Source organism: Hyalella azteca, unplaced genomic scaffold (genome assembly GCF_000764305.2).
Source record: "Hyalella azteca isolate HAZT.00-mixed unplaced genomic scaffold, Hazt_2.0.2 contig2100, whole genome shotgun sequence".
Classification (NCBI taxonomy): domain Eukaryota; kingdom Metazoa; phylum Arthropoda; class Malacostraca; order Amphipoda; family Hyalellidae; genus Hyalella; species Hyalella azteca.
In genome coordinates, this window is record NW_025932387.1 from 234,970 (window position 1) to 307,058 (window position 72,089).

A 72,089-nucleotide genomic window follows, 5' to 3' on the forward strand; every position below is an offset into this window, starting at 1 on the left:
GCCTTAGTATTTGGCCTTTGATGGCCATTGACAAAATTTTTCTACGTCAAATCGTTTTTGAGTTTTGGGGGTTTTTGTTAAAAAAATGAAAAGTGGTCAAAGTTACCCCGCCGGTCAAAGTAACCCCATTTTACGGTATTGAATAATTTTACTTACATAAAAGTTGCACACTGGTGTTGGCTTAAAAATGGATTGACAGAATTTGCATATCTCATTCCAAGAAAAAATAGTGGTGGCCATTTCTGCAAAATGGGGTAATAAGGGACACCCCCCCGGGCGGGCCCGGGATAATAAGGGACACCCCTAAAATTGCATTTACAGTAGAACCTTGGTTAGCAAAGCTTCAGTTGATGAAAAAATCAATTAATAACAAAGAGCTTTGATTAAATTTACCTCACTCAGTGAAAAAAATTTCACTTAACAAAAAATTACTGCATCAGTCATTACAAAATTGTGCATAGAATGTCGTTGATAGAATTGGGAACTGAGCAACAAAGAATGAAAAGTAATTAACCTAAACTATGATTGTGTTTCTACAAAAAATGTGATGGTTGTCACTAAAATATTCCTTTCTGTTTCAGGTATATTTTTTTTACAATCTTTTTTGTTATAGTGAAATCACTTGACTCGATTAAAATGGTGTGAAATTAGCTACAAGCCGTCCTGTAAGCTTACAGATACAGAAGAAAGGCTACATGGCTGCTGAAATGAAGCTTGCACTGGACAAGGTCGTTGTCAATGCTCAATGGCATGTCCATGGATACAGTAATATCACAATAATAATATGGTAATGCATGGATAAAGTAATATTATATCAATAAATAAAAAGCAAGTAAAAATCACAGAAAATGTCATTTATTCTACATTTAGGTACATCATCTACAAAGGAAGAGGAGGACTTCAGAGTACTGTTAGTAATAGATGAGTACACTCTGCATGCTTCAAATGTCTTGAAATTTAGTTTTATTTCAAGTGTCCCTTATTACCCCATTTCCAGATTAATTCCAGAGCCTATTATATTGCGTCTAGCACCTTACAAATAGCATATGGATCTTTTTTGGAGATGCCATACGAAAGCCCTCGCAAAGACCTTTAAAATGATCCCAAACTCATTTATGAAATGTTTCATGGTAGGAAGTTAACAAAAAAGGCTCAAAGCCATCCCTTATTATCCCATTTGATGGTAGTAAATGTGTGATTTTTTAACTTACTTTATGCTAAATAGATACTAGTAAAAATGTTGAACTTTAGGCCACTATTTTTAGTTTTGCAATACTTTGATTAGTTTTGCAATACTTGATTAGTTTTGCTGCTACAACATTTCTACAAAATGTGTAACGACTGTCCTGATTTACCCTGTCCATCCCTTATTACCGCATTTGTTGGTAGGTATTACCAAAAAAATACTCAAAATCGTCATTTATTACCCCATTTGACAGTTAGTTCTTTGGCAATATTTTTTGCAGCAAACACACTTTATATATAAAACTGATTAAAAGAATTTAGATTAAACTAGTGGTATAGATGCTGCATGTTCTAGTTTGAAAATCTAAATGACTTTTACTTCTAATACCTATTTAATTCTTAGCTGATTTTTTCAGTTCTGCTGCATTATAGGTACAGATTCCCAGAGACAAAATGTTGGACGAAGTTGCCGTACCCTCAGCAGTCTCAGCTGAGTCAATCAAAATCATGGGTGAAAGCATTGGCATCTCTCCTCTTGGTGATGACGTAGCTAGGGAGCTTGCTGAAGATATCACCTACAGACTGAAGAATATAGTACAGGTTTGTCTTGGTCTAAGTTAACTGCAGCTTATTCTGCTCAATTCTCTTGATATGATACTATTTTTAAATTAATATGGTCATATATATTGACAAATAAGAATGACAGGGCTTCAAAAACTTTCCTTGCTCAAAAATGAAAAAAGTTGTTCTGACTTGTCAGTGAGCATCTGAAGCCCAGATATTGTGAAAGTCTCTAATTATGAATGATAATTTCTGATTATGAATTTTTAATCCTGTTGCTTTTTTTCAGGATGGCAAAAAGTTCACACATCATGGAAAAAGAAAAAGATTTACCTGTGAAGACTTTGATTGGGCATTGAAATCAAAGAATATTGAGGTGAGGTTTTTCATGTTTTGAAAAATACATGCAAATACCGTATCTTTTTTTGTTTAAAGGACTTTTCTTGCTTCTTAATCATTTATTTTTTGTTCAAAATTTTTTAATTCACAAGATAGGTAACCATGTATTGTCTGTGTAAATGTAGTTCTTCTCCACACTCTTAGATTGTTCAAAAATGTTAACATATTTATAAAATAATGTTCCAAATTTAAATTTATTTGAAGACAACAGCTTTATTAGCTTCAAACATTATAATCAGTTAAGGGGAGCTTTCGCCCTCAATTTTATCTTGGTAATTTACAGAGGGATCAATTTCAAATTTGGTACACATGTGTAAAAACTAAAAAACTCAGGTTTTATTTGTGTCAATTTTTTGAAAAAATTGAAAGAAAACATGAAATTCTTAGAAAATGGCCAAAAAGAGGTACTTTAGAAAACCTATCTCCTCCTAGGATCTTCAAGCTAAAACATCAAAACACATATCATTCGATGCGTATATCTACAATCTGGTCATGGGTTTTTTTTGAATTTCTCATTTTTGTGGGTGTGGGAGCATTTTGTCCAAAATTTTTCTAAATTTTTGATTTCACCTCCACTTTCCCCCCTTTTTGCAAAATAAAATCTGAACTATAACAAACTTGGAAAAAAGCCCATGACCAGGTTGTAGATCTTTTCTTTGCAAATCGAACGGTATATGTCTCATTGATGTAGCTTCAAAACTCTAGGAGGAGATAGGTTTGCAGTGAAAATAAGTGTGAATGTTCACTAGGACTCAACAAAGTCACGGGAGCATGCGAATAGGCACTAAATGTAGCAAGGATACGAAACTAAACGTTACTGGAGCTCGATTCCGCTCAAGGATGGTGGGAGCGACTGCATGCACACCTCCCCGTACCTATGCTGTCTGCTGGGTAACTGAGGTGCACTTTGTGTACACGCTCTATTTCAAGTGTTTGGTAGCTAATTACTTCCATGGGGAATAGGTAAAGAACCCCCCACCCTACCTCCCTTTTAGGATCTGTAGTGAACGTATAAATCAACGTACAGAGATGGTTTTGGTACCATTGAATGCGTCAGAAAAGCAGCTTTAAGATGGGTATAGTAACTGGAGAATGTCATAATTTGCCGCTTTACGTCAGACGATTTACTTTATAGTGAATGGCCGTGTAATTACTCCCTTGACTTTACTGAAGGGAGCCGGACACCCGCCCCCCTTTTGGGATCTGTAGTGAATGCATAAATCAACGCACCGAGATGGTTTTGGTACCATTGGATAGCTCAGAATGTCAGCTGCAAGATAAGTATTAAAACCGAAAAAGTGAAAATTTTCAATTATAGGGCGAACATCATCCTTAAGAACATCATCACTATCATCCATGAACATCAACAGTCTCACTTGCTAATGACATCTATAGGTATCAGTCATAAACAACTACAGATTCAAACCACATTGGAATCAACTATGTGCATTGTGCCCCCATTCATCCCAATAATCAATGACAGGAACAATCAAGAATAACATCAAGCATGAACAACAACTACAAGTAACTGCATAAACACTAAATATCCATGATACCAATCTCTTTACCTATGCTGTGCAGCCCATATATGGCGTGGTGAGCAGCGAGTTCATACCGTGGCGCCTGACCTCGGGCGGCGGTCGAGACCTGCACTTCCTAGAGGACCGCGAGCTCGAAGTGAGCGACATCGTGACGCAGCAACTGCCCAAACTGCCTCCTGCTGCAGCTGTTAAATGTCAGACTTGATGATATTCTAACATTGATTAAATGTTCAATTTGAATAAGGTGGTTCACAAGCTTATGGCTAATTGAAAGAGAAATTACGAAGTCAGATTGGTTTCCCCAGTAGTGTGTTCATTTGGATACATGGGATTTCCACTGAGAGATTTTTCAACAATCTGTTCATCAAACATCATCTGCAATTTATGTATACCGGTACATGTTTTGTGGAGATTTGAATTATCATGGTAACATTCTACTTCTGTTCCAGGTCATTGGCTGGCCATTGAGGGCGTACAGCCTGCCATCCCTGAGAACCCTGCTCCCATGAGCAAGAACCTGCAGAAGCAGGAGGCTGTGGATCCAGCCTCTAAGCTGGCTGCTGCTCAGGCTGACACTCGCAACACCAGGAATATCCATGGGTTCGTTCAGACATTTTTGCTAAGTTGAATCAATTAATTTTCATTAAGAGCTATTAAAATTGTTTCTGAAGCTGGAAACTGTGTGCCCAAGTTCTATAAGGTCTGTAGATGGGCAAATGGCCTGTAGGGAAAGGCACAAGATAGTATCTTGTACTTTGGAAATGCTGAAATTAAAAACGAGTGTTTGTTTACTTTTATTCGTTGTCAAAAAATGAAAAAAATTGCATGGTTTTAGTAGGGTGAAGCTTTTTATTCAAAATTAAACTTCCATATTTCATCACAATTAGCAGGGTATTTTTAAGTCCTATTTCTACAGATAACGCCGATTTAATTGTGGATCTAAACTTCAAATAACCTTCAGCTGTGTGTTAACGTAAGAGACAAGTAAAACTTTGTCTGTTCATTAATCATTTCCGGCGATCGTGCTATTTTTCAACACTATATAAACCATTTAGATGGATCTTTAATATTTTTCGCCGTATGGCTCATGTAATGACATTCGAGTTCTGTTGTGCAGTCGCGGGCTGAAGAGCGTGGAGACTGTGCGTGTGAAGCAGCTGGCCACGCATGAGCTGTCAGCCGAGCAGCAACTCTACTACAAGGAGATCACCGAGGCTTGCGTGGGGTCTGATGAGCCCAAGAGAGGCGTGAGTCTCAACACCTAATTTAGGTTTCACATTGTTAAATAATTGTTGTCCATGCGGGATTTATATTCTTGGAACTCATAGGTATTCCAGTAAGGCAACTAGGAATCCGTATACGTTGACCGGCATATTTCCGACCCTATAGATTATGGGATCTAAAGGTTTGAAAATAAATTTATGGCGAATTTAAATAGACATGATATCCTATTTTATTTAAATTCATGTTTGTTGCAAATTTAGACTGTAACTTGACACTCATTTCTTTACCAGGAAGCACTACACTCACTGGCGTTCGACCCTGGACTGCATCAGATGGTGGCTCGCTTGTGCACCTTCATTGCTGAAGGTGTGCGTGTGAATGTGGTGCAGCGTAACTTGGCCCTCCTTATATACCTAATGCGCATGACCAAAGCTCTCCTCGACAACAACACCCTCTACCTCGAAAAATATGTGAGTAGTCATGGCAACTGTCGGAAAATTTCAACAGAATTTTATAGTTCTGAACAATCCTGTGAGTTATTCCTTCAAGTATCTCTAAATGTGCAGTTTCAGTGCTGACGAGTGTTGATGTTTGTCTGTGGTTACAAGAGCGGACTTTTTGCAGCTACACGAACTGACCCCTTCAGTGCTGACGTGCATTGTGAGCCGCCAGTTGTGCCTGAAGCCAGACATGGACAACCACTGGGCGCTTCGAGACTTCGCTGCTCGTCTTATGTCCCAGATTTGCCGACACTACAACACCACCACCAACGGCCTCCAGACGCGCATCTCGCGTGTCTTCTGCAAGTGTCTTAACGTCGATAAAACGCCCCTTGCTACGGTTTATGGGGCTGTTGCTGGTGAGCTGCGTGGTGCTCAACTATGTGCGATCATGATAGTGTAGATAATGGATTACTTTGTTGGCCGCCAAGGGGGGCTGTTACTGGCGATCTTAACATGGAGTGACCGAAAGAATCTTATTTTGTTAGCGTTTTAATTTTTCAAACTTGATTTGCGTGATGTTGATGTTTGATTGGACTGTTGTTTTGTTGCTTGTATTGAATTTTTCGGGGAAATTTTCTTAGGTTAACACGTGGTTAGAATCCAATGCTTGTCTCTCGCTGTTCATTAATGGAAGTGATAAAAAACCTATTGCTTGCAATTTATTCTAAAATGCGTTCCTGACGTGCAGGGCTGTGTGAACTAGGGCCAGAGGTGATCAAAGCGTTGGTGGTGCCTAAGTTGCGGGTGCTGAGCAACAAAATCGAGCAGTGCATCGAGAGTCCCAGCGCCTATGAGAAGAACGCTGCTGTCCATATCAAGGGCATGCTTGTGGTAAATTATCTTCTGTTCTTGGTATACCGGTATAGTCTGAGAGACATATGGTTTTGATGTAGGTAATTTTTCCAAATTTTTAGTCTTGAACCGTTACTTATCGTCATTTAAGGAGTGATGGATCGACACAACATTAGGAATATTATTCTTGAAGTTTTATTGCGTTTGAGTAGGAAACAATATCGTTGCAGAAATGTTAAATCCTTTCTAATGTTTTGATTTTAACCCTCGTCGTTTAGGTACCTACGTATCTTTTCACCTTTGAAGTCCGACGAGTGTTGAAAGTGATATTTGTTGATTTTCTGTATGAACCCTTGATTAATAACTTCCCTTCACCGCAAATCCTTCCTTAGCAGCACGTAATTTTAGTACTTTCTAAGTCAACCCTATTTCATATTGGCGCTGATCTTCAACGATCGATTTGTTCTTGAGCAAGATAAGTTTGTGTTGCTTCATTTACTCAGATGATAGTTCAAGGGAACTTTTTCACTGCCATACAGGTTGAATTAACAATGTTATTTCTCTCGTATGTCTGAAAATACGTTTATGTGTGTAATACTGATCGGTAATTTCAATAATTGTTTTAAAAATGTTATCAGAAATCGGTGCCGCCGGTGCTGAAGATGAACCGTAACCCTCCTGACCTGCTCACTGATTACAAGAACGACTTCGGCTTCCTCGGTCCACTGCTGCAGGCCAGCGTCATCAAAGTATGCCTCTCAAGGGAGCCCTTTATGACCTGAGATTTTAAATATCACTTGAAGATTTATTGATGACAGTGCATTGTTTGCTGCCTTGCATTAGCCTAATCCAAGGTATCTTTATTGATACAAACAAGAGTTATTGATGAATATACTTGAATTTAACACATTTCATTTCGGAAACTGACTTCTTTGCATGCTGTTGATCATGTGGCAAAATTTACTGAACGTTTGGTTGTGAATTAGTGTATTGTGTATATTGAAATCAATATGATATTGCAAAGCCTTTCATGCACAGTCTTACTGAAATTTTGTGTCTAAAACATCTGTAAATACTTTCTAAATGGTCAACTCTCTTGTCTTCATAAGCTAAATCGTTGTGCTCGTGGACTCGCGATCAATTTTTGGATCCAATTCTTGAATCTGTTCACATGCATAGTGGCTGTGAAGCTCGAGAATTAATGTCACGCATTCCCACTCTTAATCAATTTCTATTCGGAATCGATCATAGTTGAAACAATAGTGTGTATAATTATTACTATTTCTGCTATCTAACTCAGAATTATCAATATCTCTTACCAATTGGAGATTGGAGATTCATATCATATAAGTTATTTCTCAGATATGAAATATAATTCCGATTATAATAATGATAATTTATCGCGTTTTCAGTTGCGGCAAACGCCCGGTGTGGGGGGCGTGGTGGTGTCTGCCCCCGCTCTCGCCCCCACCCTTCGTCCCCTGTCCACCCCCACCCCCACCAGGATACTGCATCAGAGTAAGGCGTATGAATGATTATTGTGTTATGTCACCGAGATTATAAGAGCAAAGAAAACGCCATTTAAATGCACCGCATCTTCATTGAAAACTTTTTGAGAATAAATTCTGTAATCTGTTCGAAAATTTAGTGAAGCACAATTAGCAAAGGAAATCTAAATTTATATACACCAAGTGATTTTAACCTAATTAACAAGAAATCTAAACCATAACATAACAACCTTAAGATTAGAGATGCTAAGAACTGTAAGCGTTACTCAGACAAAGCTTTCATGTTGAAATATGCAGTACTTCAAAGTATTTAAATGTGAAGCACAAGAAGTGGAAGCGAGTGTCTTGAAATGCTGGATGCTGGTTGTGATATATTCTGCTGGAAATGCTGATCATGATAGAATATAGATGAAGCTAGATCCTGTGTATTGTAATAGTGCACGTGAGGACGTATCCCAATTTATTTTCTCAAAGAATGGATGTTCGTATTCAATCTATAGGAATAATTCCTCTCCACCAAGTGTCTTCCATGTTGCACAATATTTCCATAGAAATAATTGTGGCGATGCCTTATTAATAATGCTTTTAGTTCACATAGAGATCGATGATTATATTTTCTAATACATGTTTTAATAGAAACACATTAAATGAGGGAATAAAAGTAAGAATGAATATAGTTTGAAACTGCATGAAATACCTACAAAAATTAGCATTAATTAAGGGTGTTTTGTGCAGGCGTGGGAGGCGTGGGTGGCAGAGCGCTTGTGGTGGGCAGCGGGGGGCAGGTGACCACTACGGGGGGTGTGGGGGTGGCGCCCTCGCCTGGCCAGAAGCTCATCATCATGACGTCCAGGACGCCTGGCGTCCAGGTGGGTTAGAGGACGGCGCGTGACGTCCAGGACGCCTGGCGTCCAGGTCAGTTGGAGGGCGGCGCGTGACGTCCAGGACGCTTGGCGTCCAGGTGAGTTGGAGGGCGGCGCGTGACGTCCAGGACGCCTGGCGTCCAGGTGAGTTGGACGGCGGCGCGTGACGTCTGCCAATTGGTAGTGTCGTGGCCGCTGGCACCATGGTTGCACCATGGTTCTCATGTTAACCCACGAGAAGCTCGTTTTCGCGGATGTAGTTTGTTGTTCATGTGACGTCACTGATCTCAAGGACGTCACTTAGCGCAGTGACGTCACGGGGGCATTAACCAATCACCGAAATGCGATCAAACCAGTCACCAATTTGTCATAAGAATGACGGGATTGTTTACGTTTCTCGATCTGAGTGACGTAATAAGAAAGCTGAACCGAAAGATAAATATCCTCGTGAATCTACCTTATATAGTTCAACCATGGACACTGGCACTGTCATCATCGATTTTTTGCAATATTAATTTGCCATATAAGTCTAGTAGCTCCAGTTACCGCCCCCAGTTCGCGGCACATAGTAACCGTGCGCAGTTCTTTTTGCTTATCAGTTGCGCAAGGCGATTGTGTTATGGAAACCAACAGTGCCCAGCGTTGCGTGGAAGGACATGATGTCTTCCACTAATCACGTAGCCTCCAACAACTCTGCCCTATTGCTTTATCGGCTGCCAGTCACAAAAGCCAAAACCTAGTCACAAAACACAAAAACTAGTCACAAAAGCTAAAACCTACGTAGTCATAAAAGCCAAAACATGTGTTTGAATTAGGTTAACCCGCCTCCAGCAAAGATGCCGGGAATAGTGTTGCCCGGCATCGCCCGCCAGCACATAAATTGTACAATCCAACCAAACTGAGTGCGTAGAAGCGTTTCAGCATTTATTTTCCACTCCAACAAGCCACCTGGATTCACACTTTGCATTGAATCAGCCCGCTATTGAATGGCCTTTCGTCGGACGATGGATTTTTGAACCTAACTTTACCATCTGAAACCTAAAATCGGATGCTGTGAGCTGAACGTTACGTAATATATTTGATCGGTGGTCTGTATTTGCAAGGCAGGTTTCATGCAACGCCCACGGAGAGCTAAGCTGATTGGTCGCATTACGTCGTGGGCTTGCGACAGTTCGAGCGCTGTCAAGGCAATGAAGTTATGCTTCGATGAAACGTTTACTTTTTGATAGTTACTGCACTCTAGGCTATTCGCTCCTGTGCTTGGAGGTGTTTGTATGTAAAACTCATAATATTCAAAACTAAATGATGTTGTGGGCTGATTACTGATGATAGGCTCTATCCGCGGCTGATAGGGGGATTTACTAGGCGTTTCATTCAAGGCTGATTGTTGCTCAAAACTGGTGGGGCACGTCTGCGCTACCGCAGATACCAGTGAATTGTCTAAAAAACGGAATTTGCATGCATTTTTCATTAAAGCTTCTATTAGTTCCATTTTGACATACTTCATCATAGCTTGTCTAATTTTTCTTGATTCATTACGCTTTAATTTGATGCTTCCTCCCTACAGCAAGGGCTGGATTCCCCTCAACTGGTGAGCGCTCAGCTGCCCTTGGGTGAAGGCAGCGGCGCGACGATCTTAAGTCCGACTTCGACCGCGGCGGGCGCCGCACTGCCGCCCGGTGCCAAATATGTCCTCGTGAAGACCGAACCCACGGACGACGAGTACGGCATGTGAGGACGCGCCCGTGCTGCCTCAGCGGCGGCACCAGCAGTGACAGCAGCAATAACAACAACAACAACAGCTGTAATTACTCGGTCTAAGAGGCGGCGTAAGTAGAAGAACAACAGCAGCTGTAATTACTCGGTCTAAGAGGCGGCGTAAGTAGAAGAAGAACAACAGCTGTAATTACTCGGTCTAAGAGGCGGCGTAAATAGAAGAAGAACAACAGCTGCTGTAATTACTCGGTCTAAGAGGCGGCGTAAGTAGAAGAACAACAGCTGTAATTACTCGCTCTAAGAGGCGGCGTAAGTAGGAGAACAACAACAGCCGTAATTACTCGCTCTAAGAGGCGGCGTAAGTAGGAGAACAACAACAGCTGTAATTACTCGCTCTAACAGGCGGCGTAAGTAGGATATGGAACTGAGCATAAGAAACTACAGCTTTGCTCATACGGTTTAGAAACGTGTTATTGGTGAGGAAGTGGAACAGCGAAAACTGCTTATTCAAGCCTGTTCACTCTGAACTGCATGCATGGAACTAAAGGTCTCTATAGCAACTGACTGACAATAAACGTATTTAACCCTCGATGAAGACGTTTAGGAATAAAAATTAAAACTAACGGATCGAAGTAAGTAATTAGAGGTGTCAGTAAAGAAAACCTTATTTTTTTTTGTTGGTTCGATGAGGTCTGCTAAGATTGTCAATAAAAGATTGTTAATAGAAGGCTATAAGATAGTTAATGAATAGTATGCTCTGATCTTTAATCGAACTTGCATAAGAGAAAGGCATCTGCCGAATTAACCCAATGTTCTAATGCATAGAGGAGAATAAATATTCACGACTGAACGCATGTGAATCGTATGTTTCCGAATTCCATTATCATCCGTTGGTTGTTTATACCGTAAAATTAATGAATTATGCGACTAGATAAGAAATTATTCCAGATCGAGGAGAATGGATACCCCAAGTTTACATTTTGTACGTAATTTCTACAGTGGAATAGCGATCTAGTTTGTATCCTCATTGATCTTAGAGTACCTAGTTCCAGGTAATTCAGTAAATTAGCTCTGCTCTCTTAGATATCATCTGTTTTAAATATTAGCGGGTAAATAAATGGCTTCTAATATCTATACCATTCGGGAAAACGTGTAGTGCTTTAAGTTTGGTACTGACAGACTTACGTGCGCTGTTGGCTGGAGATGTATTACTTTGATTTTGGGACCAGCGATAATGAGTCTGCTGTTGTTTATTGTTTACTGCTGTTGCTCCTGGTGTTGCTGTCACCTAGTGCTAACTTTATTTTATATTGATTTACTCTTAAGTTTCATATTTATTATTAACTTTATACAAATGTAATAGATCTCGCTTATATGTTTTAGCTTGCAGGCTAAATGGCCTACGATCGGGCGATTAACACCACACTTAACATGGATCACTCTAGAAATTTCGATTTAAATAACACTTTTGTCGTTACCTTCTGTCAGTTGTCGTTAACTGTGGTTGCTGGGGCCGTGCTATCAAAATGTTTTTCAAGTACACGTAACGTTTTAAATGCACGTAGCTGTCAATTCATCGTTTGTGATTGGCTGACATAGTTACGAACTCTTGATTCTTTTTTATAGTAGGTACCACCCAAGGATTATACATACGAATTAGAATTAACTGCGTTGAAGTTGTTAGTTGACAAAGAGTCAACTAGACTAGCACTTAACAGTCTCGAACAAGTGAGACTCTTTACAGTATTTAAAGTCTCACTTGTTGAGACTCAACAGTCTCAACAAGGGGGCAGATCCAGTTACCGTCAACTGTATGAACGACTAACGTCCAAGGATGAAAAAAGGGCAGCAATTGTTCTTCATCTGTTGATCATTATATTCGATTGGGCGCTGTATATAATGTCAATACTAAATAGGCTCAGCTAGACTTATTTATTCTCATCTGTACATTTTGTATTATTAGCGAATGTTTGGGTCATCCCAAAATTAAGTGCTTGTCTTCAAATTAGAATTATTTCACATTAAATTTCGAGGATGCTGACTCAAATACACGTGGAACTAATTGTGTTTTTCTTCTTTACCTTGTTTTTGAGTGCGAGTTACTTAACACTTACTTAATTTCATCGTTCACGAAAACTAGCTTCGAAACCTAATCCGGCTTGGGCCAATGCGCATTGCTGATGAACAGGTTAGACTAGTGGGCGGCTTGTTAAGTGATGTCATACAGAGAGAGCGCTAGTCAAGATACTTTCGACACTCCAGTTGAAAATTGGAACCTGATAGGAGATTTTGACAGTTTATTCACGGCTAATGAAAGGCTAATAGATATAATAATTAATCTTAAATTTGCATCGCTAGTCGGAGAAATGCGTGAAGCGAAATACCGCAATCAAAACATACGAATCTCAACTCAACAACTCAACGTCTGATTGCCTAAAGACAGCTGAGGAATATAACTTTTTTTATTCATTAAAGTATTTTATTAGTCGGAAATGCTACAGATATAGGTGCATATAAAAAAGACATTAAAAATGGAAAGTTGCTTAACTCGTGACTATATATCAAAACCGTTATGGATCTGATCCTTTGATAATGATTTGGATTTAAGTTACCCCAAATGGTGGCTACATTTATCAAGCTGTCGACCTATCTGGGGTTTGTTACTCTTCGTGCATGATATGAAGGTAGCTGAGAAATTTCGATTTATCAAACAACTCCTCAATTTTTCAAAGCGAAAAAATATGTAAACAAAATTCGAAATACGTAAATATTCACTACTTGCTGAGCGCGCCAAGGAGCTTCTATAATAATTAAGTAATTTAAATTAACGCAGTTTCTTTTAAACTTCCAATATACATTAGCGCACATGATCAGCGGTAGGAAACGATTTGAACGAAGCTTTCTGCGTACAGGAAAATTGGTCTCTAAATTCTGAAGTCTTTGACGTGGCGGCACAGAGTTTCCAGTCGGCAGCAGCTCGGCCTGTCGACCGTATGGTTGTGGCTAAGATGTAACCCTGGGAATAATATATATTTCAAAGTGTCGCCCGTCTCGAACATGATAAAAAGTAACACTTCAATATAAATGGAAAGATCAATTGATGTGTTTCTGTAGAAACATTAATCTACCGATCTTTCGTTTCTGCACAAATAACATTAAAAAATATTATAATTGAGGATAAAAATGCCAGTAAAGCTCGTTACACCGTAAGTACAATAGCATGATACAAAGCTACATTTTCGTTTCGTACTTTTCTGAACGACTTTATATGTACCAGAACTCTCGATCTTTCCCAATAGTGCGAATCTTTCAAAACACATTTAATTATTGCATGAAAATCGTTTTTTTCAGATTCATTCTATATATGTACATGGAATAGATAGATATTTGTTATGCAACTTTCAAGTTTGATATAATAAAAAAAATCATCCTTAATGCAAAAGCATCAATTACGACTAAACAGTGATTAATGTAAAAATACCTGATTAAATATCCGGTATTAATATAACTCGAAGCATTTTTAAATTTCCAGTCACATCACATCATTGACTTGAATTATGTTGTGGGTGTTTCATTGCTTTACGAAGGTGTTTTGTTGATATCTTCGGCGTTTTGACTGATGTGGTGGTGCACTACATCTATGTATTCAAGTAGCGTAAATCATATTCGTATCGCAGGCGCATTGTCCACTTTTTAGGAGTATTCTACTTCCGCGATCAGCTGGTGGTTGCCGGCAGTCTTCACTAACGACAAAATGTCATGCCATTCTCTACAGCTCCGAAATGCCCATCGTCAGAAGCGACTAACGCATGAAACATAAACGGCTGTATTTCCTATTACTCATAGAGCGATCGTATTTTGTCGTGATTATCAGCACAGGTGTTTGTGTTAAATGTGTTTATATTAATTATTAATTAGCTATTATTAAATGTGTTTGCGTTAAATGTGCATATGCATGCAAGCAATTGAGTATATACATGTTGTATGACAGTAGAAGCAAAAACCGGGCAATCATACATCTGAGAGTATAAAATTTCCAAAGTATAACTGAATTTACAAAGATACTTAAGATCACACGTCTCCTCCCTATATTCAAGACTGGATTTCATCAGCTTCGTTCATAGCGTGCTTACCATGCGTTATTTCTACATGAATCTGATTATTGCTCTAGGATACGAGAATCCTACATAATTGGTTAAATGAATGCATAGCTTTGAATGGTACAAGCGCGAGGTGAACGAAGTACCGAAATTCAACTGAACTCAATAATGAACTATTCACAAAATCTTTGTGAATTACAAACTAAAATAATTATAGTTCTGAGAGTTTCATTTTAATTCGATTGGTCAAACATGGAGTAATATGCTAATATTATCATTACTGTAATTAGGAGCCGGGCGGGCTTGATCATCTCGACAGCAGCTGTGGTGTCGTTGATGCAATTGGCTTTCATTTCACCCCCACCTTCATCTTCATCTTCACTGGATGTCGGCCGTCAAAGTGAGAAATCCCAGCTATTAATTACCTTGCAATCTGTTTCCTAATATTTATCAGCAAAATAGCTACTAACATTTTCATTTAAGTAAATAAACAAAGTAAAAGAATGTTGCCGATTTTCCATTTCCAGCCTACTTGGAGAAGGCCTTGCGCGGCCCCATAGCTCAAGACGACCCTCTGCTGCTGGAGTGGATCCTGGACAAAACCGCGCCCCCCTCGCGGGAACCATACAACCTTAATTATTTCTTCAGCGGACTGTCGGATGAATTCAACTCTTCCAACCCGTACAGTCCATCACAGGAGTTCATCTTGGAACATATTGAGAACTTCTTCGGGGCTCAGGTGGGGAAATTATTTATGTTTTCGGCATGTAATTTATCCAAAAACTGCCGTGTAGACCGGTTTTGGTAGTAAATGTAAAATGACTCATTCGTGGATTCGTGGACATAATCAACTTTACTACACCGTCACTTTACTGTAATGGAACGAAGAGCTTTACTAGCGACGTGTGCGAGGTCAATATTTATTCGTTCCTTTTTTTTTTTGTTCCTCATTCTGGTGAACAATCTTCTTGCTTTATCTACGCCAATATGCAAATGGCTGCACTTCGGGAATATTTCTCGGAATCGATCTGAAAAATTCGCATTTAGCTTTTGCAGTAATTATAATAATATATGCCGGAATGAGTAGCAGAATTTCCTCATCTCGATCGCAATATTGAACAAAGAATAACAATATTGCAAAGTGTTAGCTGTGCTTAATTCAATCTGAGTTCTTGAAATCTTTCAAACATTGCACGACATCTTGTGCCATTTCGCTCGTACCGGGCGCTGTTCGAGCAAAAGTAACTCGTGACATTTACTTTCTATTTTACTTTCTATTCTAATGCTGTTAGAAATGAGTCTCATGTCAAATTGACATGGGATTTTGATTACAGGACTCTGGATAACTGAACTCTGTATAACAGGGCTCGTGATAACGGGACTCGTAATATCGGGACTCGAAATAACGAGGCTCGTGATAACGGGACTCGTGATAACGGGACTCGAAATAACAGGGCTCGTGATAACGGGACTCGTGATATCGGGACTCGGAATAGCCGGAATGAGGATTCTGAGGACTCTGGATAGCTGGACTCTAGATGACAGAATTCTCAACTATCACGGAAAATAATCACCTATCACTAGCAACGCCAGGTTTTACCTGCTATTGCTGCATTTGCGATAATTTCATGCGTAGTTTAGATCAATTGCTCAATTGGAGGCCATGTAACTCCCGTAAACGATATAAGTGATATCGCTGAACGCTCATAGACGCTTATTTAATTAAACGCGTCTGCAGTGTCAGTGACGTGAGAGCTTCGCCAGAATTTTTTCGACGAACAGGTATTAGCGAGGCTTGCTCATATTTCAATTGTGATATGATCTTCATTATTAACGATACAATGCTACCAAATGCTGTACGGTTGCAGAAACTTTCTACGCTTGCTGTAAGTGCTATGCAATCGCAGAAACATCCCGCTATTGCTGTAAAATATTTTACGGTCGCAGAAATTTCCTGCGTGATCGTTGCACCTGTACGTTGATCGTCCATGTTAAACATACATCATGTAGGGTTGTTATAGACGATGTTATATCTTTGCAGATTAACATGCCCTTCGTGTTCGTGGAGGCTGGGGCGTACGACGGAGAGTTCCTCTCTAACACCCTCATGCTGGAGAAGGAGCACGGCTGGCGAGGCCTCTTGATCGAACCTAACCGGAAAAGCTTCGAAAAATTGCTTGCTAAACACCGCAAGGCGTGGGCCATCAATGCTTGTCTCAGCACCAATCCATTCCCGTCGCAGGTGCCCAAGCCTCGCTCGGTCTCGACTGAAACGCTTAGCCCAACCGCCTGGGTCGCTATAGTTGACCTATGGTTGTGCTCCGGTCAATGAACCATGACCTCTATAAAAAAATATTGAAGATCATCGTGTTTGGTATATTTTTCTTGATGCACTATAAAAATGCTCCAAAATTTGATTTTCAATGAGTTCTGCAGATTTCACATTGAATGTCTGCTTAGAGGATTAGTTTATTCAAAAATATGAAACCACTTGTTTCAAAACATGTATTGTGGACCTTGTATTAATTGCACTTGTAACATTTTAGTGTTACGAACATGTTCATTTATAGGCGTTTTAAGATACAACATTTGGTCATCCAATATTTAATGCAATTACCGTTATTTCAGGAATCATTCACAACAGTGGAAGCGAGCGGAAAAATTGACTTCATTGCAAACGCGATTCCTGGGGCGAAGCCTGGGCCGAACGGCATGAACGACACCGGCAAGGCGTCTTCTCGCCTCTCCAGGTTCTATAACTATTCTGATGACGTGAGTGAGGGACTTGAATTATTTACTTGAGTAATCAAACATGCCCCCCCCAACTTGCCATGATGAACTCCGCGATGTCACATAAACAAGACATATTCACTTATTTGTCTTCACCAGCGGTGAAAGTGAAATTGAAGTACACTAATGCAAATTGAAAGTGTGATTACTGTGAAGTTAATTTAGTATCAAACCAAAAGCCTTTTCTTTTTAATTTCTGATGTTCAATTAAAAAGTGACGGATTGAATAACTGCTTATTCTGCTAACCCTAGCAAAATATTTTCCTATATGATTTCCATTAGTGAATTTTTAAACTCCAATTACGTCCAAATTTACAATACGTTGCCGTCTAACATCGAGCCCCAAACAGTGCTAACAGATAGCCCTAAGATTGTTACAATCATTTGATTAATTTGTGCAACCCGAAGCTTTAATTTCATCTGCCAAGCCTTCATTTGGGTTTAAGTCCATCATGTCCATGAAGCGTGCTCATAAAGGCTCATCTTGAGAATTGTGTTCAGACGTTGAGACCAGCAGGCCGGGAGACCGTGCAGTGTCTCCCTCTCTACTCCATCACCCGCGCCCTGAACATGAACCACATCAACTTGTTCTCCCTGGACGTCGAGGGCGCTGAGATGGACATACTCAAAACTATACCGTGGGGCGCTCTTACATTCACGGTGAGAAAGAGGATTTTGTTCTCGATATCGTATAAATATCGATTTGATAGGAGTGTTTTTAAGCCTAGAGTTTACGGGAGAGTGTTTTGCTCATCAGGCAACTGGTTCGGCGGACTTTAAAATAATCTAGATTTTAAAGAAGTCCGAAACTGTTGTTGGATAAAGTATTGTTCCTTGGGGCGCTATCACATTCACGGTGAGAAAGAGGCCTTTTCTTCGGTCTCCTATAAAACATCGGTTTGATATAAGTGTTTTTAAGACAAGAGTTTACGGTATCGTGTGTTGCTGATCAGGCAACTGGTTCGGCGGACTTTAAAATAATCTAGATTTTAAAGAAGTCCGAAACTGTTGTTGGATAAAGTATTGTTCCTTGGGGCGCTCTTACATTCACGGTGAGAAAGAGGATTTTCTACGATATCGTATTAGAGAATCAGTTCGATATACCTAAGTGTTTTTATGACATCTGTTTACGGTAAAGTGTGTTGCTGATCAGGAAACTGGTCCGTGGAATTTAAAATAATCTAAATTTAGAAGAAATCCCAAACCTCAAACTGTTGTTGGATCCAGTATGGTTCCTTTTATTGACAATCAAAGAAATCTTCACTTGAAAGTCATCGGACTACTAATGAAATCATTTATGCATGAAGCATTCCTTGTTTTTAATTGTTCAAAATTCCTAACAGCTTAATAATTTGTCGAATTTAAGAGATATTCTAATTTTTTCCATCAGATGTTGGTCATAGAACATATTCCAGGAGATACGTTACTGGTAGAGTTCATGGAATCCAAAGGCTATGCTCTCATAGCCCATCAATATCCAGACTATATCTTCGTCGTCAAGACTGCAGTCAAATTCCAACTTCCAATCTCACCAGGAAACAGACGCAAGAAATTCTGGAAGACATCAAAAAAGTTATTATGATCTGGAAAATAGCTTCGCCAATAAGAGTTACGTCATCGAAGTGAACTTCCATGGGAGAAGTTGTTAAGTAGTCGAGTGAATCGTCTAAGTTGTGTCAGGAATGAGATTTTTAATTTAATTCAATTTCTACAATTAAATTAAGTAGCCAAACAAAAAAAAAACATTTAAATAATTATTGAAAATTTAATCACCAAAATGATGAAAGATTCTCATGTCCTTATATAATGATCCAGCTTTTGATCGACATGGAGGGCTGTGAGGTGAACCTATAAATCAAAAATGACTTAGTCACAAATCATGACCGCTTCACTACTATATTCCTCCGCTATAATTAACTGCATCAATTTATGTCTATCTTATGAAAATTTAGTTAATATCTGACCAATGTTATAATTATACATTGAAAAATGTGTTGTTTTTAATTCATCGTGTAACATGCAAGATCATAATTTGAAATCGGTAAAACTAAAACTAATCACGCCCTCGGTATGCTTATTTGCTAGGCGTCGATAAAGCCATTGTTTAGATTGTTATTGGAATAGCTTAGTAGACACAACAGGTAAAGGGATCGCCGCTGCAATCGTTTCTGAGTTCCATGATAGCATTATGAATATAAACTGATCAAATATTATCTTTATTGGGACTTCGATATTGAGTTGAGTCCACTCAAACTCAGCGAGATGAGGGGACTCGCGTTTATAAAGCCTTATTGTGCATTATCTTCTGTTTGTTTAGTATAATCGTGCGAGAGTTCGTATTTTCAGAGCCGAGGAACATAATATGGGAGCAAACATGTGGATTATAGACTTGGACTCGATTGAGTGTTGTTTTTTAATAGCAGTTTCATTTGAGTTTAAGTGTCGAGCATAAATAGCACAACAAATCAAGATAACATTCATTGCTTTTTCTCGGCGTTAGAGGGGCTATTATTTAATTATGATGTAAATTATTCTGGATCTGCCATGGGGCGGGACCAGGGGAACATTTAATCTAAAATTATTGTAAAATTCCCAATCACCTTAATCACTATGAATAAAAAATCCTTAATATTAGTTGATTGGTCACTGATAGCTTCATTACTTTGCATATTAAAACATAGCTGCTGTTCGTCCGATGACTTTGTAATGTAATATATTGGACGTTCCAACACTCGGCTTGAATTTCTACGCGAGAAGCAAAAATTACACAGGGTAAATTTGATAATGTAACCCAGTTATTTTAGTTCATATAGTTTAAAAAAGTAATTCCACAAGTAACATTCTTTTTGTTGCAATTCACACTCTGTTATTACCAGGAAAATACCAAACGCGGCAACAGAGAATTTTTAGGACAGTGGTAGTTAATTCAATGCCAATTTTTGTACATCACTTGTATTCCGTCGTCAGTTGAATTGATCCATGCTTCAAATAAAAAACCGCCTGCATATCAATAATCAAAGTAAAGTATTAAACGGAGCACAGCATGTAAAACTAAAGCCAGACGTTGATGTAAACATTGAACGGGGTGATGCTATACAGGCTTTTGTCCTGTTCGTCTAATGTCATGGCTTGTATGTGGCCGAGAATAGTCTTTTATACATGAGATGGCTTTAAAAAGTTCGTGGACAAACAAAAGTTTGAAAAATCTATCAAAGTAATACGGTTTATTATCATACACATGCTTATCTAGGTCAATGCATTTCTGTGAACGCTGATATCAGCCCATAAGTACATCTGTGTATAAACGCTCAGATTTTCCTTTGACGATCCCCCTTCCTCCCCTGAACAGCCGCTGATTTGATTGAGTTTTGTCCTCGGCATTGTACTGGTAGGGCCATGTTTCATCCCGGTCACAATCCGCGTAAGAAAAAGTTTCGGTCGCTCATCCCACTTATGCAAAATTTCCTTATAAAGATATGCCCTTGATTCTTGCTGATCTGGGCGTAACAGCCTGTTAACCCATCGAGCAGAGGGCTTGCTCAGTGCCAAATGCCCACCAGAATTGAATGTATGGAACTCACGGAGATGTTGAGTGTCTCTGCTACTAATTCGTTAGTTATTCGCCTATATTTCTCAATGAGATCACGAGCAGCATCAATGCTTTCTCCATAAACTGATGTGAGTGGCCTGCCTCTGCAGGGGTCATTTTTGGTTTCATTTCTTTTGCTCCCGGAGCAACTAATCCATTTGCTGATTTTGCAGGTTGTTGATTTTTTCGTGGCACTGACCCCATAAACTTGTTCCAGAGATTCAATGATTTGCTGTTCTTCCACCCAAGCTTTACCATGAAATTGATGTTTAACCTGACCTCGACTTCGGCATCTGCGATGTTGCTTGAACGATTGCTGCTTTTAAAATAGCGCCTCTCTTCTGTGACATTAATTCAATTTTGACCATGAGAAAACTCGTTCTAAAGCATTGATAATTGTGTTCAGCTATGTCCATTTTCCACGGACTTTTAGAAGCCCCTCGTACGTACGGCATCTCGCAGCTCAATAAATAAGACATCTAAGAAGTATTGTTCACCATGCAGAATGAAATTCATTTAGTATTAGCTCGTTACATGAACTCTTTATGTTAGTTTTGATTAATAACAATGAATTGGTCAAGTCTATGTATTCTTCAAAGAAAGTGATTGAAATTAGCTGTTTATTCATCAGAGTCTTTTAGTTTTTGAAAGTTTCAATAAATGGAAAGGAGGTACATATTTGAGATTATTTTTACAAAGCTTCTTATGCACGTGGAGTTGACGATCGGGAAGATTGCTTAAAAATTGTTTATCGAAAATTAAATATTTCAAGGAAGGCACGGCTTTAGATTTTGTGCATAATGCCCAGAAATTCTGTTATTTATGTAATTATTATGCGATTTAAAATTATTAATTAATGGATCCTCAACTTTTTATGACTTAGATTTTTACTGAGACACTATTATGATTCATAATTTCATGTAGTTTTTCACCGTGAGTCATAATTAATAAATATAACTGCGTTCAATATAAAGATCCCAAATATAGGAACATAAATATAGAAGATTTGGCCAATTTTTATGATTACAACTTAATTAAATTCTGCTCAAAACATGAACAGATTCCATGATTTAATTGATCAACAATATAAAAATATCTTCACTGGAATCCCTTAGATTAGACTGGAAACTATTGAAATGTGTAATTTAAAATAAATTATTGTGTGTTTGTGCATTGAAGACGAAGAAAATATTTTTACGAGTTTTCGCCCTACAGTTTTTACAAAGTAAAAATAATAACTGGACGAATTGGTCATCGTGGGCATGCCGAGAACCGCTAAAGGGAGAGACAAGCCTCATTCAGTTTCAATAGAACGCCAGTGCACTAATTAAGCCATGAAGTCAAGCCTATAAAATTAACATTTTGCCAACCTGACCGCAAAATTGACTTCTGACAATCTTTGAAGAAGCTAGGGCTGAGTTTGGTCCAGTAAAACAGCGTAGGCCTATCACACTTACGTGTAGAAAATATGCCACTATTTGGCATCACACCTTGATTTTATGGGTATATATTTCTGACCGATATATCAATTATTCAAGGAATGTGCGGAATGTTAGAATATTTTAACCTGAAATGTTACCTTAAAATGAAATATTTTTGATATTTTGATGGCTAAGGCCCACCTATTTGGGCGAGTTTCGATAAAAATGCAAACCAGAAATTACAAAACAAAATTACGAAATCGTTTTGGATTTTCATTAGTGGTGATAAACTCAAATGGATGAAACGAAAAACTCGCTTATGTTTTGAATTTTTCACGGTTAAAATATGCGGGAAATATTCATAAAACACTCATAATATTTGGAACATGTGTGTTTTTTTGCTGATTTCAACCATTTCTGCAGATTTATTTTGCTCATCTCTGTAAGCTTAATCTGGAATAATGAAATTAACTTCCGCGTGTTTCTTAACGTCTTGCACGCACTTTATCGCTTATAGTTATTAAATATAAAACAAATAGGCACAAAAAATTATTCTTTTGAAGTAGCTTCTTGCTGATGAAAACTTGGTTGAGAAATCAAACAGTCGCCGGCATGGGGAGGAGGGATGCTTGCCATGGCTCCACGGAAAAATCCTACAAATTGTGTAGTTTCTTTCCGGTTCCTGGCAACTAAAGTAGGAGTAAAAAATTTGAATGAGACCTGAGAAATAAGCTCATTTTTTATAAATGTTCAGTACATTTTTTTGGTTACTTTATTGTTGCAGCTCGAAATTTCTTCAACAGAGACTAAAATGTCAATAAACTTGTAGCGACTTAAATATGAATTTTTTATAGTAGGCCTATTTGAATTTTAAATTTTATTATAAAAATTCCCCAGGATTAATTTAACGTAGAATCTCTAATGTTCACAGAATATTCGAATTAAAAGCTTATCATACATTATATAATGTATGATTACAATTATACATATATAATTTTAGTTTTATAAATATTGAATTCAAGTTGCAAATTTCGACCTCCCTTGAAATTAGACCACGTCGTCGTGTATACTCTAGTTTTACACGCACAGTTGTCAGCTCGCCGCAACGCACATCTGCTTCAGAAAAAAAGGCCCTCGCAGTTTAGTTTTTTGTCAGCATGCTTCCGTCGGACGATGATATCCGCGATAACATCATTTGGACGAGTCCCAGAGAATACCAACGGGCCATTTAGAGGGGTCGGGACGAGCAAACTTCAGCGTTTGCGGAAAATTCTTTGGCGGGCCGCGTCGGTGTTTTCCGCTCGACGATATTACGTAGCGCTTTGCGGTCCGCACTGCCGGATGTTCCGTGAAAATATCACCAGCGTCTTGCGGAGGATGTTTCCGGAGCGAGGGAGAGACAGACTAATGGCCGGGTAATGCGATCATGTTTTGTTATGACCCAACCATCTCTGAGGTATGTTTTTTAGCGTGTCTTTTATATGGCACTAGCATGCATTTTCGGTATTATTAATTTCTTAAATGTTGTATGTCTTCAGACTGCTTAGACGAAAATTCCCAAAGCAAATGATTGAGGTTGAAATTTTTACCATCAAGCTACCATGAACAAACATTTGTTATGTGAATGGCCGTCACGTGTGTCTGTATTGTTATCTTTTATCTGAAATTTGGGAAAATCGACATAAATTACACTGGTATATAGGTACTACTTTTACTAACTATTTTATGCACGAGAAACCCTCTATTCATGAAATTAAGTCTCAACTTTATGAAGATAATACTCAATTTACAAATATTAACAATTTGGACATATTTTGCTGTGCCAAATAAGTGCGCTCTATTAGCATTGCTTATTGTATGTTAAAGGCTCGTTTCAAAATCTATCAATTACTGATTCCTGGGAACTTAAAAGCCCAGCGTGTTCCTCAACAAAAGAAAAATTCCCATCAATTTAACGATAACCGCGCTAAATTTATGCACAAAAAGATACAAATTTAGCTATATGGGCTAAACTATAAACTCCCTTCTTGTTTTGTGAACTTATGACATCACATTTTATTAAAATGAATAATGTGTGTCAACTAAAACCGTTTCGCGATTCAAAATTTATGCACAAAAATTATAAATTAATTTAGAATGCCTTTAACCTGATAATGAAAGGACAATATGGCTTCGCGCTGAATTCTGACAGACCGCACGGATCGAAGAAAGACGCGCATCAAACGTTATCAAGAAAGGCTTGAAAATTAAAAAGAGAAACTGCAGTTTCTATATGTACGTGTTTCAAATTGAACCCCGTGATTAATAGCTGCCATCTGAATCCAATATGAGCCGAAACATGGAATAACTGTGCCAACACATGGCATCAGTGAACCGACACTAGACATCAATTAGCCCACACTTGCTCGGTATCACAGGGCAGCACAAGGACACCAACTTATTACACAGGGTATCAAACGACGAGATGAAGCATGAATGGTTTGTCATTTTGGATACCCAGAAGCCGAGTCTGAAAAAGTGAATTCGCTGATACAAAGGACATCAATGGACCGACAATAAGGAAATAAATTGGCCGGAAAAGGACATCAAGGGCTCGACACAAAGGACCCAAAGGGTCCCCATCAAGGACATCAACTGCACATCAGAACCTGGCACTGAGGCGCGGACCCTGGGCCAATAGACACTACATGAAAAGCCCCCGCGCAGATTGCTTCTAATGAAATGAATTGCAATATAATTGTCAGCCAGGCTCGGCCAGAGCGTTCGCAGGCCGATCTTCATTATTTTGCTGCTGGTTGTCGAGGGAAGTCCCGAGCTGTGGCGAGTTCATTACTAGACCTGACTTGGTATTAAGTGTACATGACATACATGGCATTACATCTCCACATGTTCTATTTGAATGTAACATACATGGTATTACATGTTCTATCTGAGTGTACATGACACAATTGATACTAGATCTTCACAGGTTCTGCATGTTAGTACATTGCACAAAATCGGTACTACATCTCCACATGTTCTGCATGTGCGTACATGACACAGTTGATACTTCAGCTACACATGTTATTCATGTAAGTACATGACAAAATTGGTATTGCATCTCCACATATTCAATATGTGATTACATCACACAATTGGTACTAAAATATTCCCATTTTTTACATGTGAGTACATAACACAATTAGTACTACATCCCAACAAGTTCTACATGCATGTGCGTATATGAAACAATTGGTACTTCAACTCTAAATTATCTAAATGTTATTACGTGCATCCAAAGTGTTTGAAGAACATTCGTTTTCTTCACGCATTTTGTGCGAAAGAGGATCTGTGGTCTGAAATGCATGCGTTAAAAAATAAACAAATAGACAAATACGAAACAATAATCCTCTTATTCGAAAATAATTGTAAATAATGGCTATGCCCTTTTGTAACATTTGTGAATCTGTAATCACCGAGTATCTATTATGTATTTATAAATAATAATAGTTAATGCAAAAGTAATTTGATTTATCTTTGGTAAATAGAAGTTTTGCAGCAGGTGTACGCAGGGGTCGAAGGAAGCGATGTTGTAGTACGATGTTTTCTTAACGATGTTACTTCAAATTAATCGCTTGAAAAGATTTTGTGATTCCCCAGGGAAACGAAAATAAAAGTTTATCTGCAGAACCTGCAGAGAAACTTCGTTTGATCGCAAGAGTTCATCCGATGAGGTCTTCAGATAAGCGACAAAAGATGTGTCACGATCAAGTTATCTTGATGAAATTAATAATTAATAAGCTGTGTTCGTGGTTTAAGTCTTTTTTTTTTTTTGTAAATAAACAACCGTGATAGTGGGTGAAAAAGCAATATTTGTTTATATGAAAATATCCGATCCGAATGATTAAAAATTGCCACGAATTCTCGATTGAGGTTGAAACGGGCAATTCTTTTACCTCATAACGAATATTTATCTTAGGAAAGAAGAAAACAACAAGCGTTAACAGTCTGATGAATATTGGACTTGGATCTTAATAAGATATCATGGATACTGATAATTAATATGTCTTTATTGTCCTTCCAAGAGCATCTCATTATTAGTTTGTTTTATAACCGACGTTATTGTTAAAACTATTTACTCGCAAGTGTTTTTGAACCGCGCGTTTGATGTCTGTATTTGTTTCGTTAATTAATCAGTTGGTGTCGAGGGTTGGTTAAGTTTTTGAGGAAATTCTTACGCTAACTTGATTGCTTTCCATTAAAAACCGCACGAACTTTTGAGAGAGACTCGATACGAAGAAATTTGCTTATAATCAGTCTTCTGTGACGTATAAATTACAGCGACATAAAAACAATGACACAAAATAAACAAGGAGTGATGTTTAATTAATCTATATCAATGTCCATTATTTCCACAAAGAGCAAATGCAAGTTGATTCTGCTGAGCTAACACCAACAATAAAGTCAATGTGAATTGTTTACTCAGTTCATGCAATTCATCATGATCGGCAAAATTGGTTTTACAAACATAGAAACTTTATCGTCTTAAATCATCATGTGATTATATTTCTGCCCCTGATTGGGAAAAAATCGAACACGTATTACACGAGCCTCATTAGATACGAAGCTGTGTGGGTGATACCGAGTTCGCCCTATCTCGACGAGCGTCTGATTAATGAGAACATGGCTCCGGTATCACCTTATCTCGACGAGCGTCTGATTAATGAGAACATGGCTCCGGTATCGTGTTTGATTCGTAAAAACGCAAGCCACCGTCGATATTGAAGGGCATCCATCATATGTATTCTTCATGATCAAGCGAAGTAAACAACAAATTTTATTGTTGTTGCGCGGGATTATAAATAAGCTGCACAAGTTATTAGCATATTTCTTCAATGATGGTCAGAGCAATTAATCTATGGATCGAGAAAAATTCCGAGATAGATAATACTCCTGGCTTTGCAACCAAGATTTTTTTCTAATTTCGCAAAAAAATTTTATGTGACTGGAGCTTTTTGGGAATCGCATCATTAATGGATTTCAAAATAATTTTATATTTATTCAATATATTTTGTAAAATTATCAAGTTTAAACTGATCTGGTTCAGGCACACATTCACACATTTAAGAGAAAACAATTAAATCGGAAACATGCACATTATTTGGAATTACCTGCGCGATATGGACTTAACAAGCGTCCTTTTGGCTGATGAATGAAAAGCTGTACAAATAAATCAGCTGCATATGACTTGATCCCTGAATATGATAGGGATTGAGGTGCACATTATATGAGGAGTGCCAAGTTCTGTTCAATACAATTGAAAGGGATATAAGCACATTATGTGTTGTGAGCCTTGTCCGTACTTCCAGCAGCTCAGCCCGAACAAAAGTAATCTTGTGACGAAAGATTTTGGAGATTCGATATTTCTGACACCTGAAAAGAGTAAAATCAAAGAACTCATGTGATAATAAATATAACATGTAATGTTTAATACACCCGATAAAACGATTGCAAAAATTCAATTTCTATGTTGGATGACCAGAAAAATTTTGAAGTTGATTGATGGCCAGTTCACTGTCATATTTCATTATATTTCGTATCATAAAATTTTTTTGAAAATTTCAGACGGTTTACCGGTCAAAATTCCACGTTATGTACAATGTCTGTACAATGTCCGGGGCCCTTGCTTTCATCTCCGAATTGCCGATTGTTCTTTGTCAGGAAGCGATCCTTTGAGCGCCGGCAAAGGAAGAGCAAACTTCACACACGCGCATTTGAATTTCTTGTCTATTGTAGATTTTGGTGGAATTTTTCCGTCACTGATTCAGAAGTGAAGAGAGCGGCCACATTCTCTCTCCTCATCACCATAGATGTCGCATCAGCCGTTCCCGTAATCGGGCGGAAACTGTGGCGCTGACACGTACGGCATTTGGCAACCGGTATGGAAAATTTGTTGAGACATTTAATAATAATTTTTAATGGAGATTAAGTGCATGGCAGTTGAAAAAACCTGCACATTTATAACTAATATCTAATATACAACATTCCAACATTTCTGGTAAGTCCAAATTTAAAAATTGGATTTGAATAATTATGGGCGCAGAAAATGTCAGTATTGTCCGTTAATTAAAATAATCAGCAAAAATTAATTAGGTTACGTAACTTTAGTGAACTGAAAAATTGTTTTCGCTGAGATTAATCTTATTTTGAGAAGTAAAAAAAAGAATATTGTGGCCGTAATAGTCACTATACTGAACCAAATTATGAGAACCTATTTGCCGAGTTTTCCAGATCATAAACTAATCTCAATTATGTCTTTTTAATATTAATGAAATTTATTCCGACTTCAACAGTCACGATCAAACTTAGAATTTTCTGACACTCTAAGATCTGAACGCGTATAGAGTATCTACCCCGAACCAATGTGTTCGCATTTCGTATGCAGGGAAGTCGTTTTTGATTGCTTTACTCGCTAGCAAAAACGCTCCTTGCGTGGCTGATATTGCGAGTTTCTCTATTGAAGCTCCAGCTTCTATCCTTTATAATTATGACGAGGACGATATGTGTGTGACACAGCACGAGTCTTAATTTATTCTCTGGTGTCCTAACGCGTTCATGCAAATGACATTCCCCGCTTGATCTTTATTCATTGCCAAGATCGCCGCCCTCCGCTCTGCCTTTGACTGCAGAGTCGCGTTATAGAAAAACCGGCTCTCTGGAACGCATGCATGGAGATATCCGCTAGAGCTGACCGTTTTATCTCCATCGTCTGCACTAACGCATGACTTTACGTTAACTTCGGATTTTATTCTTCCTCGAATACGTATAATATCAATAATATCTCAGTCAATATCATCATCATTATTCTCAGTCAATAGCAATGATGATATTGACTGAGGTTTTGTCAATTTTTAATTTGTTTTATGTCTACCAATGAGTATTAATCCTTATGTGGTAGTGCAATGAAAGATTTCTTCAATATTTATATATTTATCGATATTTTTAATATTACATGAAACTGCTTCAAGTGCGACGTAGCAGTTTTCAGTATTTTTTCCTATTCCATTTATATTCTATTTATGTTTGGTTATTAGGCTATTAGACACTAATGAAAAATTATGTTTCATATTTTTCAATGTCTCAACATAAATCTGTAAAGTCACTCAAATTCTAGGAATTTAATATAGTAACAGTTTATTTGAACTTAGAACCAGGTTCTCATACATCCACGAATGGGGGTAACAGTTATTATTGAAGCAGTATTTGATTAACGATACTGGAGTTATTCATCTGATCGCATATCTGCACCCTTCACTGAACAATTTTAGTAGTTTGAAGGCAGGAAACATTCAATAAACATGAAAATAAACTTGTGATATTGCTCTGTGCGCCTACAAATTCCGCCAGAATATAATTCAATAAATATGAGTGTAGGTGCTCAGATGTGTACACAAGAGCACAACATGATCTTATTTGACAATCACGCTATGACTAGAATCTCAGTATCATTAGTAGTAATAGAAGGTTTACTAGTGCTTCAGATAGCTACATATTTCACTCCGCCAGTCTCAAAATAAATAAAAAATAAATAAAAATGCCAGTACAACTCAACCTTTATTATCAAAATTGAGATACGATATGACTAGCTGGATTTTGGGTGAGGACTTCAATTTAAGAAAATGTAACTCAGTACTCACTGCAGTGAGTCACAGCGAGCGCATTTTCTCGTGGACGAAAACATGAAGTCACGGACGGACAGAGAGACGGACAGACAGACGGACGGACAGACGGACATGGCGAGCACAATAGTGCATTTTTTCATAAATGAGAAAATGCGCTGAAAAGGTAGGTTTCCACTTCGTCGGGTTCAGGTCTAAAACAAATCTGTGTTCATGTTATCAGGTACTGCATAGGGCAGAAATTAATATATTTTGTTTTTTTCTTCATTTTACCTCCAGTTCTGGATGACCTGTTCGATTTCTTGATGGTATATTTCCCGGTTTATTTGTTAAAGATTTAAGTGTTGGCTGTAGTGTTAATAGAATACGTAGGAGCATTTAATGCATGTCAGTCGTCTTAATGATTGGAAATATTGGCCTCACAAGCAGCTCTTTTCAATATAAATCAACGCATGAGCTTGTAGGGAAGGTTGCCTATATATATATATAAGTGCTGGTTGGGTCTAGCTCCATCCAAGACCGCTAGATCAAGACCGTGGCTTCAGCCGCTCATGCATTTAACCATGGTTTGAAAACCATAGAATAAGGTTTTTCGGGTTTTTTAAGCCAAACCCATGGTTTTAAGCACCGACAAAAATCATAGCAAAATATTATTACTTTCCTTATAGAGAATAAAATTTCACTTCTTTCAAAATTAGTAGGAATATTATCTTGAACAACCAAGCGTATTTTGTAATCCTAGTCTGCAAAGGTTTCACCTACCAATTAGAAAGAAATAATAAAAGCGAGGTGCAGGAGGGAAGTGCAGGAGGGAGGTGCAGGAGGAGGAGGTGCAGGAGGGAGGTGCAGGAGGGAGGTGCAGGAGGGAGGTGCAGGAGGGAGGTGCAGGAGGGAGGTGCAGGAGGCGTGTCATAAGCGCTTCTTACACCCTCGCAATCTTAGCAACAATTCCCATCGCATCGCGAGCTCTCGTATGGCCTCTAGCCGCAGCCTTCCTAATTAGCTTCATCAACGAGCCTGATACAGGAAATTGCAGGCTGCCTTTCTTATTCAATTTTTTGCTTCTTTTAGATTTCATTGTGATATCTGTTGCATGATACGCGCTCATAAGCACTCAAGTTGCTGATTGAAGTACCAGAAAACGTATCGTTATCTGATCTCCTTGTTCGAGTCCCTTTGTGTATTCTGCAAAATAAACTTTATATTACATGGCTATTCGGATCAAGCTTGTCCAGCTTTAAATTGTATTTGTTTCAAAAATATATAATAATGGGAGAATGAGCAAAATCTATGCTTTCTCGCACTAGGAAAAATTTCTGAAGCAACGACCATGTGCAGCAATTTGTAATCAATACTATCGATTGAAAATTTTGCAAATCAATTTTTAATTTGAAAAATTTGATTCGTTCTAATTTGTGATCAAAACTATCGATTGAAAAATTTGCAAATTATTTTTTTAAAGTGTAATTTAATATTATTATTTTTAATTATAAACTGATATGAACAACTCCCTGACATACATGTATGAGCTATTCAAACTGGAATAACAGGCACTGCGCAAGGCACGAAAATTTCAGTCAGTCTCGGTGAAGAATGTGAGATTTGAGAAAAGGCTGAACAAACATTAGCTTTGCGTTAAAAATATTCATCGGATGATATTTCAAGATCCTAATAAGATTATATAATGAACAAATTACCCATGAGTATTACTGTAAAATAAAGTAAACCAATGAGTGACTCTCGAGAATTCTCAACCAAACTCTTCAACGATTTATTTAATATCAACAGTAACAATGCATTATTCATCAGGAAATTTCCATGTATACTCAAATTTCTTCTCCACCTATTCCGCCATATTGGCTGTACATTCTACCCCTCATGGGGTGTTACAGATGTAACAGATGTAATATCTGTGACGCTACGGGAGCATCGCAATTTAGGTTTCCCTGGAAGCAGCAGCTGTAGGAACAGCAGCAGCAGCTGTAAGAGAAGCAGCTGTAGGTGCAGCAGTTGTAAGAGAAGCAGCTGTAAGAGAAGCAGCTGTAAGAGAAGCAGCTGTAAGAGAAGCAGCTGTAGGAGCAGCAGCAGCTGTAAGAGAAGCAGCTGTAGGAGCAGCAGCAGCTGTAAGAGAAGCAGTTGTAAGAGAAGCAGCTGTAAGAGAAGCAGTTGTAAGAGAAGCAGCTGTAAGAGAAGCAGCTGTAGGAGCAGCAGCAGTTCCATTTATTAGGGACTTGTCCAGGCAATGCCAGGCTTTTAGGGAGCAAGTCTGGGCATCTCTTGGGGGCTCTTAAGAGGCGTCTCCAGGGAAGCCGGACGCGCTAAAGTCGACCCAAGCATCGCTGCTGAAAATACCAAATGGAAAGTACGTGCCGATCTTGAATTTCTGGGGCCATACTTTCAAAACTCGCTAAGTGAACGTAAGTAATTACGCTCTATTTTGCTTGAAAGGCCGTCAATGATTGGCTGATGAACTTACGATCTCTTAACTTTTTTTGAAAGTATAGGCCCCGCTCATGTAGTGAAATCCGAAACCATGAATAACTAAAAATTGGTGATGAATGCATGCCACTTACGGAGTTATCCTCAAGAACTACAGTATTGGAATTTCCGATCTTGAATTTCTGCTCATGTAGTGAAATCCGAAACCACGAATAACTAAAAATTGATGATGAATGCATGCCGCTTATACACGGAGTTGTCCTCAAGAACTATAGGAATTTCCGCTCATGAATTTCTGCTCATGTATTGAAATCCGAAATCATGAATAACTGAAAATTGATGATGAATGCATGCCGCTTTTGGAGTTATCCTCAAGAACAATTAGAATTTCCGACTATTGTGATGAATGAAAAAGCAATGAGTAATACGAATGAAGTTCAACTTTAATTACGGCTGGTGTGGAAAGAAAAATAGTTGGGTATTTGTATAAATGAATGATAACTCAGGCTTATCTTGAAGCTTCAAATTGATGGAATCTGAGGCATTGGCTAAACAGCACTAAACTGGTGAAGACCTATAATAAAAGATGACTGCAGACCTAAAATAAAAGATGACTGTAGACCTAAAATAAAAGCTGACTGCAGACCTAAAATAAAAGATGACTGCAGACCTAAAATAAAAGATGACTGTAGACCTAAAATAAAAGATGACTGCAGACTTAAAATAAAAGATGACTGCAGACCTTAAATAAAAGCTGACTGCAGACCTAAAATAAAAACGCTGACTGCAGACCTAAAATAAAAGCTGACTGCAGGCCTAGGCACTCTTCATTTACAACTCTGCTCAGCGCTGCAAAAAATAAATAAATAAAATAAACAATTGCCGGAAGTTTCTGCTTAACCTCAGCATTTAATCCAATGCACCGAATAATGAAAAATAATGAACTCTAACGTTCTAATAAACCAAGACGCATTTAATTTTGAGCAGATAGTAAGACAGACCACCAGAACTCGTATATGATGAATAATTATTAACGAGCTATAACATATTCATCTTCTTATTTATCTTCTCTTAGAGATTGACGCAATGTCGTGGATGTCATTTTTCATTGGCCTCGCATTTTCATGCATCAGCGTGGAGAAGCAGTTATAATGTTTAGTAGAAACACTATGCATAGAATATTTACTATAGTTTAGTATAAGTTAACCCTGCAGCATCACACATGTTTCAGGTAGCATGGCCCTGATGTCATAAAGGAGCTTGGGGGAGATGTTCAAGGGAATTTAAGAGCTCATTCAGTATGCAGGCGGCAGACGACAAATGGACTCCACAGCAAAGATGATGTCTTGGTACATCATGCAGACGGTAGTGTGGTGCAGGGGTCAGGAGACACTGCACAGGGGGCTGGAGAAGACTTGATCTTGTGGACTGATGGGTGAATTATCCTAGCATAGGAAGTGGTTAATTAGATAGGTAAATCTGACAGAGTTTTGTTCTTTTCTACGAAGCAGAAGAGCAGAACTTAATTAAGAGAAGAAGGAAGAATAGTTCTACCAGTAATGTGAGACGTGTTGCTCACTCTGAACGAACGGAAACTGACAACCGGTGAAGAATGAGATTTACATGATAGTATAAACCCAATCCTAGGATGCGATGCGGTCTACATTGCATGATGATTAATGGGATGGTTTCATTCCCAATTTAATACTGCGTATATCTTTTGCACTTACGTCTAACAAAAGATAATCGGGCAACGGTTTAAATATATAGCACAAGCCATATTTTTTATGTTGTCTGCCTTTCATCACATTAAGGCCGTGTATATGCCCAATTTCCCAATAATTGGCGCAATAAGTGGAACGAAATTAAACTATAACTGCTCAGAAACGGCTAATATGTATTATAGGTAGGTTGGTACGAGGCGATTGTGAACATTTTTTCTTGCGGCACTCGACTACAAAAATATTAGGAATCGTTGATGGAATAGATGAAATGCTTATCAAAAATGCACCGATAGCTTCAAAAGAATACTAGTAAAAAGTGAGACTTTGGCTATTGCATGCGAAATTAATTGCTAGATCAGAAGTCAATTCACGCTGATGAACAATCAGTCTGTCGGAACAGTTTTATTCATGACGATCACTGCCATTTGCCATCAAAGCTGGATTAATGGCTGAAAAAAAAGCCATATAGTGCCGCTGTGTTTTATTATCGTGGTGAATATTAAGCGATATAGCTTATTATTCAAAGCGATATTAAGCGATTATAGCTTTGAATTTAAATTCAAATTCATCGATTCTTGAATTTTCATCGACGCAAATTTTTTTATTAGGGGCCAATAATTTTGAACTGATGCTCCAGTTTAAAGTAAATTGCACTGACTGCCAACGAGTATTTACTAAATTAAACTATAAAGAATTCATTAGTCTAGGAAGTTAGGCAGAAATTGGACAAATAAAAGGATTTATTTGTGCTTAGTACAGATCCAGCAAGCAACCGATATTTGTGGCGATTAAAAATGTCGACATTAATTTCGAAACTTTCTTTTCCATGTGGATTGAAAAAAACAGTAAATTTTCGGTTCCATAAATTATTCGGAATGCTACATGTGTTTTGGAACGCATTTCTCTTGTACAATTCACAAGTTCACGTACATGGTCTGTATTTACGGAAAGAAGCGCCTAGTAAAGTACGAGTTTCCGGAACTTCCAAACAACTTTGGCAGAGCAAAGGAAAAACATACGTCCAGCTCCGTGACTCAGCTGGCTCACAATCAGAGTAATCCTTCCTAGGATTTTGTGTGTTCCATGAGACTAGGATACTGGTATAAGGATACGATATCGAAAAGATACGAGATTAAAAAAGGATACGAGATCGAAAAAGGATACGAGATCGAAAGTCCACGAAATTATTATAACATACATAATTTTTACTAGACTTGTTTTCTATTTTGTTATACTGTTTCAAACTTCTTGCGTTATTTTTATTTCAGATTTAGGAGGCATAATTTGCAGGATAGTTGGAGAATATATGCTATATGGAAAAATATATTATTCTAACGTAACGACTTCTAGTAATTGTTAAGAAATATCTTAGATAATTTACTCTCAGATATAATCGGCGTGATTTGCAGCACATATGGAGATAATCTATGATGTGGATACTCGTATAGTAAGTGTTTATCTGGAGCTGCGATGTACAGAGCTGTTCGGGGCCGCATTTCCATTTATATACCAAACACAGTTCGTGTTGATAACAGAAAGTGCAGGAAGGAGTATGGCATAAATGGCATGGGGGTAGTTAAAAAAATTCGCGTTATGTTGGGGTTTTTAGTTTTTCTATTTCATCTTTTTCAAATTGAATTTATAAATACTAAAGAAGGAATCAAATTTCAATTTTGGACTTAATCTTCACTTCTCAGTCATGCACTGTTTTCCTATTTTCCCACTAAGATATAAGTTTAAGGTCCAGTAGAATTAATAAGAATATTAGTAAGGTCCAGTAGAATTATTTTATAACCAAAGAATGAATAATGGAAATTCATCATTTATTTGTAAAAAAAGTTTCCGATTATTTACCTGTCACTTCCTATAAACAGTTTATGCAGCGAAAGTGATATTTTTTATTTATTGAGTTCTTTAAAATACTCGCGCCAATCAAATATTTGACTTTCAAACTCAACCCGAAATTCTCGGCCTTTATCCTGAATTTCGGTCTTTATAGTATTCAGACTAATTAAGAAGCCTTGAGCATAAAGTCCCAGTTCCACCGCATGGTCTAAATCGTTCCAGTCTTTTTCGGAACGTCACAGTCTCCTACGCTGGCCAAAGAAGAAACTCTTTTTAAAACAAAAAATCCCGATTCTGTGCACGAAGACCAAATTGTGAAACTTGGCTGGTGTCTTCGACTTGTTTGCTTGGCGACAAACTTTCCAAATTTTCTGTTGAACTTCGCCGTAATAATCGGATGGCAGAAGTTCGTCATCAATGTTCCCGATGAGGTGATTTTATTTGCTTCTGCCCGCATCAGAGCCTCATTTTGACGTACAAAATTGAATGCAGCTTAGAGTATGTGCTCGAAAGTTTATTTTGGCTACGGGACACATTTCCTCGCGACAGGTTTCAGTTCAAGTAAATTAGAAGGGTATTAAGAAGGTTTTCTTGGGTTCATGCTTAAGGAAATCCATTTAAGTTTTCATTAAATGTACTTCTCTGCAGCGGGTGAACGAGGAACGACGAGGAACCTCCAAGATGAACCATCCATCTAATGCAGTTTCTCGAAAATACTTAATTAGAGGCAATTAATTGCATCTATGCAGATATTGAGATAGGTGCGCAGAAATTCTTCCGCTGTGCAAGCTTGATTGCATGACGATGCTGGTGCAAGTGGGGCACCGCATGACGATACTGGTGCAAGTGGGGCACCGCATGACGATGCTGGTGCAAGTGGGGCACCGCATGACGACGCTGGTGCAAGTGGGGCACCGCATGACGATGCTGGTGCAAGTGGGGCGCCCCATGACGATGCCGGTGCACCCTGTAAAAAATTGCTGAGGTCGTCGGCACGCAACTAATCTTCCAAGTTAGGGATTATTTCAATTTTAATTTCATTCGTAAGTTTTAGTAATGAGGAGATATTTGGACAAAAGTATCGTAGGGTTTGTACTGCCAGCAGTGCTGTATAAATTACGCAGAGGAAAAATGTGTTCTATCTGAGGTGCTATGTTCGTGCCTCACGAAAAGTGTGGTCACCGAGTGATAATTTCTTGATAAATTTTGGCTTTGCAAACGGGACAGCATCCATATAAAACGGTCCGCCATGGTGCTGATGATCGGTCACTCAATTAAAACATTGAGAAGACAGAGACTTGATGTGGAAGAAAACCATTTCATCAAAATTTCGCATTTGACTTGGCCAAAATTTCACTTGGCCAATTCTGGCCAAAAATTTCGTTCTTGTCTTGGTGCAATAGGCCTTCCGATGTATGAGAAATCAGCTCCATAAGAGGTCCACATCTAGTTTATAATTAGGACGTTACTCAAGTGGAACTCAATTCTCGGGCATGTCATCTGAGGCCAAACAAAGTGGCAGGAAATGAGTGGTCTGATTGTCCGTCTCTCAGTGACGAGTTCCGGGATTTTCTCAATAGTTGGCAGCGTCGCCCGGAGTTGATGGCAAGGAATATCTGCAGCGGAATGGTCGGCTTGTGAAGGAATTGTGGAAGATGTTTGGACGTTGGTTAATTGCTAAAGGGTAAAAGAAATTAAAGGAGCCGTAAGAGGCATGGAGAAACCATAGTAATTTTAGAAAAATTTAAGAATCATATGTGCGTCAGCAAAGCTGGATTTAGAGAAATTTAAGAATTAGTTTAGCGCCAGCAAGCTGGAGCTCATAAGCTCCAAGTTACTTCCGGTATCAGGATGACCGGAAAAAAGGAGAAAAATTGGTTCCGAGACTTTTTTTAAATCTAGAGGGAAAGCTGAAATTGGTGATGGCAATCGTTTCTTTTGATTGAAAATTAAATTATTTGAAAAGTGATAAGGTGTATTACGTAATGGAGTAAGTAGGAATTCAGTCATATGAAATTTTCTGAAGTTTGTTGCACTCTGAAAAATTTTCGTACGAAGAATTTTTAGCAAAGTATCAAATGGAACTTTTGGTTCTGATGGTAATTTTCTACTGGCATTTCATCAGCGTCAGGCAGGGAAACGTTCAAAATGTTGAAAAAAAAATCATAATGAATTGTACATCAGTTAGCTGCCAGATAATTGTAGTTAATAGGCCTAGGAAAGATACAACTTGAATAGCGTTTCAAATTTAAATTTATTCCATAAAATAAGGATTTTTCATTAAGTAACAGCATTATTAAATTAAGGCGTCTTCAATTTGCATAAATGAAAGTTTAACTCTTAACTTCTTAATGACACTTAATTAATGCGCAGTGAATGCAAGCAAATTTAAATTCTGTAATGTTCGCATCATGGTTATGATTTTTACAGGCTTAATTTCTGCTCTAAGAACTTTGAGTCCAGCTAGAAATTCAAGACTGACTTACTCAGGATCTCGTTGAAATTCTAGGCGAATAATACCCGAGTATTTATATATGAAGGAATCGTGAATTTTCGCGTATTTCTGCAAACGCATCCAGGGCCCATACTTTCAAAAAATGTTGAGAGATCGTAAGTTCAACAGCCAATCATTGACGGCCGAGCAAAATCCACCAATCAAAGACAAGAAAATAGAACGTAAGTACTTACGTTCACTTAACGAGTTTTGAAAGTATGGCCCCAGGACTGATATATGCAACGCGATGTTTACATCGCTTAGAAGACGCGGAGTTAAGCGAGTCAATCGCTTAGCTTTTAAGATGACAAATTATCGAATATTAAGCTTGCATATTCATGATCAGAATTGTAAACTGAATACTGCATGCTAAACAGTAAGCAATTCTGTTATTGAGTGACAATAAAGGATCAACAATATTTATTCAACACAGCGTTGCTAATCTATAATATCTACCTTTCAATAAGCTTTCAGCGGATCGTGGCGATTTCTATATGAATAGTTTAATGTAGCATTTTGCACTCCTAATTAAAATATAGACAGGAAAATTTATTGAAGTTGCCACTGACATAGAAATTTTACTCAAATTTCATAGGCTTGGTCCATTCTTCGGCCGAACACTTGGAAGTATACAGCAAGTTTTTACTTCGTTCCACCGAAGCTGAATGATAAAACTGGATAAGATTCGATTTTTATATTTTGTATATTGGATATATATTAATTTTGTCGTCTAGATATCATAGTAGTCAAATAATCCAAACATCAGCATCATTCGGTGCCTTTGTAACGCTAAGATAAAATTCTGTTGAAAAATATCGTTTTCTGCTATCCGCCACACGAGTCCAGGCAAAACTGCTCGGACGCGTCATAACTATCTTCTCTGGACACTCCTGCTAAAAAAAAATAAATTAGCAGAGCTTTGCTACGTCTTCAAATGTCAGAATTTTGTCTTCAGAACACAAAAATAAGATAGCGTCCATATAGATTTCACATATGAGTGCATTGATCATCCCTTACCTACCTCAGATTACAGGATTGGATGTCGCGAAAGTGCTTCTCAGTCCAAATCTTTTCCTAATAATCATGGACCGAGGTTTGCGAGCTTCAAAGCGACGGCACATTACTTCTAGTTGCGCGGTCTCCAGGTCGTCATTGATGTAGTCCTATAGAAGCCGTTCGTTGCTGGGCTGGCAGTCGCGCAGCCAGAAACCGGCGTCTGCCTGCAGGTTTCTTTGAGGAGCAGCCGTCCGTTAGGCTAAGCAGATACAATTGTCTCGAAACCCGAGCAGAGACAGCTGCTTGCGTGGCTTTTGAAGATATCCCTTGAATTTTGATGAGTCTACCTCGGCTTCGAACCTCCTGTAAACCCCAAAACCTCGACCGTTATTTGGAGCCTGAAAATGTTCATTCCAAATAAAGACTTTTCGAAGTTGATTGAAATGGATCTAAATGAAATTCTGAAAATCATTCATCCAAGTGGAACCAAATTCTTTTAATTTGTTGTGTCAAAGAGAAACTGCTGGCTTCGACGTTAAAAGTTTAATCCTTAATAAACGCTCACCAGTTGCTATTTAAGGCAACAGTAGTCCATTGAAGACATGTTCTACGTCTTTGCAAAACTTTATGTTCATTTGAAAGTTTTTTTCAGCCATATTAAGTAAATATTTAATTCATTTTCACCTTACTCACTTATATATGTAATGAGGTAATACGGAAGATTTTTACATCGATGATTGTACCTCTCGGAAATAAAAATCAAGCCTCAATAAAACCACGGTCATATTACAAGAATGTATCAAAGGACTCCAGAAATGAGACTGTCTAGATCGAGAAGGCGAAGAAACACGACTCTGAGGGGAGGAAGGAGGAGAAAGAGAGGGTAGCCCCGCGTCCTGCATACAGATCGGAACCAGAGGTCGCTCTCAAGAGGACTTGCCACAGCCGGTCAGTAAACAGGCGTCGGTGAGCGAACCAATGAGCTGTGACCTCATCCTGTTGACCGATCCAAGGCTCGGGTCTTTGCTGCATTTGCTTTCATGGCATCACTCGTCGGCTGCCTAAGTCCATGTTTTGCACCGTCAAGAGCATCCAACCACGGGACTTCGTTTTTGATTTCATCAATGGTATTATTTCTTTTTGATCAATGTGAAGGTATTCTATCGTTGAAGTGCTACATGCAAAATTAACATGAAAGCAATTATTTTGGAAAGAGATTTGTATTTTTGAGAAGTTCAAATGAGTAGGTAATGATTTCGTATATTTTGGTGTTGAATACATGTAGTGACCGAAGAACCTCCCAGCCTGATCTGTCAAGAAGAAGGTTGGTATTTTCTATGAAAATCAATTTGCAGAGTAACAGTTATTACATTAGTTTAATGTGAAATTAATATATTTCACCTATTCTTTTCATGATTATCTGCATGAGAGGAAGATCTAACGTGAGTGGATTGAATTAAGCAAGAAAGTTAAAACAACTCAACTCAATTATCTTGTAAAATTCCTCGTTTCGCGAATTCTTTTATTTGATCGTTATATTAACTCCAATTAACGACCGAAATTCTAAATATTACACTTGAGGTTAGAACTACCATATATCAAGAGATTATAGAAAGAGCACTGTAGAAATAGCACCCATTTAAAATTCGTTTTGATCTCTTGAGAAATTCTACAATTATTGGGCAGCTCTTTTTACGTGTAGTTTAGCTTTTATGGATTTGTGTTCTACATGTACAGAAGATATGTATTTTATATGAATGTAAAGAAGATATGTCACATGCGATTTGCTCATGACCTACAACTCTCTCGTATTTATTCCAATCCGACAAAACGAATGCTAAGTCCGGATTCTTTCCGCCATCTTTTAAGAATCCTCTCAGACTTGGGAGATTTATGATTGGAAGCTCGAGTGCGTGCTATATTTTACTGCTCAAGAATGAGCGATTATTTTCGCATTAGCATTGAGAGCCGCACTCCAGCAAATGCCTGGGCCTTCTACGTCCTTGCTGCTCTACTGCGCTTAGTCCTGCAAATGCCTGGGCCTTCTACATCCTTGTTGCTCTACTGCGCTATAGTTCAGCATATGCCCATGGGCCTTCTACATCCTTGCTGCTCTACTGCGCTTAGTTCAGCATATGCCTGGGCCTCCTACATCCTTGCTGCTCTACTGCGCTTAGTTCAGCATATGCCTGGGCCTCCTACATCCTTGCTGCTCTACTGCGCTTAGTTCAGCAAATGCCAGGGCCTTTTACATCCTTGCGGCTCTACTGCTCTTAGTCCTGCAAATGTTAAGGCCTTCTACATCCTTGCTGCTCTACTGGGCTCAGTCCAGCAAATGCCTGGGCTTTTTACATCCTTGCTGCTCTACTGGGCTCAGTCCAGCAAATGTAAGGGCCTTCTACATCCTTGCTGCTCTACTGCGCTTATTTCAGCAAATTTTAAGGCCTTCTACATCTTCGCTACTCTGCACTTAAATAAAAGGAATACTTTATTTATTTTTTGTTCAAATCAAAACTGTTTTCTCGGCTCATCGACTTCCGTCTTGCAAACCCAACTAACTGAAGCATGTTTTCCTCAATTACATTTATCTTCTTACGGACAACCGGGGACGGCAGCCATGCTTTTCCAACACCTCCGTACTACTCCCTATGGAGTAATTATCATTAAATTTTATTTTGGTTGCGGAAGGCTTGTATCGATTGACTATGACTGGTAGAAGAAGTTTTGGTTAATGCTTCTTCAGATGTTAGCAGATCGCATTGCCAAGATAATTCAACTAATTCTCTCTCTTGATGATGTTGAAACAATTTTATCGTTGTTACTTTCTGCGACATCAGTCAGAAGGTTTGATGAAGCTAAATATTTGCATGCGCTAAAAGTAACCTGTCAATGTTCGGGAGTGAATGTTCAAATGAATATTAAATGCCCAAAATTCCTCCACAAAGTAATTTTTGATATTCTCCAGCTTGCCTGATCCATGCAGAGTCGAACTTGGAACGTTCTGAATCCATAACTACGGACGTGAAACCAATAATAAATTATTTATATGTCAAGTTCCCAGTAGCATTTCGACTGTTTGTGTTAGGTAAAATAACGGATTGTTCTGCCAGAAAGTAATTAATTGATATTTTTCATGGGTGAAAGCCTCAAAAGTATATAATATTCTTGTCTATGCTCCATTATTAGGTATTAATTTTGGAAAGGCTGCCCCGGAATTCAAATCTCTAAATAGTAACATGATAATGCCATTAAAATATACATTTAGCTTGTCGATGACCCGACTTGATATACCTGTTCCATGCTCCCTTGTATATTCCATTGGTTGTGGTGAAGCTAAAATGTTTAACGCAGCTTTTGAAGTTGACGCTCGCTCATAATGTGGGAGGTCTGTTGTAGGTACAGAGAGGGTGTCAATATCGGTGTGACCGCCCGGGGAACGCGTCAAAAGAAGTAGCCAATAAAGTGACTGGTCGCAGGTGTTGCAAAGGTCCCTTATTGATCCGAGAAAATGGTCTTATTAACGACCCAGGGAGTCTCGCAGCACGGCTGCTTCTAATGCACTGCAGGAATAATGCACAGGCTTGTGCAGGCGAGAACGAAGACGAATAAATGAAAAAAAAAACATGTATGAAAAATTATCATTGCCAATCGCGGGCATGTGTTGGAAAATACAAGTCACTGCCGAAAATGCATGAGAAATGTTATAAACAATATCAAGTTCTTCTATTCAAGTTGAATTGAATTACTATTTGTGAATGAGGAAGCTTTCGATAGTTGAAGAATTAATAACTCTCGAATTTCGTCTACATGTACCCGAAACTTGAAATTTTAGTTTGATTTTAGTCATAATTTCTCTACGGCAAGTAAGTAAAGCTGATTTGGAAAAAATTAAACAAAATCTTCTCTAATCCACCCGCTTACACATAGTCGTTGATAGCTTTGAAAAACAGTGTTGGAAATATGTTTGCAACGTAATTAAAATATTCAGATGTAGAGCACCATGTGAAAATAATGCAAGATCCCTTCGTCGCGGTCAAATCATTTTTATCATTGATGAGCGTGGTTTGTTATTAATAAATAATACATTTCTGTGACCGGCTTCGTTGCAGTCCGCAAACATGCAGCATGTCGCGGACACGTTGACACGCCGCGCTCTGCATACTGCAGTTGTATCAGGAGTGCAGGAGTGATGAAACTTTACTATGGTCGATCAACTTAGTTCAACTTACTAAAATTCAACTTCTGCTGCTCTGGTGAATGTTATTAATGCTTGATTTTGCAGGGTAAAAGCAGGCATTAAAACTTAGCCTGGGTCACTAGATTTACTGGGAGGGACGTTTAGATTTGCTTATCAAAATTCTTACTTCAACGATGAGTACGAACAATCGAACGAAGTAAACGAGAAATCAAAATAACTGGTAATCAAATAACGAATCGGGCTTCTATTTTATATGAAGCAGAATTCTTCGGGCTCCCATATGTAAAATAGCTCAATCGCTCATGCTTTTCAAAATTTATTCTCCAGTGTAGTTCAAATTCCGATAATTAAACAACGAGTCAATGACAATGTTAAGAATCTTTCAGAATAGACTTATTATATTGACACCTTCCGCTGTGCGGAAATACCTGACACGATCAAACATGTTCGAGTCAACACGTGACCTGATCAAATATTCTCTTAGAAATGTTTGACATGATCGGACATGCCGTGGACAGACAAGACATTTCCTCACGTGCTCGTGTCAGGCTTTATGGTTGCGGTGCCACTAGGAAAGAGTGGAAGAGAACAAGAGGTGGCGTAGAGTGGCAAGAAAGAGGAAGGGGAAATGGTAAAGACAGTATAGGAGATTGAAATGGTGCATTGCGCATGATTTGGTCGGTTATATAGGTGGTTGAGGTTGTCTGGGGTTGGGAATCGTATCAGACGGTTGGCCTGGGCACCGCTGACGTTGGAATTCTGTTTAGATGTGTGGGACTCAGTGGCCGTCCAATTAGGCCTGGGAGGCGCAATAAAACGTCCTGCCCATCCCACTAATTTGCTGATGACCTTCCTATTTATAGAGTAGCAGGCCAGGCAGGAGAAACCAAACTACTTCCTTTCATTCAGCTACTAAAACCATTACGGAATGGAAATTGATTGACAATGTGGTTAGTGGCCCCCCATGCGACATATGGCTCTTAATTATAGTTTTTAGATTATTATTTTAGACTTATTAAAACTAACGATTTATTTATTTAACATTCACTCTGCAGTCTTGCATTACTCACCTAATTGGGTGTATGTCGTTTATCGATACTTATAGCTCCCTGAAACCTGTTAATTATTATTGAACTGGTTAAGATGATTTGAATTGCGAAATCGTCTACGTTTTCCGGGGGACTGCGACCGGTATCGCGATTAGTATTAGCCACAATTTTCATTTTACCAACGTTATTTTCTACTTCACTGAATTGATCGATGATATCAGATTATTATAGAATTCATTTCATTCTATAACTGACAGCTTGATGAATGATTCAATAATTGGCATGTCCCACAAATTCTTAATGAATATCGTTGAAAATGAGTCATAAGTTATTGCAGGTCGAATGTGCAATCTATTAATTAATATTATCCAGAGACGCTTTAGATTGTGATATTTTGTTTAGGAATACCCAAAAGAAATATTAAAAACATTTTAATTTCAGAAACCTCCTCAAAATTACCGATTTATGAGCAAAATTTCTTTCAAATTCAGCGTTATTTCTAATCAAGTCTTGCATTTTCTTTTCACGAGTTGACAGCGTATGCCGTCGCCTCTCAGATCCTCTATAACGTCTCTTATAACGACCTATCTGTTGTCGTAATTCATCACAATACGGGTTCTCTTTACGACCTCTGGCATTGTCTTTTACGACATTATTGAGCTTCGTCGGTGGCAGGTTCTATACGGTTCTTTAGATGTCCAAGGGTGGAAATTACCCAGGAAAAATACGGGTAACTTTGAAGAACGACGAACTTAGAATGAACGAAAAACCACGAAACGAACATTGCGTATCATCGTTAAGTGACTAAAAACTTAATTGAGATTTGATTTATATTTTCATAAAAACAGAGCAATATAAAAAATTTTTTAGGTAAAGACCCCATTGAATCTTAAATAAAGACAGTCTTTATTCTCATTGAATATCCGAGTAAATACTGAATAGTGTCTGAAGGAATTGTGTGGCAATTCTTTACTACATTTAGAGACGAGATGCCGCAAAAGACAAAGACGCTCCCCAGCACTGGTCAGGTCAAGAAGCTCTTGAAGAAAAGGTTCTCCTTAGGAGAGCTCAAAACGCTCCGAGTCACGTTTCGAGTTAACTCAAGACGCCATTTGTCATTCAAATTTGGTTCAGGATGCTATTTAATACTTTTGAATTTAGTTCAGGATGCTGTTTGTTACATTTGATTTCAGTTCGGGATGACGTTTGTTACAGTCGATTTAGTTCGGGATGCTATTTGTTACAATTGATTTCAGTTCGGGATGACGTTTGTTACAATCGATTTTAGTTCGGGATGCTGTTTGCTACAATCGATTTAGTTCGGGATGCTGTTTGTTACATTTGAATTTAGTTCGGGATGCTGTTTGTTACATTTGATTTCAGTTCGGGATGACGTTTGTTACAATCGATTTAGTTCGGGATGCTATTTGTTACAATTGATTTCAGTTCGGGATGACGTTTGTTACAATCGATTTTAGTTCGGGATGCTGTTTGTTACATTCGATTTTAGTTCGGGATGCTGTTTGTTACACTCGATTTTAGTTCGGGATGATGCTGGTTACATTCGAATGCAGTTCGGGATGCTGTTTAAATTGTTACATTCGAATTTAGTTAGCGATACTGTTTCTTACATTCGAATTATTTCAATAAGGCCCTTAGTTACATTCCAATTTAGCTCAAAATGCCTCATGTCGCGTTCAATTTTTTATAATACCGTCCGATGCATTCAAATTTACTTCAGAAGGATGTATGTGACTTTCAAATTCAAGGCAGGATGCCGTATGTCACATCTACATTGGGCTATGAACAGATCACACAGGCTTTAATGTCACATTTGTGGTAGGTCCATAACGCTCTAAGTCACATCCATGAAAAGCCTGGAAAGATCATGAGTCACCTACAGACCTAAAATAATTTCTTCTATTAGATTCCCATTTAGTTAGAGTTTTGGTGATTCAATGAATAGTGAAATCTGACTTTGGTAGAGTGACGGGTTCCAGCTTAAAACATTCTACGAAGTTTATCTTAACTATATTTCTTTAGGACCTGAATAAAGATAAAAAATCGGACATATTCAATAAGTGTCACCATGCACATCTATTTAACTTCAATTCGAGTAATGCCACATCGATCTCAGAGCTATATTCCGAATTTTTTTCCATTGAGACTGAGTTAATTGTTTTGGAAATCATAATTTCTGATATAATAGTGTCTGTGTCAAATAGGAATTATATGGCTACTAACTTGTAAATTATTTATACACAGATTCCTGATGATTGCAGCATATCAGGAAAATAAGATATTAATTTGTTGACCACAGAAAGCGAGTTATTAATTACAGATCACTGAGCATAAATACAGAAAAAGACATGAACAAATTCAAATATAACTATCATGAAAGTTAGGCAAGGATAGGCGCAGAATTTGTTTTCAAATGGAATTTAATTTTTTGTGCAAACCTACATGAGCATACGCGGCCGTGCTGCTGCACGCTGCTGTCTCCTGCAGCTGCTGGCATGCTTATTTTTACGGTTGTTTGACACAAGGGGGCAAAATTGTCTTCCATTGCGCTTTTTTTAACTAAGCTGGTGTTATAGTAGTTATATTCTATTAAACAGACGTGCTCTAAAAGTAAATTATCTTAATTTTTTTATGATAATTATTATGCGTCTAAATAATTACTTTCGATTACATTTTCAATCGATTTTGAACATATTTTACTCGGTATTTTTCTTTTTTAATAGTTTTTCTCGAACTTGTAACATTTCACTTAAACATTTATTACAAAAACAAATTTTGGTAAACTTAGATGCCTTTAAATTCATAGGCTAAGATAAAATCTTGGACAATTGCCTGAAAGCATAATTAATGCCACCCTGATTGTCATTGTAAATTATATGTACTTTTAATTTACCGAAATACAGGTTACGTCGACTATTGTTAAGAATACGTAAAAATATAACTCAGTACTCACTGCAGTGAGTGACAGAGAGCGCATTTTTCGTCCACGAAAACATGAAGTCACGGACAGACGGACGGACAGACAGACAGACGGACATGACGAGCACAATAGCGCCTTTTTTCCATAAATAATAAACCATAAATAAACATAAATTTTTCAATGAATAAACACACGCAGTTCTCATCATGAACTGGCAGGTATAGTGCAGTAGGGACTCGGCCCACTCCTTCGACGACCATCAAGCCGACCTTTATTGACTTCCTGTAAAGTTAGTACTACATGCCTGCATGTGTTCTAGCTGCTTCATCATTATCAAAGTTCTTCATTATTAAAGTTCCTAGTTCCTTCACAGACATGAAGCTACCTTCGCCTCCAAGTCATTTCAGCGACTAGCACGTGAGGGAAAATTCTACGGTAAGGCAAACCTTGGCATTTAATATGCTAAATAAATACAATCTCAGCGTCTGGGCTTTAAATTGATCACACTCTGAAACATTTTTATGCCTGAATTGTTGCTTGCCCACTAAATTCAGAATTTTATAAAACTCATTTTTCTATCATCCAAAATAAAGCAAGTCAAGTCAAAGTTCCTGTTTGCACTTCATTGCAATGCAATATTTCTACAATTCTACTTGAAATTATGGAATATTTTCACCGAACTCAGATTCATCTGCAGTACAGATGTTATCTGTAGGACACTGCTGCTGGATCCTTTCAAGGGTGCGAAAATATCCTAATAACAATCCACCTCGATGTTTGAATTTCTCGCACGTGTTCCCTTCGAAGCATGGAATTGATATCTCCCCAAATAATAATTTTAATGCTATACTATCTTTGAGGCCGTGTTCTCCCTGTATACAAGCGGAGACATATGATCATTGCTATGGCAAGGCGGGCGCTCAATGATACAGTAAACATCGCGTCTGCTCTCGGCACGAATTATTATGTCTCAGCGCCAAGATTGCTTGCTCTCGAACGCTCATTTTATGGCTGCACTTATAATAGAAATCCTTGTATAATGCACCATGAGAATGCTGTCTGAGAAAAATGATCCAATTCGATTATTGGAAAATCTAAATAATCAATAAATTAATGAATAGAATTTGCTTGAAAAAGTAAAGCGTTGGAACATGGATTGATTTCGAATTTATGTCATGCGCAGGCAATGTTTCAGGAAATGTCCGTGACTGCCATTATTCTAATTTTCCAGTTGTTTAAAAATTTGATTTTTTCACCAATTTAAACGTACGCTTCAAGAGAAATTCAGAAATATATAAGGAGTTAAAATAATGTAACCAGGAATTTAAGTAGCTGGAACACGCACAAATTTTTTTTCACAAATTTTCTTTAACCCTCAAATTTAAAATATATACGTACGAACGCAATTAAAAGACTGTTTTGGTGCCTCTGTTGGTCCGGGCTCCTGATAAAACATACAAACTTTTAATCACCATTCAATTAGAAAGTTTTACTGTACAACGCAACAGGAAAACCGCCTTTGATCTTCACTTGATTAATGAAGTTGTGGCAGTGCAGTTACTGTAGCAGTACACGCAGTTAGTGAAGTTGCGGCAGTGCAGTTCGTGTAGCAGTACACGCAGTTAGTGGAGTTGTGGCAGTGCAGTTAGTGTAGCAGTACACGCAGTTAGTGGAGTTGTGGCAGTGCAGTTAGTGTAGCAGTACACGCAGTTAGTGGAGTTGTGGCAGTGCAGTTAGTGTAGCAGTACACGCAGTTAGTGGAGTTGTGGCAGGGCAGTTAGTGTAGCAGTACACGCAGGCCAGTACTTCACTCTCTAATCAAGTTCATTATGAAGAAAAAATAGTGAAGAGTTTTTCACCGAAAGTGTTTGGTTGTTTGATGTTCTTGTTTATCCCAGTAAACAGTTTGTAATAGAGTCCAATATAAAATTGTTTTACAGATTTGTGTACGAAATAAGACTTAATTAACACTAAGTTTACCTATTTTACGGGGTTTACAAAAACTGAACACACTTAAACTTCTAATTACTTTGATTTTGATCGAAAATCTAGCAAAGAAGTCCTCATTAAACCTTAATTAAGTGAATGTGAAATTGGCAAAAAGTTTTGACCAACGTCAACAACAAAGCTCCGGCGATCAAACGCTAATAAATATTCGCTCATGTCTCAAAAAACTTTGAAGAATATATTTAGCTTATTTAATAATTTAGGATTTTTAAAATTTAATTAAGAATTTCCCCAAGAATTTCATCGTTAACCTCATTTAATTAATCATTCAAATTTAATTTGAGCGAGTCCCCACATCGATGCCTCATGAAGAACAGTATGGCTATATGTCTCCAAGAATTAAAGCAATTCTCTTTAACTTCACTTCTTGTCTGTCTGTCTGTCTGCTACAAATCTTATAATAAATTTTTAACACACTTCTACCTCTCCAATCGATCTGAAATTTTGCACACTTGCATATAGTTGGAGACAATGCATGAATCAATTGACAGAACAAATAATTTTGAAAATTTTAAAAATGTCATTTTTGATACAAAAAAAAGTGAAAGAATAATTTTGTCCGTTACATCTCTTATAATCGATATTTAACACACTTCTACCTGTCCAATCGATCTGAAATTTTGCACACATGCGTAAAGTTGGAGACAATGCATGTATCAATTGATGGAATAAATAATTTTGAAAAATTATTATTTTTTTCAATTTTAAAAATAAAATTTAAAAAAGTTTTTTAATATGTGATAATAAAAATTAGAAATTCATCGTATATGTGTATCATCGGAGACACTGGATTCTTTAGAAGTGTTGTCTTTAAAAAGTAATTTTTAAATGCATATTATTTAATAAAATACTTAGAAATGTGGCGACAATTGATGGAATTGGGTTTAAACGAATTTTTGCATGTACGTTCATTACTAAGTTTATGATGATGAGTTCGACAGATACTTTTCTTATAGATGTAGTGACAGTCCATTCATCATGAGTAACTTGTCAAGCTGATTCAGTAATATATTACACACATACCGCCTCATATAACCTTATGACCATTTCATATACCACACAGATCTACCTACGCCAAGTAGACCTCCCCATATTCCACTCAGACCCTTCAAATGCCATATAGACTCCTCATATGCCACATATGCAGACTCAAATATGTCCCACACAGACCCCTCATATACCACACACACTCCTCATATATTCCCTCATATCTCACACAGCTGTACCACTCATATTCCAGAGAGATTACTCATATCTTATACAGACTCATTTATATAGCACACAGACACTTTATATCCCACACAGACTTCTCATATCTCACACAGACTCCTTTATATAGCACACAGACACTTTATATCCCATACAGACTTCTCATATCTCACACAGACTCCTTTATATAGCACACAGACACTTTATATCCCACACAGACTTCTCATATCTCACACAGATTCCTTTATATGGCACACAGACACTTCATATCCCATACAGACTCCTCATATCTCACACACATGCCTCATACCCTCAAATATTCCCTCATATTCCCTCACATGTGAGGTACTTGATTCTGATCTCCTGAGATGCACGAAACATGAAGAGACAAGTCTTGGAATCATCAACAGTCAAGTTTCAGAGTGACTGTGTCCTACGAAGTCCTAAACTAATCATAAGGTAAGTCACCTAAAGTCCTAAAGTCATCATAAGGTAAGGAATCCTTGCCACCGCACGCCATGTGCTACATGTAAACAAAATTAATGTTATGCATACCCTTTGTCCTAGACCATACGAAACTATTGATGGAGGCCGTCACCAGAGCGTGCCATTTTTGGCCAATAATGAAGATTAAGATTATAATGTTTATCAATCAAATGGTGCTTTATTGTGCTATAATGAAACTTGGTATCGGCTTAAAAGGCCTTCATTACTTCTAAATAGCCCAAAATTTTCTTCTTGGCAGTTATGTGATCTAGCAAAATTGTGATCTGTTCAACAAGGTCTTTCTTACCTCTAATTAATGCATGTTTCTAACACTTATGTCGATTTAATTGCTTAAAATATATTTTTAGTTGAGGCTCACTGCATGTGTGCAGATCATTCATGCCAGCTCACTAGCTTTACTTGTTATAATATTTCAATTAAAATCATTCGAAAAATAATTGTTTCGAATGTGTATTGGCTCAACATTTTTTAACGAGCTGCTGCCTTGTTGCTTCTCAGATTATAGAATATATTATTAATATAGTTAGAATATACGACGGCAGTATATGCACCGGAAAATAAGATGATATCATATGCTATCGAATTTTCGACGAAATTTTATGACTAAGAGTGTACAATTAAATTATATGAATTAATTTATTCAACGAAATAATATGTGTTCGAATATAAGATGTGAAAATTTAGTCATTTGAGTTGACGATGAAATTGTATGTGGTAGGACATTTGAACATAAATTATAGATGTTGAAATTGAAAAAAATCGCAACCGATTGCACATGCCCGTAAAATTTGCTAAAAATATCTTCAGAAAAAAGATAGGTAATTAAATTACAAATAAGAAATATACCAGATTGTTTCTTCTTCCTTGGAAAGCAAGGAATAAAATATTTAAATAGTATTTCTGTAGAAGTCTGTAGTTCGAACGCAAAAATATATTTATATTGCCCCTTCTATTTTCAGAATAACCCTCAAATATTTTTCGCGGTCTGAAACACAACAAAATTATTAAACGCAAACCACACACTGGAGTTTGTATGTAATATTTGTATTACTGGAGGCTGTAAGTAATATCCCAGGCTGTCGTTTTGTCTTAGACTCGAAAAGTTTCGATGCGTGTCATCCTGATTCAGAAATTTCGTTTGGTGGTTTATACATCTAGAGAATAAAGTTCGACTCTGCCTTGCTCACGATGCAGAACAAAGTCATTGTTGAGCAGCGTCTTATTATAAATTCCTTCTGTTGAGTTGTTGTACACTGAATTCATTTCTACAAAGTAGCAGCAGCAGAAAGCATACGTTAGTATAAGCGCCAGAGAGCTTCAAGTTTCAGTTTCATGTACAGCGGCCAAAAAGTCCGAAGTGTAGAAGATGCGTCACGAGGGGAGACCTGAGAGCCGTTGATGGCACTACATGGAATAATTCCCTTCAGGTAAATGACGTTGAAAGAGTCTTCATTACGAGTTGATTTCGCTGAAACAATGTTAAATCAACGTTATTTTAACGTTATATGTATGCCTGGTGGGAAAGCATCTGCATGTCATGTCGCTCTCGCAGATTTTTTATTATCTAAATACCGAATTTTCAAAGACCATTTCTACCGTATGTAAAATTCTGAAATTTTCACATGGATATTTTTAGGTCAAATTGCGAAAATTCTTTTATTATTGATCCTAAAATTGTTTTTGCTTTGTTTATTTGAAGCTTACCATTTCATGCCTAGATTCATTATCAGCCATCATCAATAGCGTTTAATCGATGCATTTATGCAAATGCAGCCGGACTGCGCTGAACAAACATATATATGTTTAGATTAACTACCATTCTTGCATTAGTTATTCATTCATTCATTAGATTAATTGCCATTCATGCATCAATCATTATCAAATATGAAAACAGGATCCCCCGCATCGTTTCCAGAGTGACAATAATTTATAGATTGCAAATAGAAACAAATTAATTTTTTTAAATAGACCAAGATGGGTTTTCGGTGGCTACAATGATGAAGATATTCAACAATATTGCAAAATTTCAAGTAGTAAACACATTTATTCACCATGCATTTCAGTTATCACATAATTTTTTTATTTTTATGATATTTATCTATGGCATGTCTGCCAACACACATAAAAGTTGTTCCTGGAGCTTTATGGCCGTGCATGGATGAGGGATGCCTTCACGTTGCCCTCGGTGCCGTTTTTCATCTCCGGCCCGCAACTCGGCAAAAGTTCTTCCCTTAAGAACTGCAATCACAAAATCCAACGAGAACTTCTTTGTGTCTCAGATGAGATGGTCAGGAAAAAGACGACCTCGTATGGGTCTTCAAAGAAGAACCATCGCACTGAAAACCTCCAAGAAACTAATTGGAGTTATAGTCATTGTTTTACTTTATTAAAATTGGCTTTTTTTTATTTTAACTTTGTTATGAATATATATGGAGGGTAAAAATATTTTAAGTTTATGGCATTTATATAAGGATAATGTATGTCAATTTGGTATCTAAAATAAGTGGCATTTGGTCCTCTATTGTGACAGATTAGGGTGACGAAATCTTTTTCAGTGTATTTTTCAGATAATAGTTTTATCATGTGGCATGTGTATTCTGATTAACGAGGCAAAAAAATCATTTTAAGCAGTGAGGTACGTATCCTTTTCTCGCTCAATGCTCACCAGTGGAAAGTTTATGTTTTTAGGTTTATTTCTCTTCTGATATGCTACATAATACATGAATGCACAAAATAAATGTGCATTAAATTCAGGAGGTGTAGCAATTTTAAGTGCAAACTGCTCGTCTGCGCGGTGAGAACGTCTTAGCTATCGACCCCAGCAGCACCAGCGTCAATAAAGTTCCATCAGCAACAAGCACTTCGCTTCAACTTTGAATTTACTCACTTATACACTTTGAATTTACTCACTTATACACTTTGAATTTACTCACTTATACACGTGAACCGGTGCACCCACTTGCATTGATTGAGACATTTCGGTCTGATTTTACAGATTTTAACTGACACTTGGGCTTTCTTCTTTAAAGATCTAAAGAGTTAAAGTAGACTTTTAATTTTATAAAAGTTATTGAATATATATTCAATATTGAATAAATAAATTTATTTATTGAATATTTGATGAAGTGTTGCAGGCCCTGAAAACACTTGCAATTTGAGTCTGCACTTGACCACAAGTAAAGCTCAACTTTCAAATTATTGATGTATTTAATATTTTGTTTGTATGTAATACTATACCACACAACGCCATATTGAGAACAGTGGCTTGATCACGAAGAACATATTATAGATTGGGAAATCCGATTTAATGAAAATGCGCTTATACGTTCTAATTAAATTTTTATATTTGACATTCTAGATCAAAAACTAATATAGGTGCTAAAGCTCCTGTTTATATATAATTTCGCACAGGTACTTTAGTGCCAGATGGAGTATATAAGATACAGGAAAATTTCAGTTAGATACAGCGATAATCACAAGGGAGATTAGAATCAACCGACGTGTTCGCTACAGCTATAATCACAACAGAAGTTATAATCAACCCACGTGTTCGCTACAGCGGTAATTACAAGGGAGATTAGATTCAACCGACGTGTTCGTTACAGTAATAATCACAGGGGAGATTAGAATCAACCGACGTGTTCGTTACAGTGATAATCACAACAGAGGTTATAATCAACCGACGTGTTCGCTACAGCTATAATCACAAGGGAGGTTAGAATCAACCGACGTGTTCGCTACAGCTATAATCACAAGGGAGGTTAGAATCAACCGACGTATTTTTGTGAAGCTCAAATAAGGCAATCGCTGCGAAGCTCGGTAGCGCTCCAAGAAATTGCTTCTACACTCGACTGAACCTCAATGGATTTTCTGATGAAATTACGCAGCTTATGTTCAGCAGAGTGTAATCCGATTATTTCTTCTATTGGTGGAAATGATGAATAAATATTAGAATGGAAGTAGAGCCCTGCTACGTTGGATACCATTTCTTCTATTGGTAGAAATGATGTATAAATATTAGACTAGAAGTAGAGCCCTGCTACGTTGGATACGACCAAAGCTTTGTTCTTCTCTGATAAATTATTGGTTTCCTACAGTAGCCAATTAAACTTTTTATTGCACGCATCAAATTACTTAAGTATTTTTTTGGTCTAATGGTTTGAATTTTATATAAGTGTTTGGCATGAATTAGATGTAAGAGTTTTCTTGACGTGGACTTATCCGAAATCTGATCTGAGTATGTAAAGTCGAATGTCTCAATCATCAAATTTTAATATATATTAACATCTGATTTATTCGATATCATATGAAAGTGCCTCACAGCTATCAAGCATGCAATGTTTAAATGACGTATATCATTGAAAAGTAGGAAAATTTAATTTAAACGTGCAATGTTTAAATGACGTAAATTATTAATAGTTAGGAAAATTTAATTCAAACATGCTATGTTTAAATGACGTAAATTATTAAAAGTTTGGAAAATTTAATTCCAACATGCAATGTTTATATGACGTAAATTATTAAAAGTTAGAAAAATTCTATTCAAACATCCAATATTTAAATAACGTAAATTAGTAAAAGTTTGGGAAATTTAATTCAAACATGCAATGCTTAAATGCAAATAAAATAATTAATAGTTAGGAAAATTTAATTCAAACATGTTTGCCTTGAACTCCCGTTAGATTTAAAATTCGAGGAAAATATTCTGAACTCGTTTTGTTGAACAATGTACGATATTGATAATCTGATAAATACATGTTTAATTTAAGTACTGAGTTGCAATTTCTTTGAATCCGCAAATCGATGCATAACAATTACAGGAATCATGAACATGAGAATATAAACGAAGGAGCGAATGCTCGTGAAAATTCAACTACAACCACGTTATCAACAATAATATTGAAAAAGTGCTGCAATACACGAAATATTGGGGGAATGAAAAATCAAACAACTGCTACAGTATAGGGAATTTATCTTAAACAATAAACTAATAATTTGTTTATGGCTTAGCGTATACGAATGCCTTTAATATTAATATATTAATAATAATAACAAGACAATGGATTAAAAAGAAACACAAGACGGAAATAAGAGCAACAAATGTATACAGGAGCAACACAAACACTACAGCGATCAGAACACAAACAACAACAAACCAGCAACAAACTTCGGTACGAGCGAATCCCCTCTGGCAAGACGGCTGCGAGGGCTGCTGCCTCTATACGTTTAGAGGGCAGAGCGAACGCTTCTCAGTGCGAGTCTCATTCCAGAACTGCTCTCGCCCCCTAAACAAATGACCCTCATTTTTCAATTGAGGACACAAAACTAATTACCTCGGTGAGACTTTTCTTTTTCAGCCCCAGGCAATGAAAGCAACTGAATATTTTTTGGGCCCGTTTGCTTGTTGCGTGGGATTAGTGCCGTTCCCATGCAACAGCTTGGAGCTTTCGAATGAATATTGCGTAGAATAATTTCGAAATATCAGGAAATTTTAAAGAGATTGACTCAGTTTTTAAAAAAACGAAATGTCAACGATGTTATAATAATTTTACATTATAGATATCGAGATTGCCAAAAACTACTGTTAAATCTATAAGGCAACAAATTAATGGAAAAATAAAATTAAAATAAATAAGCTAAGGGCTGTCGAGTTGTTGAGATGAACAACATTTAGCAGCTAGTTCGGAAATAGTTTTGAAAATGATCCACGAAATTGGCGAGGTGCCCAAGTGGTTTAGCATCGACGCCAGGCTAATATTGCCTGATCAAATCAGACACCAATACCTTATTTGATTATTATTATGTAAATCAGTTATTTAATAAGAGATGTGAAATTTAAAGACTTCAAAGAAGCGCGAATCTTCGTCATACACTTGATATCTTCTATGTAGGCCGGTGGCATGTTGTCCGAAGCCAAATAAACATGCAGTAAAAAAATTATGTACACTCTAAAATTTGATTTTGCAAAAAATACGCGTAATTATCACATTTTTAGTGTCACTAACTCCAATCTAACCACCTAACAACTGAATTACAAATTCATCGTCCCATATCCTGTCGAATCAATCGTCTTAGGATTGGGTAAACAAAGATCCAGAATTAGAAGACGTCTCCCCTTCCCACGATTGTCTCATCTCTTGATTCCGTCTTAGGAATCAATTAAAGCTCACCAAACAAAGTGCTTAGCAGTGCTAATCTGCTCGTGTTTGTTTAGATCCCGTGTACGCAGCAGTGCTAATCTGCCAGTGTTTGTTTAGATCCCGTGTACGCTGCAACTCGCTTAGTGTGCCCGGTGAGCGGAACACACGACGCTTGCGGCTAGGCTTCCTTCCCTAAGCTACAGTATGTACGAACCTAACACTAAGCTAAACTAATGTATTGTATAGTTGCTTTTGAGACAGAAGCCACGGGTGATATATTTATCAAAAGTTCCGTTCAGGAACTTATTCATCTTTTTGCTAGTTAAATATATTCTGTCTAAATTGACTTGTATTGTATGGCTAGTGAAGAGCTATGTATAAAGAAAACAGAAATAAAAATTTTATGTTATAGGCAACTCCATTGAATTCAATGCTCATCAATTATGAGTAGAAGAATAGAAATACAATTATCCGTGTGTGCAATTTAATTCAAATAAATAAACCGATTTCCACTGTTAATTTCCATAAATAAACACCATTTTCACTAATAAAATCAGTTATTTCATCTGATACAATTGTTTTGCCATTAAGAAATCACTGAAAGTTATACAGTTTCCTCTATCATATCACAGATTTACGCTCTGATTCATAGAAAACACACGCGTATCTCTCCAGAAGGGGCAAAAAAATTTCAAAAAAGGAGAAATCTTGCATTAAATGAAGCAAAGGCCTGAAAAATCCTTGCGAAAAACAGAAGACATCCAAGCTTCAGAAAAGGCAACCAGAAAAAAGCCAAATGCGGTCGACAAAACCAGACTCGCTCTTATCTGCTACTCGTAACGAGGAGCAGGCGAGCGTCGGTAATGCCATTGCTTTGCTTTGTGTCAGCAAGTGGACGCATTGGTACGTTTCATAATAATATTTCTACCTGAGGTTGTACGTTGTTTCGGACGAGACGACTATTGATTGGTACATATTCTTTCAGAGTAAATAAGTGGCGAATACAATCAAACGGAAAAATTTAAGATTTTTAGTGCCGGCAATATTGCCAAGCCAAAATTGCCAAGAAATGATCACCTTATATGTAGATGTTTGATTGATTTTCAAGCTGTTGACATTTATATAAATGAACAAAAATTCAGCAGGAGTGGAGGAAATCTAGACCATACCACGAATGTTTGTATGTATCTTTATCGAATTGCTTCAAGAGAGATCCGTGAAGCGGAGGAATCTTCAAGGCGCAAAATCATTCTAAAAGTGTACACCTCTGTTCATTGCCCCAATTGTGACGTAGCGAGTTCTCAATCAACATGTTTTATAGCCAACGTGTTTAGCTAAACAGCCAATGTCAGGCAAGACGTAGTTGATGTAAACTTCAAATGATCCGTGACAGTATTATCCACACCAGCGATAAGAGTCCTTGCCTAACTTAAACCTACCAAACTTAAACCTGCGAGGCAGCGAAGAGATTTAACGCGGGTCTCGCTCTCCCCATTCTCGGCCAAGCCGAACAATGGCAGCTAATACGGTGACTGGAGTTGGCTCAGGCCGCCTGGCTCTTCCACCAACAAGTCTGCCACTCCAGACTGAATAGTTTTGTGTTTGCTGCAGCATTTGCTGCCGAGGGCTGGAGCCTCTTAATCCACACACATTACAATGCCGCCCTCATCTCCTTTCTCTGCCCTCAGATTGCCTTGATTGCATTCTTATGTCAACTGAGTGGCGACATAATTATATTTTTTATATATTAGTAGATTCAAATTGTCGTAATTTTATTCCTACATCAATAGAGTGCAATACAAATATGGTTGCCCTACGTCAATTCACGAGAAAGGCACTTGAAATAAATATAAGTTGACGATATATTTTATCTATTATACCTAATTCTGGGTCTACTTCCTTGAAACGCTGAGATTGTAGAAAGAATTATTGCTGAAATGTTGCTCTGTTTTTTATTTCTGTAACATTTGTCTTTTGAAAAACTTCAGGGAAAATCTAAAGTCTCATTTTGACCGAAGCAGAAATTCTTCTATTATATTCATTTGTTATTAAAAGGCAAAGTTTAATCCAAGTCAGATTTACATAGATTACAACAATTCAATAAAATTCAGAAGTTTACGTAAAAAACGAAGCATTATATTTATATGATAATGTCGAAGGTAAATATGCTTGCATTTTTTACTTCACCCATTTCTATTTATATTCCTTCTTACAACTAAGGGATTCTTCTGTGAAGGCCGTGATACATTTGACAATTATTATTATTAATAAATTATTGGTTATTAATTATTTATTGCGCTATTTCAGTCGCAATAATGACGTCTTCTTCAGTTGAATCCAAAAAATTGTGATGAAACTTTACACGAAGAAAATAATCTAAGGAATAAATTCTCGTATGCAATTTGATAAGTAATTTTTAAGTCAGATACCAGAAAATTATTTATTGGATGATGGATCCGCGAAGTCAGAATAATTACCAGGGGCCATACTTTCAAAATTCGCTAAGTGAACGTAAGTACTTACGCTCTGTTTTTTTGTCTAAGATTGGTGGATTTTGCTTGAAAGGCCGTCAATGATTGGCTGATGAACTTACGATCTCTTAACTTTTTTTAAAGTATGGGCCCAGAACCCGACCCATGTGCGCGTGGCGCGTCTTGACTGGAGTTGACGTTATTGGGCCGGAAAATTTAGCGTCGTCGTATTCCAGAATTTAGTAACAGTTTAGCGCTTACTTTTAACGAAAATTTGATCAGTTTAGCGCTCACGTGTAGCAGAAATTAAGATTGGTGTAGCGTTCACGTGTAGCAGAAATTAGGATAAAAAATGCTCCCAATTGTACCGGAAATCCCTCTCAGTTCGGAGTTTACGCATAAGAGGAATTAGTGTTGGTTTAGCGCCAACTTTAAACTAAAACTAATTTTCAGTTTAGGACTCACGTGTACCAGCATTAATGTTATCAGCAACGAATCATGAAGCCAAAATTTTCATTTTATACTTTGAACTTTCAGAGTTTGTCTGCGAGACTTTGAGTGCTGTTTTGAGAAAAATAATTTTATTAATACTCTATAACAATTGACGCTGGTCGGAAAAATAGAATCAAAATTTAATTCTGATGTGGTTGTTATAACCTTTCATATCGTCTCAAATGCGAGAAAATGTTTAATCATGAGCCGGTCCCTTCGATTAGCGAACTCATAATCTCTCAATTTGCAATAGTTGATCTTGGATCATCAAATCTTTCTCTACCACAATCTTTCTTTTACTCAATTTTTTCTTCGTTCTAAATTTTGTAGACCTTAATGAACTTTTATATTCAAATTTGATCATTTTATTAGTTGCTATGCTATTATTTATTTTCATTCAACGCCTGTCATGAAATTATTTATCCGTGATGATGCCTTTTGAACGGAAGCTATAATTACAAAAATTTGCACAAAAGTAAGATGTAAAATTCAAGAAGTACAAATAAATTAATAATATTTCTTAGGTAACTGTAAAAAAATATGACCCAGCTTAAAATAGGGAAAAATCTGCACCGTGGAAAAGTGCGATGTTTTAGCAATTTATGCTCAGTGAGCCGCTCTAATGTCTTGGACTGACACAAGCAGTAGCAACGGAAGTCGTTGATCTTGCTTGTGGTTTCGGTAGTTCTGCTGGGCCTATAATTAAAAAAAGTTAAGAGATCGTAAGTTCATCAGCCAATCATTGACGGCCTTTCAAGCAAAATCCACCAATCAAAGACAAGAAAATAGAGCGTAAGTACTTACGTTCACTTAGCGAGTTTTGAAAGTATGGCCCCAGGTCCCCAGGCTCAACCTGCCAGCACCGCACTATCATTTTCACTAATTCTTCAACCGAAATACAATTGTTATGCTATAATAATAATAATTTTGAATGAAGTTTAGGAAGTCTGCAGATATTCTTCTGAATACGTCTCCTGATGTTTCACTTTTCTTCCATCATTGGTAGCTCATATGAGGGCTTGAGCAATTCGACGCATCAGAAATTCCATGATGCCTGGGATCTAATACAATAAAAGAAGAAAATCCATGAAAACATTAGACAATCACGCATGCATAATGCGAATTAAAATTAAAACAAACGCCCTTTGTTCATTGCCAAACAGGGCGAATAATATTCTGAAATAGTTCTTCTTAACAAATTTATATTATTTGTTAGTTAAAATATTATTCAAGTTATTAAAGTTATTATGTTAACAATTAGTAAAATGAAAGCATCGAAAGTCCTTCCAAGCCAAGCAGCAGGAACCTGCTGGTAAGCGTAATTCCTCGAAGTTGTTGGGCGGTAGCGCTGCACCGGGCGCATCGAGCCTAAGTCGAAGTCATTGTTTTGTTGACAGTAACTGATACAAACGACGCGTTTCGGTCTGGCGATGTTCAGCAGACCGAAGCATCTCCGCCCAAAACTTGGAAAGTTTCCAGTCTCAAGCATCAACATATCACCGCCAACTCCTGCTCTGGTGCTCTTAATTGTGGCGGAACTGATGTGCCTGCTGCTCAGCCGCACTTAATTGTGCGGAGAACGAAACCTCCTTTATGGTTCTCTTCTAATTCCGGGAAAGAGGATACCTCATGAGCATTTCATGCCTCGTGAAATAGCCGAAAAAACTGTGTTTGTGAACTGTTTGGGAGATGTGAAATCGATTGTTCTGTTTCTAACTTTATTATTCAACTTATAACTTCGTATAAAATTCCACCTTAGGCCACAAAAAGCAAAATATAAATAAATGATCAAAACTGAGAGAAGAGAGCAGCCTGAAAATCATCGAAGAAGTAAAGCATTCATGGCTTACATGGTGAAAATGAATGATTATGATCTGCTTGTATGGAGCCATTGGTAACCAGCCTTCCAGAACAGAACCAAATTGAGGTTGTGAGTTAAACTGTGGTAACAACCTATTACACTTCGCAGGAAACAAGCCCAATCAATTGTCATTGCATTTTCATATTTCAAAAAGGTTGATAGCTTAAGTAATAAGCTGATTGATTTTCAAGCAATCACAAATTTATAAGAAGACATCGAATGAACCGAAAAGTAGACCTGGTAGCTGCTAATTATTTCAATAAAGATCTTTGGTACACAAAATGGATGAAATTATACACGTGCAATATTTATATTTTGTTACACAAACAGTTACGTAAAAGCAGGAATTCTAAATACGGACGTCTGAGATAACCTCCATCTTCTGTAGGTTTGTCTTATGGCTCGCGAGGAGTCGAAGTTTCTTTGACACGTCCGTAACTGAGTCACAGAACTGAAAGTTTTGCGCGCCCCTGGCAGGTCGCAAGAGATCTGTAAACTCTGCAACTTGGTCCCAAGTTAAGGAACAATGCACGTTACTAACTCCAAAGTCTACACTTCAACTCAGACGAACAAACTCCCACTCTGCACTTGTTACTGTGCAAGCAAAATCACTTACGCTCGGTGGAACTGTGAGATGAAATTGTGATACAAGAGGTCATTGTCTTTCCTGCTGAGTAATGAGCCGTTAATAAATACATTAACCTTTTGAATCGCTGAGGTACTTCAATATAAGTCACCACTAATGTGCTTTGGGAATAGCTGATACAAAACTGTGAGTTAAAGTCCAGCTTAGTTGTCTACATCTTTTAAACCATGCACTCTAGACCTGGACCTATACTTTCAAAAAAGTTAAGAGATTGTAAGTTCATCAGCCAGTCATTGACGGCCTTTCGAGCAAAATCCACCAATCATAGACAAGAAAATAGAGCGTAGGCACTTACGTTCACTTAGCGAGTTTTGAAAGTATGGCCCCGGGTAAGTAATAAGGCACCTGAGAGAATCTGGTTTAGATTTGTCAAAGTTTGAGTGCATGTTTGAAGCCTGCCATCAACAGTCCCGTTGGGGCGCGTATTCAGGCTAACTATTGTGTAAGGATATCACCTGGACCTGAACGTTCATTCTTAGTGGGAGATTATGAAAGGATTGCAGGAAAGGGAGGAAAAAACAGGATATGAAATTTGATTTGAATATTCGTGAATGTAAAATGAATGTTAAAACTCGCGAATTTTTTTATGTTTTGAAAAGAGTGTGTAATTGAACTTCTATTTCATAGGTAAAATGTGAGTTTGAAGCATGCAGTCTTTATTTAAATAGAATATTTGAGGTTTATTGACATGATTAGGGGTTACAGGAATGACAAGATTTGGGATAACAGCATTGTAAAATTTTTAGGCAACAGATTATATCAAGCCCAGATAATGTTATGCTGGCATGCTAGATACTAATTTTTGTAGCTTTTTAATCGTTTGAGATTGGTGAAATTTTTCAATCGTTTTAGATTTACGGATGAAACGATAAAACACATAACAATTGATGATATTCGGGATTGGCAAATAATTATCTCATTAATACTCTTTCAATGGTGAATATTATTTGTTCCAGTATCATGAGATTAGCTAGCCAATTTGAATAACAAAGCTATTTTGTTCAGCTTCAGTTCCATTTTGTTCTTTCTTCTGTTTCATGTCAGCCCAAAAATTTAGATTGCTTCTAAACAATATAATCGTTTCCCATTAACCTTTTGAAATCTGAGTTCATCAATAATGGCCACGTCAGTGAACTTAGAGAGTAATGTTTAGCTGAAAATATATTTTGTTAGAAAAAAATCAAGTTTCATAGCATTTTGAATTTATTTAATGAGGGGATCTCGCACCATTCAATTCTGACTCCAGATCCGAGAAGTCTGCGGTGATCAAACCAAGGATTTAAGTAGCTTCTGTTCGAGTCCAATGGGTTTCACTTATTTCATAATGAATATATAACGGCAAGTGGTTAGTGAGAGACGCGCAAATGCTAAAAATTCATAGGTATATCTTAGTTTGAATTGATTTTGAATATTTTCCTACTAAAATTTTTGTTTTACTAACTTTTTACATCCGGCATTCGCCGTAAATTTATCATTGCCTCGCTGAAATTGAAAGCCGTCTTGTTCGAGGATATATAATCATTTTAATTTCATCATTTATTTCATTTTCATATTTCACCATTTCATCATTTATTTTTCGCTTTAACTTATATATAAGTCACTTCTTCTCATAAGTTCAAATGTCGCTTATGGTGATTATTAAGAATCAAATCGTTCAAAATTTTCGGCTTAATTATTGATCAATTAGAAAATGTTAAATGAAGCATGCACTTGAATTTATTTCCCTTCTGAACCCGAGTTTTCTTATTTTTTATTTTTATTGTGCATATGAATTTATTCTCGTGTTATAAGCAGCAAGTAACCTCCTTTGCTCATTTTGGTTAGAATTATTTTCTGCCTAAATTAAGGTAACTCGAAACTTCTTTAACAAACATAACAAGTGATCTAAGAATGTTGGAAATTAATATGCAATGCATGGCCATTGAACACATAAATTCACCCCTAGCTTATCAACAATAAAGGCATTGCTTGCACACTTGTTATAACAATCCTGTTTTTCTTATAAATTTATGTATTTTAACACGTTTAAAACATTCCCTTAACTCTACTTCGAACACAGTAATTAAATTTCGGTAGAATTTTGTTTTAAAGTTCATGAATATGGTTAATATGCTACTGCAAGAATACGCCTAAAGCTTAACTCCTTCCAGCAGGACTTTGATCCTAGGCACACGATTGTTTGCAGAGGTGAGACGATTTCTCCAGCGGCGTCCAGCGCAACTTCAGTTAGAACTTTGCGATTGAGTTGCAAACTTCTTCTTAGAATACGCAGAGCAAAAGTTGTGCCTGCGAGCTGCTAATCTTCAAGGCTAGGTGAAGTTTGGATTTCTAGCAAAAACAATTGCATGAGCAAAGGTCGGAACGCTTGTTGTCGTCGTTGGTGACGCAGTCTGTTACTGTTCAATTTTTACAAACTCTAGTGGAACATTCTTTGGGAGTTTCGCAAGTAGCCTTTAAGAGTGGAGAGTCCGAAGACTAATTAAGCTCCTTAATTAAGGAAGGTAACGAGAGGGGTTGCAACTTTCCAAGGGAAATAACACGCTGCGAGCTTTTGCTTTCCTTCGCACGAAAATCAGCCTCGATAAATGAGACTGTCATTCTTTACGAGAAGCTTCCTTCAGCAAAAAAAAAAAAAAAAATGTAGAGAAACGGCTGCTTGGGTCTAACGTACCTACATCGACATTCATAAATTTATTATATTAATGCCTAATAATGATGTTTGTATATTTTTATTATAATGAATATACGTTTATGCACACTAAATTGTTAATAGATGGTCATAAAATTAGTCTAAATTTATCAGATAAATTATTTGATTCGTGCATTCATGTATGAACGTGAAAAAAATGCAAATTATTGTTTATTAAACAATAGGATCATCTGATGCATAGAAACGACCACATTTCCACCTAACGATGAAGTTTAAAAATCTTGACGTCGACCAACATATATATGTGAACATTTTCTTGAAACTTTTAAAATTATTCACTCAAAAAATGCATTAAGGAAATATAACAACACTAGGACATATGAAGCGTTTTAAAAATTTTTATAGTCGACTTAGAGTTTAATTTCAAAGTTCGCTGTTTGTATTATTTAAATTCGTACGAGTTATGTTTATGAGGAAGTGGTGATTCATGGGTAGTAATTAACTCTTTATGTCACCGGACGCCTTTTTAGCGCATTTTCTCATTGGTGGAAAAATGCACTATTGTGCTCGCCATGTCCGTCTGTCTGTCTGTCCGTCCGAGACATCACATTTTCGTCGACGAGAAAATGGGCTCTCTGTCACTCACTGCAGTGAGTACTGAGTTATTTTTTTCTGTATTAGTCGTATTCATCATTCATTAAGTTGTGAGGAAGAAAATGTGAGTCGCGTTGTCTGCTAAGGTCAAACATTCAAATGTGAAAATATAGTGAAACCAGGCTTTCCTCCGTTTGAATTCTCATTAAATTTAGTGCTCGAAAGTAGGGAATTTACACAAATATTGAAAAAATGTAAAGTTATGCATTTTAAATCAAATGCAACCTTTCACATATGGTAATTTTAGTTGTAATTGATCATTCCCCGAAAATTCTATAGACCATATTTTTCCATCTAAATAATGTACCAATCAGACATATATTTTTTATCAATGTGTGTGGAGACGGGATGTAAACATTGCGGTTTTGAGCGATTTCCTGAAAAAAATTCCTCGCTTCAGGTCTTTTTCTGTATCTTACGGGCTCATGTAAACGCAGGAAAACGTATGCCACATACAAGTTGTAAATTGGATAATTTTAGAAACTAAAATGTTAAAAAAATTTAAATAAATGCTGTCTCTATATTTGAATTAGCTTGCACTAACTTCCTCACATCTTGAAATGCTATTGCTTCACATTATATGCTCCAACGTTATTTGTGTTACAAAACCAGCAAATATCGGCTTATACGTACAAAACTCTCTATAGAAGTAAAATAAAATATACTCAAAATTGAATACATATTACATCACGTACTGAAAACTTTTTAGGTTCGAATGCTTTGTCATGATTAATCACAATACCGATTACGTTAATAGTACGAGAACAACTGACGCTGATCAATACCTCGCACACAGCTTTATTAGGGCCAGCCGACGATGCATGAAGATCGCGATAGTGTGTGTTGAGCTCATTATAGCTGACGACAGCTAAGTGCACGTTACCCGCCACTAAATGGAAGGTTACACACACTAACTACCGCCTCAAGAAATAGAGAACCCCGGTCCCGCTACCGAGCTTTACTTTGCTCGTGCAAAATTGAGTGATGTCCCGGCAAGGGTGACGAACGTGTAATCTTTCATATCGGTGCCCGCCTCGCGTGATGGTTGCTTTCAAAGCTCCTTGTACTTGGTCGCTCAAACACACTCTTAGGGCCTGGCCTTTTATCATAAATTGCTTGCTCTGTTTAGCGCCGTTTGTTGTTTTTTATTATTGCAGCATTGGATTACATTTTGATTAATAAAGTTTGTCTACATTTTTCTTTTTGGCGCATAGATGCTCGAATTTTCTTTCTGTAATTATTCGGAATTCATTTATTCTTCCGTTTTCCTTCACATTCTCCTGTCTTGGTTCATACGCTGTTATTTGGAGACATTATGCTATTTGAACGTATAATCAAGATATATATGGTAGGTAATTTTATAGATATAGGCAAAATAGATCCATATTGTAGGCTACAACAAAGATTTTTTAACTTTTCAAGTACCTTAGCTCTTAATTACGCTGCCTGATTGATTGGTTAAGCTAATATTTAACAATATTATAATTGTGATCAGCAGCATTGAAGTAGTTTGCTACTTCATTACCAGTTTTTGAAAGAAACCTTACTGTTTATCAGAAAAGCTTTCAGATGCCTACAAATTTCGAGCCCCAAGCTTATTTTTCAACCATTGAATGATAGATTGTCCTCTGTGTCCCGAATTTCCTCAAATAAATAGTCTTTACAATTAAGAGCAACAGTGCAGAGCTTAATTTTCAACCAAGAAGGAATGGCAAGGTTGGTACACCAAGACTGTTTGCCGTCACACTCGTAAAATCACCCAATTCTTTCATGCTATATCGGGTCAGGTGAAAAACCCTCATACATATAGAATTCTGTGAGCATATTGTGAAAATTGCATGTTGTGTGTGCACCAAGTTATGGAATACAGTTGAGATTTCTCAACTATTAAACAGCCCTAGGAAGTAAATTATACGAGATAAAGACGTAAATTACCCGCAAAATTAGGTTCTAACCCTGGGTGCATGTGCGCTAAAATAATTTTTTAAACGACGCTTCTCATCAAGATGAAGGAAATTCCAAAAACCTGTAATTTTAATCGATCTGGTTTAAAAAAATGGCATATATTGATATAAACAAAATTTTTAGTGGCCAAAAAAATGAAGTAAATTTTGAGTATAAAATCCGTTTGCAAACGGAGTTAGTGATCATTTCTAGGATTTATGTTCGCTGAGAACACAGACACAAAGCTGCAGTCGAAATTGTGGCAGCCATTATTGGTTTTCTCATGACGCTGGCTAATTGGAATCTCTTGCTACGATGTCTGAGGTCATGGTCGATATAGGGAAAGCGATCGAGGCTTTCTCTTTGACAATCGAGCTCTGAAATATTGACCTGAGATTGCAAAGCTTGTTTAATGAATCAAAGCATGAAACGCGAACGGAATTTCACAACAATAAATCGTGACTTTTTAGCGCATTTTCTCATTTATGGAAAAAAATGCGCTATTGTGCTCGCCATGTCCGTCTGTCTGTCTGTCCGTCCGTCCGTCTGTCCGTCCGTCCGTGACCTCAAGTTTTCGTCGACGAGAAAATGCGCTCTCTGTCACTCACTGCAGTGAGTACTGAGTTATATTTTTTTCTTGATGTATGCATCGTTGCCTGGTGTGTGGTTTTAATTCATTACATGTCTCATGGCGTGGAAGGTAATGATCCAAAAACGGTGTCTGCTAGCTTCTTTTATACAAATGAAAACTTAAAGCAGCACCTGCTTCATTTGATTTTAAAAGAGTTCTACATGACTTATTCCATCGTTTTGTAGTCAAATTCCACCATGATGTGCTCGCACTGAGATCTTAATGGAACATATTAAGAACGTCTGAAATACAGTTTTGTTGCATTTTTGCATTGAAACAAAGTCAATATCAGTGCAAACTTTGGTGTTTACTTAAATTTGGGGGGAATACAGCACACGGCTAATTTGCGGAAACAAGAGAAGATGTAATAAACAAGAATAGATGGAATAAAAAACCCTCTTGACATCGCTTCGTTTGCTGATTAATTCATAACAACGTTGGTGAAATGCGCGTATGTTCTTGTTTTCTATAACTATCCATGAGTCAGGCATCTATAATGCATGGTTGTAACTAGAGAAAAGTAAAACTATTTAGATGCATGGTTGCAACATTTAAAATATCAACAACTGATGATGTCAGTTAGTAAAATGCGGAAAGTGTAGTACTTATGATTCATCGCACAATAAAATTAAATCTATATATTTTTCTCAAAAAATTGAGCTATTGAGTTGGAATGAAGCCATATATGCAAAAAATTCCTAAATCTAAAAGTATGTATGACATAATATAATATAATGTAATATAATATAGTATAAAATAAAATAATATAATATAATATAATATAATATAACATAACATAACATAACATAACATAATATAATATAATATAATATAATATAATATAATATAATATAATATAACATAATATAATATAATATAACATAATATAATATAATATAATATATATACACTTATGATTCTAGAAGTTCACAATATTCAAGATATTCATGAACAATCACAATTGTGCAATACGGTTACTGAGTCAACAGATTTGCTCTATGAAAGCGTCGGCTCTGCATGGAAGGAAAATAATGTATTGAGTTTTTTGAACCCCGCCAGTCCGTGGAGCGCGCTGCAGGAATTCAATCAGCGAGTTCCGACGCAACTCCGAATCTTTCTACTGATTTTCTTTCAGAGTTTTCACTCTGAAATTCTTTCGCTAGTTGGATTTCCTTTTGCATCGATAGCCTGCGCTGAGCATGATTACTTCAAAGCTATAGTTCTTCTGAAAAGAGAAATTTTCTGGTACCTCTGAATAGGGAAGCATAGGCGTATACGATAGGCTGTACGTCGATGGAAGTGAGCTTTGATTATTGGGGCGCTTGAAAAGATTTCAATATTGACAAATCATGCTTACCTTGAATGGTCACTTTTGTCAATAGAGTTGATTGGCGATCAACATCGATAAATTTTTTCTGAAGACAACATGCAAGTTATTAATTAGGTATTTAATACCATGAAACACGAGCATGGAGATTTTAACTTCAATGAAACCGCGCAAAAGGAATTACTATTTAATCTTTTTCAGATAAGACAACCGTGTTATAAGTCACCCTTAGAATGTCATCGACTCAGTTTTGACGTTGTTTTGGTCGGAAGTTAAGAAATTGACATCACAGCGTCTTGACGAAAGCCCAAACCCTAATAAAATTTAGAGTCGCCCTAGCTTCTGGTACTCCAAATCAGAAACTGACGCGTCTGTAAATTTTCATTGGGTTAATGTGACTTGTCCCAGACGAGGGATATTTGAGGCTCATGTGTATCAGTGAAGTTAGTTGTGTGTCAACGTTAGTGATATTGTTTTTTTTCTCGAATAAAAGATTTTCCTGTTGCAAGTGCTCTGGACTCAAATAGATTTGGCATAATATTCAACTTGATCAAACCAATGAATTATTTCTGCTGCTTTTGGGGATTGTGCATCGGAACAGTCGAGACTGGCTTTATCTCGGCATTTAAACTCTTCAGTAAAGTCATTTCACGATATTAATAGAAGTTGTATTTTTAATTCTCTAGCATTATTTGTATTTTACATTTAAAAAATAAAATTCCCATCTTGAAATAAAAGTAAATGTCAATTTTTGCACCCACTTCCACGAAAAGCGATGCCACATCCATATAGCCCCTCTGTCGTAGCCATTTCATGCATTAGCATTCTTTGTATTTAGCATAAAAAAAATAAAATTCCATCTTGAAATAAAAGTCAATGTAAATTTTTGCACCCTAATCCACGAAATGCGCTGCCACATCCATATAGCCCCTCGTCATGAAGCCGCTCAATATCGATCGTAGCGCTGGCCATCACAAGACGAAGTCATTATAAGCGTCATTACTCAAGTCACAGCGAATGTCTCAACACGACAGTCATTAATGTTTGTTTGGAAGCATCGTTAATATTTTAAAGCGACACTCTTGTTTGGTTACGCACAAACATGGGGGCCGCTGCATCTGCCAGACAATACGCGCTCTAAGTTTATAGATGGGCGTTATCGTATGAACAGAATTTTTCACGAATGATGAATATTGAGTTAAAGTGATGTATAGATTCGATTTATGTAATCTTCCTCCGACAAGTAATATGGACTGATTATTTTTACCAATAATGATGTACGAGAATAAGGTGATACACGTTTTAACTTTACGAAAATCAATTTTAATTTTTTAATCAATCAGATGAAGTTCAAGTGACGTATGCTTTCGATTTATGTCATCAGACAAATGATATGGACTGTTTTTTTAACAATGATGATCTATAAAAATAGAGTGATAGGCGGACTTAGTTTTACGGAAATCAATTTTAATTCTTCAACCAACCAGCTAAAGTTCAACGCACTTAATATCTACTTAAAATTTGAGAAATAATTTTTCCGAGCACGTCGTAAATTCATAAATAGAAATCTTCAGATTTTTGTGTCGGAAAAAAAAACATAATTCCAACGAGTGCCTTTCTAGGTCATTGGAAGCCTGATGAGCACTCGTGCAATTACGAGTAATTAACTAATCCACTGAATAATATTTTGAAACCACGCGACTTCAGGAAAAAAATGCCTTTCCACGTCATGAAAATGGTAAAATATTTTTACGCACAAACCAGACTTGCGGAGGGTGAAATAACCGGAAGTTTTTTTCCTTTTTTCGTTTACTTACTTCCCTTATTCCTTTTCTCGTACCATTTATGCGCTGCATTCATTATTTTCATTCTATGTTTCTATTTTCAAATAGAAAAATAGAATGCTGCCGCTACATAGAATCTATCACCGTAACCTTTCAGTGCAAATGTCGACTGGTAACTTGAATGAGATTTATACAATTTACATGCAATAGTAATCTCTAATGTATGTAAA

At 37.3% G+C, this 72,089-nt stretch overlaps 2 protein-coding genes across 2 annotated transcripts; both read left to right on the forward strand.

Annotated features, from left to right (window-relative positions):
* The first annotated feature begins 1,599 nt into the window (after positions 1–1,599).
* On the forward strand, positions 1,600–12,350 carry LOC108675253 (transcription initiation factor TFIID subunit 6-like). Its single transcript, XM_018163247.2, has 12 exons — positions 1,600–1,785; positions 2,036–2,122; positions 3,727–3,880; positions 4,136–4,286; positions 4,804–4,933; positions 5,201–5,380; positions 5,535–5,769; positions 6,102–6,244; positions 6,844–6,954; positions 7,618–7,723; positions 8,449–8,582; positions 10,144–12,350. The coding sequence occupies exons 1-12, from the start codon at positions 1,639–1,641 to the stop codon at positions 10,309–10,311; spliced, it is 1,746 nt and encodes a 581-aa protein (XP_018018736.1). The 5' UTR covers positions 1,600–1,638; the 3' UTR covers positions 10,312–12,350.
* Positions 12,351–13,274: 924 nt separating this feature from the next.
* On the forward strand, positions 13,275–19,140 carry LOC108675246. The gene is made up of 7 exons (XM_018163240.1): positions 13,275–13,498; positions 14,683–14,792; positions 14,920–15,131; positions 16,434–16,634; positions 17,021–17,164; positions 17,684–17,842; positions 18,573–19,140. Exons 1-7 carry the CDS (start codon positions 13,476–13,478, stop codon positions 18,762–18,764), a joined length of 1,041 nt encoding a protein of 346 aa, XP_018018729.1. The 5' UTR covers positions 13,275–13,475; the 3' UTR covers positions 18,765–19,140.
* Positions 19,141–72,089: the final 52,949 nt, after the last annotated feature.

What these genes read in the sequence shown, in the direction of transcription:
- LOC108675253 (XM_018163247.2), top strand. Translation starts at nt 1,639, where the DNA reads ATGTTGGACGAAGTTGCCGTACCCTCAGCAGTCTCAGCTGAGTCAATC. An exon ending in AACACCAGGAATATCCATGG is followed by an intron (nt 4,287 to 4,803) that starts GTTCGTTCAGAC and finishes TCTGTTGTGCAG; the next exon opens with TCGCGGGCTGAAGAGCGTGG. An exon ending in CCCTCTACCTCGAAAAATAT is followed by an intron (nt 5,381 to 5,534) that starts GTGAGTAGTCAT and finishes GACTTTTTGCAG; the next exon opens with CTACACGAACTGACCCCTTC.
- LOC108675246 (XM_018163240.1), top strand. Translation starts at nt 13,476, where the DNA reads ATGCCAGTAAAGCTCGTTACACC. An exon ending in AGAACTTCTTCGGGGCTCAG is followed by an intron (nt 15,132 to 16,433) that starts GTGGGGAAATTA and finishes ATATCTTTGCAG; the next exon opens with ATTAACATGCCCTTCGTGTT. An exon ending in CCAATCCATTCCCGTCGCAG is followed by an intron (nt 16,635 to 17,020) that starts GTGCCCAAGCCT and finishes CCGTTATTTCAG; the next exon opens with GAATCATTCACAACAGTGGA.